The 71,607-nt window shown below is 35.0% G+C and overlaps 5 protein-coding genes, 1 non-coding gene and 1 pseudogene across 16 annotated transcripts in view; 2 read left to right on the top strand and 5 right to left on the bottom strand.

The window, feature by feature from the left end:
* Positions 1-4,191: 4,191 nt before the first annotated feature.
* LOC147390922 (RNA polymerase II transcriptional coactivator KELP-like) lies at positions 4,192-9,876 on the bottom strand (annotated as a pseudogene). Its single transcript, XR_015183133.1, has 3 exons — positions 8,576-9,876; positions 8,288-8,393; positions 4,192-4,998 (listed from the first exon to the last, which is right to left on the bottom strand). The product of XR_015183133.1 is annotated as an RNA polymerase II transcriptional coactivator KELP-like (transcript).
* A 205-nt stretch (positions 9,877-10,081) lies between these two features.
* On the bottom strand, positions 10,082-14,146 carry LOC147390923 (uncharacterized). The gene is made up of 3 exons (XM_086459645.1): positions 13,851-14,146; positions 12,098-12,340; positions 10,082-10,387 (listed from the first exon to the last, which is right to left on the bottom strand). The coding sequence occupies exons 1-3, from the start codon at positions 14,099-14,101 to the stop codon at positions 10,345-10,347; spliced, it is 537 nt and encodes a 178-aa protein (XP_086315771.1). The 5' UTR covers positions 14,102-14,146; the 3' UTR covers positions 10,082-10,344.
* A 1,716-nt stretch (positions 14,147-15,862) lies between these two features.
* On the bottom strand, positions 15,863-25,927 carry LOC147390924 (Nuclear transport factor 2 (NTF2) family protein). 5 transcript variants are annotated; one of them, XR_015182888.1, is made up of 4 exons: positions 25,275-25,926; positions 21,408-21,604; positions 19,893-20,078; positions 16,450-16,587 (listed from the first exon to the last, which is right to left on the bottom strand). XR_015182888.1 is itself a non-coding variant. In XM_086458730.1 (4 exons), the coding sequence occupies exons 1-3, from the start codon at positions 25,674-25,676 to the stop codon at positions 19,929-19,931; spliced, it is 720 nt and encodes a 239-aa protein (XP_086314856.1). In that variant the 5' UTR covers positions 25,677-25,927; the 3' UTR covers positions 16,450-16,587; positions 19,893-19,928. The 5 variants fall into 5 exon arrangements, 3 of the variants coding, with proteins under 3 accessions (XP_086314854.1, XP_086314856.1, XP_086314855.1); XM_086458730.1 differs by having other exon boundaries at positions 19,893-20,049; positions 25,275-25,927; XM_086458729.1 differs by lacking the exon at positions 16,450-16,587 and adding an exon at positions 19,630-19,709 and having other exon boundaries at positions 19,893-20,049; positions 25,275-25,927.
* Positions 25,928-29,443: 3,516 nt separating this feature from the next.
* On the top strand, positions 29,444-29,515 carry TRNAC-GCA (transfer RNA cysteine (anticodon GCA)). Its single transcript has one exon. It is a non-coding gene; the product is annotated as a tRNA-Cys (tRNA).
* An 893-nt stretch (positions 29,516-30,408) lies between these two features.
* Positions 30,409-44,853, bottom strand: CLPX (CLP protease regulatory subunit X). 2 transcript variants are annotated; one of them, XM_086458183.1, is made up of 15 exons: positions 44,022-44,850; positions 42,275-42,336; positions 41,794-41,894; positions 41,365-41,448; positions 41,075-41,121; positions 39,833-39,907; positions 39,658-39,735; positions 38,848-38,904; positions 38,578-38,648; positions 38,387-38,486; positions 38,020-38,124; positions 37,666-37,728; positions 37,279-37,401; positions 30,798-30,953; positions 30,409-30,562 (listed from the first exon to the last, which is right to left on the bottom strand). In XM_086458183.1, the coding sequence occupies exons 1-15, from the start codon at positions 44,589-44,591 to the stop codon at positions 30,491-30,493; spliced, it is 1,764 nt and encodes a 587-aa protein (XP_086314309.1). In that variant the 5' UTR covers positions 44,592-44,850; the 3' UTR covers positions 30,409-30,490. The 2 variants fall into 2 exon arrangements, 1 of the variants encoding a protein (XP_086314309.1); XR_015182742.1 differs by lacking the exon at positions 30,409-30,562 and having other exon boundaries at positions 30,814-30,953; positions 37,183-37,401; positions 44,022-44,853.
* A 9,009-nt stretch (positions 44,854-53,862) lies between these two features.
* On the top strand, positions 53,863-57,617 carry LOC147390927 (E3 ubiquitin-protein ligase SINAT5-like). The gene is given in 4 exon segments (XM_086459521.1): positions 53,863-54,243; positions 56,073-56,459; positions 57,101-57,436; positions 57,438-57,617. Coding segments are annotated over 4 exon segments (936 nt in total). The 5' UTR covers positions 53,863-54,054; the 3' UTR covers positions 57,462-57,617.
* A 3,605-nt stretch (positions 57,618-61,222) lies between these two features.
* Positions 61,223-71,607, bottom strand: part of LOC147390928 (RING/U-box protein) — a 10,473-nt gene continuing 88 nt past the window's right edge. Inside the window, exons 1-15 of one of the 5 annotated variants that reach the window (XM_086417297.1) lie at positions 71,543-71,607; positions 70,710-70,818; positions 70,126-70,211; positions 69,871-69,961; positions 69,538-69,587; positions 69,126-69,195; positions 68,875-68,984; positions 68,215-68,280; positions 66,988-67,577; positions 66,789-66,875; positions 66,343-66,418; positions 64,137-65,412; positions 63,963-64,037; positions 62,140-63,243; positions 61,223-62,009 (exon numbers count right to left, since the gene is read on the bottom strand). The exon at positions 71,543-71,607 is cut by the window's right edge and continues 88 nt beyond it. In XM_086417297.1, coding sequence (XP_086273423.1) covers positions 61,791-62,009; positions 62,140-63,243; positions 63,963-64,037; positions 64,137-65,412; positions 66,343-66,418; positions 66,789-66,875; positions 66,988-67,577; positions 68,215-68,280; positions 68,875-68,984; positions 69,126-69,195; positions 69,538-69,587; positions 69,871-69,961; positions 70,126-70,211; positions 70,710-70,775 — 3,966 coding nt within the window. In that variant the 5' untranslated portion in view covers positions 70,776-70,818; positions 71,543-71,607 and the 3' untranslated portion in view covers positions 61,223-61,790. Of the gene's footprint in view, positions 62,010-62,139; positions 63,244-63,962; positions 64,038-64,136; positions 65,413-66,342; positions 66,419-66,788; positions 66,876-66,987; positions 67,578-68,214; positions 68,281-68,874; positions 68,985-69,125; positions 69,196-69,537; positions 69,588-69,870; positions 69,962-70,125; positions 70,212-70,709; positions 70,822-71,542 lie in introns of those variants that run through there. The other 4 variants (XM_086417298.1, XM_086417300.1, XM_086417299.1 and 1 more) reach the window with 4 other exon arrangements.

Consider the following 71,607-nt stretch of genomic DNA (forward strand, 5'->3'; position numbering starts at 1 on the left):
CTCGAATTATGAATCTAATTTCAGAATTTCTCATTGCAGTTTCCGACGATTAGATTATTGGTAGCTGAAGTGTTGTAGAAGATGAAAAAGAAATTTAAAAAAAAAAAAAGAGGAGCAAAGGTTGGAGATGATGGTTGCTTACCTGACAAAGTTGCATAAATGAAGATGGAAAGAGAGGTTCTTGAGTAGATGTCCAGTTTTTTGCTTCCTTTATAAGATGAGAAAGGGAGAGATGGCGCCAACTTTGCTACTCTATTTTTGCGGAGGCTTGTTGAACCGTGTGATTTTGTGGAGGGTCGTTGAAGTGTTGGTAGTCAAGGGATTTGACTGATTTTTCTGAACAAATCGACAACTAAAAAACGTTGTTAACCTGCCAAACATTGAAGTTCCAAAAAAAAAAAAAAAACGTATTCAACATGAATTTAGTCTTCACACAGCTTTTCCAAATGCAGCATCCATGCCAGATACCAAATTGTCTCGGACGAGTTTTCGATACGTTTGAGACATCTCGTTCAAAAATGAGAAAAATGAATATGGGTTTTTAAATCTCGTCCGAAAAATTGATTTGTCTGTTCGTCTTATTCATGCTTGATACCGAGACGACTTGGGTGATTCGTCTCGATCTCGAACGAGTTTTGAAACCATGATCCAGATTAGCGATGACCGATGAGCATTAGAGCTATAATATATTATTATGTTTTATAAAGAAAGCTACTATTGCCATACCAATTCCTATACAAATCATCAAAAAATTGCACACAATTGGTGTGACGGTAGTAAAAATGGTGTGGCAATAGGAAGTCTCTTTAAAAATTCTTAAGTTGACTCAAACTTATATGAGTCAACTTAGTTTTCTGGAATTTAAATTAACTCTTAAGGAAACTTGTTTGAACCAAGTTGTCGAGGCAACTCAAAAACTTGGTGGAATCAACCCAAAAATTTTCCTTGGACTGAGGTTAGAATTAGGTTTAGTGTATGAAGGGCTGTCAACGGATAGGTATCCGATCGGATAGTGCTATATTCGAATTCGAATCCGAAAAAAATAATACTATTTGAATTCAAATTCGAATCTGATCGGATATCCCTAACAAACATTCGAATTTGAATCCGAAAAATATATCGGATATACGATAACAAATCCTACAAAATACCATCATCCTCAATCTGTCAGAGTTCGCACAGTCAAAACTCACAGATTTCATCTGAAAAATCACTTCGACTGGTCCAGATCGGAGAGAGAAAGAGAGAGAGAATATGTATCTAGATACTCACCAGCCGGAAAAGAAGTGTCGGAGTTCGCACAGTTGAAACCCACATATTTTCTTCGAAAAATCACTCCAATTGGTTCAAATCGGAGAGAGAGAAAAAGAGAGAGAGATAGAGAGAGAGAGAGAGAGAGAATATATACCTGATGCTCGTCGGTCAAAGAAGATGGTAATTATGGAGTTCGATCGAAACCCACCGTTATGTGTCTGGTTATGTTGTTTGGTTGTCTGGTTCTTCACGTTGTATCTTGAAGGTGGTTGAGAGAAGATAAAATTTTAAAAATAAAAATTTGGTTGTATGACACGAATACATAATACCATATATATACATATATAAAAGTTTTGTTGTAAAACATAAATACATAATATATATATTATTATCAGAGCGGATATTATCAAATTGGATATCGCAATATCCAAATTCGTATCTGAAACTCATTCGAATGTTAAAATGACATCTGAATCTGAATCCGATATCCGAAAATTTCGAATAATATCCGATTTTTCGAATTCGAATTCGGATTTCGGATATCCATTGACACCCCTAAGTGTATGCGCTATTTCTTAACAAAATAGAAACATGATTCTATATCAAATATACAGTCTTTTAAGTATATGAGGAATTTAAAAAAGGCCTGAAATATTTGAGAAATCTTTGTATTTTCAAACTAATGACATACCCCTTGACGTATGTACTCTTTGAAAGATTCAATATGAATGTTTAGATATAGCGAAATGTTTTGGTATTGTCTCAAACATGTTTCAATATCGTTTTAATATTTGAGAAATTTGAAACATCGGAATGAAATAAAGATTTTAAATCATGTATCGGAGAAAATTAAGGAGTTTTTTTGTTAAGATTCAAGACAAGGGCATTTTAATCATTTCATGTTAATCTATATACAAAAGCTAGGTCAAGGGAGATATTTAATCAGATGCCACGAGCGAAGGCATGTATATAAATTGAGTGGTGATAAAATGACTCACCCCTTCATACACGCCCTCATCACAGAATCATACTCATTTGCCTCGAGATGCATAAGAAAAAAATATTCATGATTATGCATATCCAAATGTAAATGAATTACGATTCTGTGATGAAGGCGTAGGAGAGCGTCTGTCAGAGGGGGGCATCCGAAAATCATTGCACATAAATTTTATTCATATTGAAGTTACAAGGTCTGTGTAGGCATTTTTTGTGTAGTTATGTTGTGTCACATTGAATATTTTACATGTAAACGTGGTGTACCGTTAGATCTGTAGGCCCTGCCACACTGGATATCTTCAACTAATGCTTCTATCGATATTGCAAGTGCAAATGTTCCCACAATTTTAGGAAAACGCAGAGCTGATTGCGCCCGACAATATGCTGACGTGGCCATGCATGCATAATCATAAATTTTTCTCTTGCATCTCGGAAAAACATCAACTGTCTTCGTATAACTGACATGACAAGGGCACAAAATTATAGATATTTTCCTTCGTGAACAAGAAGGAAAAAAAAAAACACACAAACCCCTTCCCATGTCAATGGTGTACATACCACGTGTGTTTTTCCATGTTGATTTATCATTAGTCATAAAATAAAAAAATAAAAAAATCTTAGATTCTGTTGTGTGCAACATGGTCGAATGGTTTACCTCATCTCTTGTCTTATCAACTTTTGCTTTGTCGGCCTAGTTTGATTGAATTGAAAAAAAACAAAAGAAATTAAGTGATTAAGTTGACTTAAAGAAAGTAAGAAAATTAGAGAGTAAAAATTAATTTGCTTCGAGAGAAAACGTTCCTCTAGAGTTATAGAGAGAACAACAAATTTTTGATTATTTTATTCTATTCTCGACTTACATATATGACTCTTTACAACGTTAAAATCACAAAGAAATAAGAAAATCTTTAGTAATGTTAAAAAATTACTTCCTACAAAATAGCAATAAACTAGAATAACAACTATGCCGAATAAGGTTAAACAACCTACACCCATGTAGACTCAACAACCACCATAGATTTCTCTAACTACACCTAACATCTTTATTTAAAGCAATGTGACATGGACACGTGGAACCCAACAACTCATCTAAAGGCACATAACAAGTTCTAAGACACTTTCACATCAGCAAAGTGTCAACAACAATCAATTTAGAAGAACTCAAAAATTTTAACTATAAAATATTAGTTTCTCATCCCTTTTAATATATCTGAATTTTTCAAGCACTTCATGAATCATGATTACCATTTCTTTAGATGATTTGTGATAGTGAATAATAAATGAAAAATGACGTACTTATAATTCAAAGATTTTAGATGTAACTTTCAATATGTTTTGACAATTTATATAAAAGGAATCATTAACACAAAGAACGATAAACTCATAATTTTCAAGATTTAAGTTGTAACATTTAATCAGAATGTCAATATTGTCATTATAATTTATAAATTTTGAAAAGATCCATCAAATGTCTAGTAAAAATGACGTTATGAAAATGTGTGAATCAATAGATTCAACAAGTAAACAAACAATAGCTTAGAAGAAAATAAAGTAAAGAGCTAGAAATTTTTAATAGAGGAAAATATAAATTAATTGTTATGTTTTCAAGTCTAATTGATTTCTTGAATTTTATCTTATAAACTCCTTATATAGATAATTTCAACATAACAACTTAAAAATATTCTAAGACACTTAAAAGTAATTTTCTAATCTATATATAACATATTACTAACCTTCTAATTCTATTAGAACTCAATTTTGACACTTAAAAATACTTCTAATTAAAGAATAATAATGAATTTAGACAAACAAATAGAAACTTCAAACCAAATTAGAGACTAAAAAGTTAGAAACTATATAAAATTGAAATTTCATAAATTTGAAATAAAAACTAACCTAACAACTTCTAAATAACTTAAAACTGAAATAACCTAAAGACATATGACTAAAATCAAAATTGGATTGAGTATTGACCCATCTGGGTCATCCCAAACCAGATTGAGTTGATCAGATTTGACTGAGTCAACTCTGTCTAAAAATTCCAGTTTCCTCGTGTAGTTGTCCTACATAATATTAAAAAAATAACAAAAAGGTATTTTTCAAAATGCCTAGAATGCATATATAATAATGGCAAAATTAACATATATCAACGAGTTTGGTAGGCCATTGATGACAATTTCATGCCGTTGTTTCTTTTGTTTTGGAGTAAGATGGGATTAGGCAGACCCCAACCAGAATGCTACTAAAGAAAAGAGTAATCCAAAGCAAGATCTTCATATACAGTAACATTTTGGGTTAGCATTGATAAGAAAGATTCTAAACGCGTCTTTGTTGTAAGTTTGTATCAGATGATCCACACTCACTGGACATAGAATAACTCCTGCAGCCAAACACACCTTTGAAGTTTCCCCAAAATGCAAAACAAGACCCCAAATTCGTTTTGAATGAGAAGAATCCTCTCAGACATGCTATATCTACAAATACAACAGTTCTACATAGTAGACATTTACAACAAAAACCCAAAACGCTAGCCCTTATGGATGTAACCCTAATCTATACCATTTGGCTTTGTTAGAACAACATTTTTGGGATTTGGTCATAGGTTTTTAATAAAGGAATCATTCTTCACAGGTTTCAAATTCAACATACTACCTCACTTCAACCTTGACTCCATCTTCTTGATAGCTTCCTCTATTGCAGGGACAGCATTCCTAAAGGCTGACCATTGTTCAATTGTCAAGCTTATACCTGAGGATACACAAGAGAAGCAAAGATTTAATTTAAAAACAGTATATAAATGCACAACAACAAGGGGAATGTGAGAAAAGGAGACAACTAACACTAGGATCCACTGTCATTCTCAAAAAAATAAAAAATAATATCAACGATGGGCATCGTGTTAAGACCCAAAGCAATGCTCCAAAAATACCTAGGCATTAATGGAGTGGAAAGTCTAAGTCTTAACTTAAGGATCATAGCATACCCCCATGCTTTAAGGACGATGCCCTTGTTGGCCCACTTTATGACGAGTCCCCACCCCACCCAGCCCCTTGGCCTTCTTTCCAAGTACCAGGTACCCATTTTTCTTTTCCATAAGCTGCCCCTTCCCAGACTAATTGCAGTGGCCTAGTATGGTGCATCCCTTCCATATCTCATACTATAGAGGAGCCCCCACTTTTTTTTCCATAATCACCTCCCCATGACTCAAACACTGTACGTGGGGTTGGCTCTGATAGCAAATGTTAATACCCAAACCAATGCTCGAAAAATACCTAGATGTGTATGGAATGGAAAGTAATCGCTTCCCCATGACTCAAACCCTAGACATGAAGTTGGCTCTAATACCAAATGTTAAGACCCAAACCAATGCTCCAAAAATACCTAGGCGTTAATGGAGTGGAAAGTTTAAGTATTAACCAAAGGATCGTAACACATTGTCAGGCCACAAATTAATGGAGGGGCAAAGATTTGGCTTGCCTAAATTAAAACCTATTGCATAGAATCTGGAGGAGATGGAACAGTGACCTGACAACAATCAATGGGCCATAAACAGAAAATCAAGCTAATCGGATGATCCTACAATCCGAAGAAAGACCATTTTTCCAGATAATTGATGGTCAAGGTGAAAGAGATTTTATCAGATGGTTATAATCATCCAATTGTGCTAATTTTGGGGCCTAGGAAGCCTCTCAGATGGAGCCTACTGATAAAAAGACCCCTGCCCTCCCTGATGAGCACCATGTTGTGCAACTTTAAGAATCACATCATAAGAAAGTCACATGAACTGATTAAATTTTCTAGCTGAAAAAAGTAAATGTGCAGACCAAATATCAAGTGTTAACTGACTGGATGTAAAGAAGAGCTATAATCCCATAATCGGGAATGAAACAACCAGGGCTTATTGCAGAAATCCCCGTTAAGAAAGTGATCCAAACCAAATGATTCAATCTCAAGAGATAACACAGAACATAATCTATAGGTACATGAGCATAATTTAATGAAAAAGAGAGAACCTAAACTTAATGTCTATTAAAATCCATCTAATTAACTAATTGGAACAAGGAATGAAAGCTAAACATGAATTCGATTGCTATGCTACCACCCAAAAAATCTAACTGCATAGGAAATAAATTAAGGATGTGTATGACTGCAGAAGAAACATTTGATCTGAAAAATCAATTTAACAGGGAAGTGATCATAAGAAAATGGGTTTCCTCAGAAAAAAAAAATGTTTGCCAGTGTGGAAAATGTCAAAAAGAGTTGATTTTGAGTTTTGGGGAGTGAGGTTAATCGTGAGAGAATAAAATTAGGATTTTCCACCCTAACGAGAAAATCATTTTCCCTAAGAGGGTTGAATCGTAGAATATTTTCCCATGAAAATGCGCAAGCAAGCATACACCTGCAAATTGAATTTTCCTGCCAATTTTCCCACACAAACATACAGACCGTAAGAGTTAGACCTCTTGCGAAGATCCCATGATTTTCTATTAAATTTCGAAACCATATCAGAACTCCCTTTATATAAAACAACAAGGAATACATAATACCTCTTACCTGAGAAACAAACTAAACTGCAGATTTTAAATGATAAGATCCCCAACCAAGTTTGTTATTTGATATTTCAACAAGGGTAGCTTCAATAAAAAGGCATCCAATCTGTTTTCCTTTTGAAACTATTTACCAAGTTTCCCACCTACCTCATCGTCTCTATGAAAAAATTGATCATATGATACCAATTGAATGAACCTAATTAGCCCCACTAGAACCGGTACCATCAACCCATTTTCTAGTCAAGAAGTCTTAAAAGATATTAGATAATTAATCTCTTAATTGTTGGATACCTACAACACTTGAAAAGGTTTTAAAAAGGGAAACCTATTTAAACGAGGAATGCAAGATTAGTTGCACTTAATATCAACCCTTGATCACATTGATTGAATGATTAATATTGTCAAAAACTTTCTACCATGCTATAAGTGGTCATCACCTGTCTGTGAAGTCTTCTATCATTGTCGTATCCCTCTCGGCTTTGAGTTTGTTGAAGCCAGAGGCCTACTAGATCAGATCTGCCATGATTTCTCCATAAGCATACAAAATAGGATCGTGTGCCTTGAACAAAGAACTCTAGTTGGAGAGTTGCTGGATAAAAAGAAAAGAGAAGATCTTGTGTGGAAGGCATGTAGGAGAATTATTATTTACAGGAAGGAGTAGAGGAACGAAAAAGATAGGAATAGGATTGATTCTATGATGTCATTTGAATGATCCTAAGTAACCCATCAAGATTCGAGAGCTGATCACATCAATCCATTTCTACTTTAGAGGCCATAAAGGATCCTGGCTGTGGTGGGTACGTAAATCAACAATATGTCTTTCGCCAATGGATGACAACTCAGTTCAGATCGATTGTTGTGCTTGTTTTTCCTGTCTCAACAGTAGCTCTCTCATCCCACGTCCTCTCAGTCTAATTAGATAATTAATTTTATTAATTATTAGATAAATTATAATAACACTCAAGATCTATTAAAACACAATTGCCACATTCTCTTAAACCACTCAAAAATGCCTATGCTTACCTCTGGTTTTGGTTTCGTGTACCACCATTATCCTATCCTAAATAACATCAATTCTCTATTAAAGGAAACCAATTCTTTAAGTTTGCATGTTTTCCACTATTACAATATTAAGAGAGAAACCATGACCTCTATATCATTTGAATCCTTGTAAAACAACAACAGAGGACCACAACCCGCTCATTAGAGGATGCCATGGTGAATTCTAAATTCAACAGATTATATAAGAAGACTGTTTCTAAAACTCTCAAGTTCTAAAAATGTTGGATGTTTGAATGAATTATAGAGCAATCCTCTCCCTTAAGAGATTATAGATCCGTAAGCTTGGTGCCAAATAATCTAATTTTTAATGAGTTTTAGTAATTAAGAAGCAAACATAGCTAAAACAATCCATCACACACTACACATTCAATCAGAATAGCCAAGAACACCAACTAACAAAATAAAAAAACAGAAAAGAATTATACCTTTATATGAAGGAATCTGCTTTCCATCTTTTTCGTAATATTCTCTTAGCGAAACCAACGTCTTCCCTCTAAAATCTTGAATCGTCACTTTTCTCTTGTTCGATAACTGTAACAAAATATCAAATGCATCAAAAATTGAAAAAAAAAAAAAAAAAAACTAGGGTTTACGACCTAGTACTAGTAGTATTCATGTCAGCTTCAAATCTCCCACACTTCAAAACATACTTTTTTTTTAACTTTTCTAGGGTTTCATCGTGATCCTTCAGAAAACTAGCTGACTTCACTCACCCTGCAAATGAGGAGATGGCCATCATCATCGAATTTTCTTTCAGTGGTACTCTTCTTCGTCGCCTCCGCTTCTACGGCTTCTCTGGTTTCTTCAGCTGGTAATGGTGGTGGTGTGATCTGAGCTTCATTCCATTGAGAGAAGGAACGATTCAACGACGTTTCTGACAAATTGTTTGCTATCTGAGATTGAGAGATCAAGTCCAAGATTCTCTGCAGCCATGTTTCGGACCTTGAACTCGGTCATGGCGGTCATATCTGCGTTCTTCAAGATCTCAATCACTGTTTCTTCGAGTTTTTGCTTAGTTTCTTCTTCCATTTCTGAATTCTGATCAAAATTGAAGAACAGAGAGCAACGAAGGAAGCTATTATGCGCCCTTCAAAATCATTTGCTGCACTAACGTGCGCACTAGTTTGAACTGGCTAACTTTCCCGCGCTCTTGGTAGATTATATAATAGAGCTAAGGTTTATCATCCTCGATGCCACGTACTAAGCTGGATACCGCAAAATTGGTGGACTTGCGTCATCTGTTGGAATGATCAATCACTTGTATCACCAATTCGGTGGGGCCCACCAAGAATGAGGGATGGATCTCTCTACATTCTAAGCTTGACACAATCCATATTATGGTTTTAAAACTCGATTTTGTGTCTCATTCGTCCATGCCAGATATCGAATCGTCTCAAACGAGTTTCCGATACATTTGAGATGTCTCGTTAAAAGATGAGATAAATGAATTTGGGTTTTTAAATCTCATCTTAAAAATTGACTTGTCTGTTCGTCTCATCCATGCTTAATACCGAGACGACTTGGACGATGGGTATTGGTCTCAAATAAGTTTTGAAACTATGATCCAGATTAGCGATGGCCGATGAGCATCGGAGCTATAGTATATTTTTATGTTTTATAAAGAGAGCTACTATTGCCACACCAATTCTTATACAAATCACCAAAAAAATTTGCACACAGTTGGTGTGGCGTTAGTAACACTTGGTGTGGCAATAGGAAGTCTCTTAAAAATTCTTGAGTTGACTCGAACTTGGATGAGTCTACTCAGTTTTCTGGAATTTTATCTAACTCTTAAGGAAACTTGTCTGAACCAAGTTGTCGAGGCAACTCAAAAACTTGGTGGAATCAACCCAAAAATTGGCCATGGAATGAGGTTAGAATTAGGTTTAGTTTATGCGCTATTTCTTAACAAAATAGAAATATAATTCTATATCAAATATACAGTCTTTAAGTATATGTAAGGCGGTGGTGAGCCCTTTAACCCCAAGGGGTTGGCCTAATGGCAAGTCGAGCCTTGATAAGCTCCTCTGGAGAGGTAGTTCAAGTGTTCAAAATCCCACGAAACAATGAATTATTTGGGGTTGACTGAGTGAATCCTGTTCCTCCATTTAATTCTGTTTTAAGAAAATATATAGATATCGAAGCGCAGAATCACTCGTAAACAAATGAGACCTTTCATATATAATTTATATTACCTTCTTCAATGGCTCTTTAAGTGATGGTAACAAATATAAGGAACTCTGTAAATAGTCTCCAATTTCAAGTCCCATTACAGATCATAAAATACAAACATACCCATCTGCACATACTTCTTGAGAAATTAAGAGTGACCGAAGAATGCTTGTGGGTTTTTTTCTTTTTTTCCCTATTTATAATAATTACCCACGTTCACATGGTTGCAACATTTCGCACTCTCCAACCAAACAATGAGTTCAGCGTTCACTGGATTAATATGCTGATAGACGATTTCCTTGCTGTAATTTTACCGTTTGAATCTCCTGGGGCTTGAGCTTTGACTTTTCTTGCTGCATGAATTAAAGTGATTAATTTTAATTCAATATAAAGTAGAAGTAAAGAACTCAGATTCCAAATGAAACAAATTCAAATTCGACAAGAATCTTCTGATTCGAGGAAGATGTCTTGTTCTTAAGGATTCATATTGTGATTAGATCCGCATATGTTTGGCATACAGAATAATCTTCTCCTTTGAGAATAATAAAAAACGAAAAGTGTTCAATTGGACCATGAACACTTTTCTTCTCTTTAATTCTTATCTTTACGATGGGTTTGATTGGAATAACATAAAAGTGGGAATATTTGGTGTTCATAATTGGGTAGATATAATATTGTAGAATAACAAATGAAACATTTTCAAACAGAGTAATCATCTACAATTGTGTTTCGTGAACTCATGAGAACAAAAGTCAATTTGGAGAGTTTTTAGTAAAGGACGTGATAGGGAATAATGATGTCGGACGAGGGAAATTTAGAAGTACAAAAGTTTATAAAAGAATGAAGAACAGTGAAGTCAACGAAAATGAATAAAGTGCTCAATAAGTACTATAATTAACAATCTCTAAGTAATGAATAAAGCATTTGTTGTTGAAGTCAAGTTAGTCCCTTTCTTGGAGAGAAGACTCTTCTTCTGCTACAAGGGCTTCTGTTGAAGTCTGGAAATATTTGTGCCGACAAAAAAGATAGGTTAGCAATGCAAGATGTCTTGTTTTCTGTGTCAGCTAGGCGAGGAATTGTAATCCTTAAGCACCAGTTCTTATTTGGGGCATGGGGGTTTGCGTCTTGGAGTCAAAAACCACGTTACTTAAGACTTTAAATAAAATACAGGCTTATCTGGGGACCGAGTAAATTATATGCAACTAGATTAGACTACTAATAGTATTACACGCAAAAATATATATATGTATCACAACCTTAGACCTTGGATTGTGGCCATTGGAACTAAGAAAGAAAATAGAACTGAAATTATGAACCAAACAGAATTTTCAAATTCAAAAATTCAAGAGTCAAATTAGAACACTTGAATTTAGGTGGTCCCAAAGATATAAGAGACATCTCTAAATCACTAAATGTGTTACATGCCATAAATAATTGGCAGCAGGGACATACCCATGTAAATGTTAAAGCCAACTCCAACATCAAATGCAAAACTTTATTTGAGTAGAAGTCTGACGGAAAAAAATCTTTTCAACTCAATCAAATTCATTCGTCAAAAGAAACTTCTTTTACATACAGTATGATCTGTTTTTATGGTCTTTCAGTACTAAGCTTTCCTCATCTACATAAACACCAATTCATTCGTCAAAAGAAACTTCTTTTACATACAGTATGATCTGTTTTTATGGTCTTTCAGTACTAAGCTTTCCTCATCTACATAAACACCATAATGGAGATCAAGAAATCTCCCACTTACTAATCTTATACAAAAATTTCTCACCATCAGATCCCCTGAAACTAATTATGTTTGTTGGAGTTCTTTTTATAAGTCTTGCCCAATTCTTATTGAAGCTTTTTTGTAAATTTTGTACATGTTCTTGGTGTATTGTGGAAAGGATACACCTACACAAAACTCATTTGTTGAAAACTAACAGCACTCAACATTCAAGAGCACTTCGATCATTTCCACTAAAACAATCGATACAATATCAAACTGGATAACTGAAAATATTATTTCAACTTAAAGAAAAGATAAGGAAAAAAAATGCATTATAAAGTTCTACCTTGATTGAACCTCATCAGTGCTAACCATTGATACTTCCCTCTCCCCTCTTCCCCAAGCAACCTCATCCATGCTTTGCCCACGCCGCCTGTATCTTCCACCAGATTCCACAAACCCTGGGCAGGGCCTGAAGGCTTTTATAGGCCACCAACCAAAGCCAGGAACTGTTGCTATCCCACCTTGAATCCTCCCTTCACCATTACAACCGTTCTCCAGCTTCTCTCTCCCACAAGCCTTACACCCACTATAAACAAATCCTTTTTATAATGAATAGAAATTTACATTCTTAGTCTTATCACTTGTCCATTACAAAAGGGAAAAAAAGAAAGTTATCTTCCAAAGTATTAAAAAAATGTATTATATCAAAATTAAATCCTTCCCATTCACACAAGTCCCATCAATTTACAAGCATACAACGAAATAAATGATGTTGATGAGTTATGAGTAGCCCACAAAGTAAATCAAAGTTATTGAAAAATAAATTAAATCTACTCAAAAGAATCTCTTTAGCAAAATCAAACTAATGGGAAAAAAAAATAGAGAACTTTGATTGTCCATACTTTATGGAGTTAAATGTTGGACAGTAGAGAAAAAACATGTTCATAGAATATGATTAGTAGGGATGAGGATGTTGAGATGCATGAGAGGAAGACAAAGAAAGATAAAATCATAAATGGGTACAATCAAGGCAACTTAAAAAATACATAAAATAGGTAATTAGATAAAGGAAAGTCAACTAATGGTACCATTACCAATGAGGAGTGCTGTGATGCAAGTTGAAAGCTCAAAAAAGGTGAACGAAGGGTTGAAAAATAACATGGATGGAGATAGTAAGAAAAGAATGGAAATGTGCCCCCTAACTACCAGAAACAATTCAAGATAGAATTGAGTGGAAAAATAAGATTCATGTTATGGACACAAATATTTGGGATAAGACATAGACTTGATGACAACGAGAAACTAGAATCAAAATATTCCTTTCAATATCAAACAACTGAAATCAAATATTTTTATCCAAAGTCAAAACAGTAACTACTTCAAGAATTGTCCATTTAACTCCCAAGAAAATAATGCATTGTTTTATAAATTAAAAAAAAATGTCAAGAATCTCTCCCCCAGTGATGGAATCCACATGCCTAACAGACCAGTATCAACTGAAGTCGTTTCTATGGAGATCACTTCAAGACAAGTCCAACGCAATTGATGGCTTGTCAATTCGAGTTCTGTGGAAGAAATAATGAGCTATGATTGGCCTCAACTCTCTCTCTTCCCCAGTTTTTTTTTTCTATTGATACAAATATGTTGTCCTTTTGATATAAATCTGTTCAAATTCAAATACAGCCAAGTAATACTCATAATCAATCCAATAGACAACAAGAGAACAATAAACATACCCAAAAAAAAAATGTATCTCCTCCTTTAGAAAGCAAAAAAAAAAAAAAAAGACATTTTTATATTCGTAATTGAGAAAGAATAATCCACTTGGTTATCAAATGAAATCATGGGTGGCACTTCAATCTTTCACAAAAAATCCCAAACACTCCATTTTTGTGCCGAATCCATTGAATTTAAGTGAATTTTGGCTATCCAGTAATGAAATGTAATTCTCAGACTACCCAATATTTAAAAAAGTAAATTATGCTGAAATTGGTTAGAATAAATTGAGCTAACATAACTAACAAGACCCACCAAAATAAAGAAATAGTTGATCGAAATAGGAAATAAAAAAGGGAAGAAAACCAGATGGAATAAACCTTAGAGGAAGTTGTACCGCGTCTTCAATGGAGGATTCATCTAATGAAGGAGAAGGAGGGGAGTCTTCTTCAAGTAAAGAAGCCGAAAGAGGAGAGCAGAGAGGGATCGGTTTGTTAGCTTTAATAATAATAATTGGTGCTCTTGCGATGAAGGTTGTTGATGGGACTTTTGACCATCTTCTGCTGCTGCAATGGAGACGTTGAAAGTGGAGAGACTGTGTAGGGTATTGAATTGGGACAAGGGTTGCCATTGAAATCTCTCTCTCTCTGAGAAAAATTGGATAAAATCCAACTGTATAGTTCTACGGCTAGAAAATTTTTGACAGATAGGTTCACCCGAGTCCTAGTTGACTCAACTGTATTTTAGTTCTACGGCTAGAAAATTTTTGACAGAAAGGTTCACCCGAGTCCTAGTTGACTCAAACGAACCGACTTCACTCGGACGAGTCAAATCATCTCATCACCGGTTTAAGTGTACACAAATATTCTTTAAAAAAATTATTATTTTATTTTCATTAAAAATTACGGGTACATTAGTAAGACCCCTTGCAAAATAGGTGAAATTATGGTTACCCCTGTGAAATGCAAGATTAGGTCTGCCCTAGACTTTTGTTGACCCATAATATCCCTTAACAATGTTTATTTTAAAACGTCATTTATTTATTTTTTTAAATCAAAAACACTTTTGTTGTTGTGATTTTACTAAAACGTCATTTATTATACTTCCCCTTTTAAAAAAAATGAAATTATCTTTGCTGTTGGATTGAACCCAAAACCCTAAATTCATCTTCTTCAAGAGGATGAAGATGAACGAGGGTTCTCCATCATTTGACCATGAATAATCCAAAGATTAGGTGAGTTTGAAACTGAAAAGAGGGTTTTCCATCTTTGTTTGAAAACTCTATCATTTAAGAAGAAGATTTACCATTAACGAATCATATTTTCATTTGATTTTCTTTAAGATACAACTTTTGATATAATGGATGAAGGTGAGAAGGCTCAAATGAGTTATTTCGACTTTTTTCAAGATCATGAGCTTCATTTTATTTGATAAAATGATAGAAAGAGAGCATATATATTCTGCCATGACAATAGGGGATAACACTAACAAATATATTTACAAAAGGGGGTTTAACTAATTTTTGTTTCTTCTTACTTATAACCAATAGCTTGAGCGTTTTGTATGAGGATTTACATAAAGGAGCATATCTATTTCTTCTTACTTTACCCATTCGTCTCAACAATAAAGAATAGTGATGAAGAAGATGAATAATTGTGCGTATTTTGGACCTTTAACAATCTCTGTTAACGGAGAACTTGACTCGGTCAACGAAAGTCTAAAGGACAGACCACATCTTGCATTTTGAGGGGGGTGGGGATTCACCATAATATTGCCCATTTCCAGATGGTAATACAAATTTAGCCAAAAAATAATAATATCATCATTGCTTTATGGTATCTTTGGAAATACTTTTTCTCATATACTTCAAAATACTTTTGAATAACAAGAAGAAAATCCTTTTTTAAGAATATTTATGAAAAAAATATTATTGGGGTATTTAATAATATTAAAAAAATTATAATCTATCAAAATAAGAAATCTAATGGTTGGATTAAAAAAATTTATATTTTTTTCACCATTAAATTTAAATTTTAAATTCAGAAATTTAGTGGCCATCCATTTTCAAATTCTTAGATCAGTCCAAGAAAAATCAAACATTTTTTGAATTTTTTTTTCAAATTAAGTTAGACCACGAATCATGTACCGCAGATAAGTTTGTTTTAGACAATCATATGATTCTAGCCATCTGATGAATAGATTTTTTTTTTTAGTTTTTTTCTGTCTACATTTATTAGGACAATTTGAACCATTCAAATTAGCATAAAAGATATAGAACTGAGGCCACTCATCCAGACTGGTTTTAGGGTCCTTGTGTTCGCAAGTTTTGGGCTTAAACGACCAATGCAGAATTGAAAAAAGCCTTCTGCACCCACCCACCCCCACAATCATAAGATGGGCTGAACCAACGGGCAGCCCGGCCCATAATATTCTGACCCAAATCCATGCTCTTAACTTATTAGAGTACATGCAACAACATTCATAGACTCTCATTGTACATCCTTAACTGGGCTCTGAAGGTCTTCATCCTCTTGTTTCATCTGAATTATGTGATGATCAAGCTTCAAACAGATTCAACCATAAACCCAAAACTAAAAAAAAAGACAGAAGAACTGCTGCATCAAAATAGACATCTATACATCACTTAGATGGCAATTAAAGGTAAGAGACAGATGATGAACAAAACCCAGGTTGGAGGTAAAACCCAAGAAGATAAAAAGAAAACGATTTCTGTACTAAAGACCAAAGTTGAGATGAAAATAAGGTGAAATTTCTGGGCATGACCTACTTCCGGACAACAACGAATGATGATGTATTTGCTTTATCTTGTCGACTTCTCCTTTTTTTTATAATTTCTTCTACCCAAACACATTTTGGTGCTCGAGCTCTACATCAATGAGCATCACAGATCTGTGATGATGAACCATGTACCACTGCCCATTATGGAGCTCGTAGACATTGGTTACATTGAATGGTCCAGTCTCCATGTCAACATAGGTTTTCATGGTCACCCAAGCCATGTCGGTCAGCACCCGAGCTCGCACATCACGAACCTGAAATGCAACCTCTTGCCCCCAACTAAATAAGACTTGCCAGCTCTGCATAACTGCATCATACCTGTAGAAAAGAAACCACGTAAAAATCAAAACATAACCATTTCCATTGTGTTTGTGCTCCAAACACGTAAAAATCAAAACTAAATTCCCTATCTATTATCTAACTAAACTAGTAGTTAGCCTGTTGGATCACACAAGCTTATGTCCTATATTGGTAGTTTGCAGAAGTGTTAGAAGACACCTCTCTAGTTGGACCTTTTCATGAAGGCAAGATGGGGTCACACAGACCCTTTTTTTATAAGTATAAAATATCATTAAAAAGAGGAACAAGAAAGGAGGCTCAGATAGTCCCCCATACAAGAGAGGGAAACAAACAAAGACAAAAGCACAACAAGCAGAGCTAAGAGTTACAAAGAGAATCCCATCTGAAAACAAAGTCCTAAAAGGTACTGCACTCAAAATGGTTGCTAAGCTTTGGACCAAAAGTATAGGAGGCCCAAAATCTCCAAGAACATAGTGCGGGACAAACTTTCCTTTCTCTGGAAATCCCTGCTGTTCCTTTCCTTCCAAAGACCCCAAGCCATGGCAAAAGGAAGGATCGTCCATAAGTTTCTTCTTCTGAGAGAGAAGATATTGTAGTTCCACCCTTCCAAAAGAGAAAAGAAAGAATACGGAAAAACAAGGACATCCAAATATTTCAGGAAAAAGGACAATGAATTAAGATATGATTCACCGATTTGCCATTACTCGTACACAAATAATAGAAGTTTGGAGTATCTCCAACCCCTAGATATTAAATTATCCAAAGTAAGGATTCTTCCTAAAAAACCAAGCCACACAAAAAATGATACCTTGGACGGAACAAGACTAAACCAAATGACGGAAGCCAAGAAAGAAACTTCAAAATGAGGGAGCAAACACTTGAAAAAAGAGCGAACCGAAAATCACTTGTCCTTAGCCTTGAACCATTCCCTCTTGTCCTAGTCGTTCTGCCCAAAATGATAAGAATTCAGGAGAACAAGAAGAGATGTAACCTTCGTTATCTCCCAATCAATGAAACTCCTCCAAAAACCCAGATCCCAAGACGGAGTGCTTTCGTTTCTAGCCAGACAATCCTTAACTTAGCAGTTTCTTTTCATAGAACCAGCGTACAAAGAAGGGTATTGAGTTGACAAAGACGAGTCACCACATCAAGTGTCCTCCCAAAATCTAACCTTCTCCCTCGACCCCACTCTATATCTCATCCATCTCTCGAAAAGATCAACGCCCTTTAAGATCCCCTTCCACACATTACAGCCATAAGTACCCGTAGCCTCGCCGCTAAACCAACCAAATTTCTTCTCCCCATACTTAGCCCGAACTACTCTCCTCCACAAGCTACCCCTCTCTCGTCCTCAAACCTCCAAAGCCACTTACCTAAGAGAGTTTTATTTGTTAACCTCGAGTCTCTAATTCTCAAACCACTATTTCTCTTGGGAGTGCACACTAATTTCCAGTTCACAAGATACTTCCTACACCCATGCTTGACGTTCCACCAGATATTCTTCACTAGTCTTTCAAGGCGAACTTCCACTGACTTTGGCAAGGAGAAAAGAGAAAGAAAGTAAATTGGGATACTAGACAAAGTACTTTTGATCAACGTTACGTTTCCTCCTTTTGAAAGATATCTAGCCTTCCACAAGCTCAATCTCTTTTCCAACCTCTCAACAACTTCATCCCAAATTCTCTTACTACTATAAGGGGCCCCCCTAGAGGTAATCCCAAGTAGGACGAGAGAAGTGTATCACAGCTGCAATCCTTCAAGCTAATATGAACAAAATAAGGTCTTCTCCGTAGTGGATCATTCAGCAAAATATATTAAACATATTGGGGTATCAAGAAGGAACCCTCTTAGTGAAATATTTGGGGCTTGCACTACTGAAAGGGGCAACAATCTAGGACTCGTAAAAAAAGACAACTCCAATAAGTTGGAAAAAAAAGAAATATACTCAATAAAAGAGACTCAGCAGCTATCACCCAGACAAGTGTGGGCCAAGGTCTCTAAAAATCAATCCTTACGAGTCAGTTGGCTTCAATAAACACTTTTCAGAAAAGAAAATACCTCATAACTGTTCTTGATAATCATGGAGGAAACTCCTAAAATCCTGAGAACAGGCCAAAGATATAGTGCTTCACATAATAGGAAGTGGAGTAAACACATCTATGGCAACATTTTAAGGAGATTGTGTTATGCTGTAGCAAGCATTTGAAGCACAAAAACTAATTGGATTATGGCTAATTTTTGAAGGCACGGGCAATTGGCTAATGAAGTAAAGAGGCTGTTTTCATGCCAAGTTCTACCTCACATTTGGACCAGCAAAATAGCTGTACTTTTCAAAAGAATTGTCATCCAGCTGCTGCTCTCGTTGCTAAGATAGTGAATGACACACAATTTCAGTTTGTCAATTAAGGTGGAAAAAGTTGAAGAGAAACCAATATAAAAGGGATATTCTTGCACTTGGTGGATGCTAAACAATCAATGGATTGATGAGGGAAGATCTTTGTGATGGAGGCATTCTAAGGGGACCATAACAGAGCTCCTCAAGTAACATTTGCAGGATACACAAAGCCATATCAGTCCCCTTTTTGGAAATCTTTGTGATGGAGAAAAGGCTTTGAATTGCTGAAAGTCTAAACATCAGAAAGATCCAAGTAACCCCCTCCCTGCATAACCAGAAGATTGTTTCAGTCCATTGAATGCATTAAAGCAAACTTTCAAGAGATCATCACCACACATAAGTCACAGGTGAAACCAGTGGAGCTTCCGATCATCTTGCATTGTTTTGTACTTCTTCTGGGTTTACTTTGCTGCAACTTCACCAGTTTCCTGATGAGCTTTGGTCAATCAAAAATGAGGATCAATCATAGAAAAATATATGAACTAATCCGAATGACAAAGTCCACATTTTGTTCCTGGTCCAAAACACTGTCACAGCTTTCCACGCCACTTAACTCACGAACTAAACCTAGAAACCAGGCACTTGACATCCATTACCATCAAATGACTCCCAACTTCCAAACTGAACTAAGGTAAGAGCTATACCACTAAGTCAATAGAAGGAATTCTTACCAACTATCCAGGATGCCATGCCACCTTAACCTCATCTCCTCACCAACTATCCTCCTTGCTTCCACCATAACTACCTTCAATTTGACAAATACTTGATTGTTTATATGGTTTATCATCTCAAATTATTGAAATTTGCATGTTTCAAGAAACACAATGATCAAACATACAGTGTAAGTTGCCCTCTGAGGATTATGTCTTACCGCTCATCGGTTTCATTCAGACAACAATGACACTCATGTTAGGAAAGAATAGATTACCTTGGAAATGTCTCTATAACCTCGACAACGTCCAATCTATCCCCCACATACATAAGCTTCATTCTTTGATAAACTGAAATCTTTTCTCAAAATGCATATTCCAACAGGCAATCTTTCTCCCAAACCAGGTCCTTGGAATTTATTACTGTTAACTTCCCTGTACCCAGTGTGACATTATATACATCACTGTAACAGAATCAATGCTGCTGCTTTGTGAACATTAGAATCTTGCACAAATTCTAGGCACAATAATTCATAAATTCATTTGGCACACAAGCTACTCTCAATTTTGGAGTGTACAAAGGGACATGGCATGAGGATCAAATCACCTTATGTAATAATACATTGTAATCACTATAATAGTTAATATAATATAAACATTAAAAAAAAAAAAAAAATTGAATGATGCAAGATCTGATATCACTTAGCATTATTACTCAAATTCTAGTCTAGCAGAAAGAAAACAAGCATGAAAAAACCCAGCATAAATTTGGAGTTGGGCCAACAGTGTTCCGATCCTTCAACTGGCTCTTTTAATGGTTTCTCTTTTTTGTTTTTTTTTTTGTTTTTTGATAAGTAAATGCTAATTGTATATTAAAAAAAAGAGTGGTCAAGACGACCAACAAGAGTACAAACAGAAACTTAAAAACCAGTTACAGAGAATCTAAACCACATACCCACTCCCATCTCCTCATGAAGTCTTCGAAGAAGACTACATTAAATTCTTTAAAAGCTTTAGACCAAAAACAAAAAAAAACAAAAAACAAAAAAACCAGAAAACCCAAAATTGACACAATAAAAACTTGGATCTCAAGCTCTTTCTCCTCAAACACATGGCAGTTCCTCTCCTTCCAAATACCCCAACAAACCGCGATAGGAATGAACGACCAAAGAGTTTTCTTTGCCAGTTTGAAAGAAGAATCAAGGGATGCACATCTAAAAGAGGCAGCACACCGACTTAGGAAGGCAAGCCGAGACACCAAATAACATGTAGATGAAACTCCAAATTCGACAAGCCATACCGCAATAAATGTTTCTTGAGACCCAGAAGTTCCAAAAATAAATGTTTTCAAATCTAAAGCCTATGTTATTTCAGCGACAATCAATAAGAACCTCTAAAACTACCAAAATGGATGATGCGAAGTTTAAAGCCTATGGCAAAAAAAAAAAAAAAATTTGAGGAGACCTGCCAAAGGAGAACACCCTATTGCCTTATGATGGAATCCCATGTAAACACGACTCAATAAGTATTCCCTTTGACCGATCGCCCTACCAAAGTATTTCTCTAAGCAGTGCATATTAAGTTTTCAGTAGCACTAAAGAGAAACAGTTCTAAAAGACAACAAGCATCATACAACCTTTCTAGCATCAAGCTAAACTAAATGATAAACTTGTAGTTTATGTTAGAAGGTTATAGCAGTAAAACCTGATGAAAAGTGACGCAGTAATAAGCTATGATATCCAGAGTTTTGATTTTCAAAAGAAAGAAAGTAGTAGAACTTAGAAGCACCATACCCTGTAAAAAGCTCTCCAGAGGCATGAACACACTTCACATAGTCTGCCCGAAGCCAAAAATGACTCATTGCTGGAAATGACTTCTCTCTGATGATGTTATAGAACTCTGCATTGACATTCACAACAGCTCTTGTAGCAGCATAATATGCCTTCCACCCATTAATTGGGGTGACACTCTCTTGTTCCACAGTGAAGTCCTAGAAAAAAAAATGATAAAAAATAAACGCTAAATTTTATGTACACCCAAAGGCTAATTAAATAAATTTCAAATGACTACCATCTGGAATGTAAAAAAACAAAAGAAATATCATTGCATGTTATGCCGTGCTATTTTGCAAACACGAACTCCTCAGAGAAATAAATTTTTAAATAAGGCACTGAAACATGCTGACTAGTTGGGATAAGGCATTATGATGATCATGGTTATGAGAAACCGAAACAGTATACCTTGTATATGTCAAATTACAAATCATGGTGTAGCACAAAACCAGATTACTTTTTTCCAGTCTTCAACTACCCTTTACGGCAGGTAATAAGCATTTAAACACAATTCTGTAGCGTGACAGATCACACTGCTGGTTCAACCATGAAAGATGTTTGAAATATTTGACAAGCAATGAAATGCTAGTAAAATAGGAATTTTTCCAATCATTGTTATTCTAAATTAGAGTGCAGAGAATAGATGTCATACTTTAAGAGTTGCGTGATGCAGCCAAGTGAAATCCCAAAAAAAGAAAAAAAAAAGTGTTGATATCCCAAGAATAGTTTATCTCCAACATGAACCTATCTGGAATATTGATTCACAAACTTTCTTACCAACCTCCACATGGTATCGAGGGGCATAGTAATTAAATGCTTATGAAATAAATTTATCCAACAGATAATCTATGCACCATAGGTCCTTCTTGATTAAGTCATGTATGCCTACAAGCACTCTACAACCATCCTCTTGAGATGACAACAGATGCTAAATTTGTTCTTTAAAAAAAGGTCCTAAACTGTACCTATTACATACCAAAAAAAAAAAAAATGAATAAAAGAGAACTTTTAATGAGACCATAAATGACAAGTGGAAAGTTTTCAAGAAGAGAGATCCCTCAATAAGAGTGGTAAGGATTCAAAAATATAGATCCCTCTATACAGATAATCTCTATTTACATAGCTTTTATAGTAGCAGCTACAACTTTGTTTTTTAAGTAAACAGCTACACCTTTCACATCAAATGAGTAAAAAGAAAAATAGAACCTCTTCCGAACTTTCACATATGGTCAAAGACATTTTTCACTCCCCGCAAACCCTCCACCTTGTTGATTACTATACCAAGCTATATTCGGAACCATTCATTTGGTTCCCTTTCATGTCTCTATTCCACGTGTTTTGGGTTTTTCAAAGGTCAGTTTTAACTCTTTTCAGATCGGAAATGTTTGATTTTTCTTGGTAGCAAAGGATCTTATGGTCATTTGGTCCCTTTTTCCCTTTGTTGGGGCTTAGGGAAGGAGCATGATAGTAAGGTTTTCAAGCGGGGAGGTGCATTCTGTTAGCAAGGTTATCATCTCAATTTTGGGAATTATCTTTGATTGGTGCAAAGCCTTAGATAGGTTTAAATTGGGAAGGTACATTTAAGGAGTGAGTGGTTATCTATGTTGTCTTCCCCTATTGCTTATTATTTTTTTCTTCTTAAATAGAATGTAGGTTTTTGCTATCTCCTTTATTTCTTCATTGATAATTGATAAAAGTTTAAAAACGTATCAAAAAAAATATTCAAAACCATTTCTTGGTAGATCAATTTGGGATAACCTTATGTTTCATATTATTTCAGAGGAAAATGTTATGGTTGGATAAAACAATTGAGGAGGAAGTTCTCATAGCGGTAGAGGAATTATTGAGCGAAAAAGTCCCAACCCAGATGGATTCACAATCACCTTCTTTCAAAGTGTTAATGGGTAATGGGTCCCTAGTAAGATATTTCAAAAGTTAGAAGGTTTAGGTAAGAAAATTCTCTCTCCCCTTTCTTATTGGCTATGGTGGAGGAAGGCCTAAGTAAAACGGTTTCGAGAGCTTTGGGAGTAAGCTTTATAGGGAGTTTTTCACTGGCAAAAGGGTAACCCAAGTTTAAGGATTCCACGTTTAAAATTTGCAACTGGCGCATTGTTTCTTGTCAATTCATCAATTTGCCAATGAGGACCCAAAATAGTTATTATTTGCTGTTTTGAAGCAGTTTCCAATTTAACCACTAATCTTCAAAAGAGTAAGATATTTGCAGTATGGGCTATCAACATCATCCAAAGTCTAGCACATATGCTACCATCCACATATAACAGACTCCCTTAAGGATCAAAGAAAGCTAAATTAAAAGTGGTTTGGGACCCCGTGAACAAATGAGTTCACAAGTTAGCCAGGTCAAAAGCTAGATAATTATCTAGAAAATTGGTCTTAATTAAGAGACCGAGAAAGTCTTGAGATTTATTCTAAGTCCATATCTTAGATGCAATGCCTATGGTAAAAATGATGGAGAAGCATATTAGGTACTTATGGAATGATCACATGGTGCACTAGAAAGAAAGAAGAGAGAAAAAAAAAAAAATTTGAATTAGGCATTAGAAGTACCAAGGAATTTAGGTCTCCTTCAATCAATTTAGTGTGGATTGGATCTTACCCAATCTCTTCAGGAATTCAGTAAAATTTGGTATATTGCCACCATCTCATCTAGAGGTCGTATCTTATGAGATTGCTCTTGCTTGCCATATGATGAGGAATTTAGATGGGATTTGATCATTGGTAGGCGATTCTAGTTGTACCTCACTTTTTTATCATTTTCTCTTTACTTCATTCCAGGCTCTGGGGATCAATTCGACCTCGGATACCATCTGTGGCACCTACTGACCATGCCACTAACAAAAGATATTTTGTTCATCGGTAGACGTTGGGGTCATTAGGCACTCTGTAATTTCTCTCCTTTTTCTATACAATTTTTACACCTATTCAAAAAAGAAGACTCGGTTAACATGGTTCGAGTCACCTGATGGAATTAAAAGTTCTCAACTTTCATTATGCTTTATATAGGAATTAACTCTCAGTTATAATTTTCCAAATATGTCATGATACTCAACATCAGAACCTATTATTGATGTAGGGCGATGAGGGAAGAAGGGGAAAATAGGGGGGGTAGGGAATTTGGGTAAGGATTTGGAAAAAAAAGGGGGGGGGTTTCAAAATCCCAATTGGCTATTGAAATGCAAAAAAGCAAACTTTTATAAATTACAATATTTTCAATAATGTAAAAGAAAGGATTAAAGGTTACGATAATAGGAAAGGATTAAGGATTGAGGAAAAGGTTAAAGGTTGCTCAAAAGGTTTTCAAGAATTCAAAAAAGGGATTTCAAGAATTCAAGAACAAGGAATGAAAAGAAAATCAAGAAAAAACAAAAGATTAAAAAAGAATTAAAGAAATTGATTTCTGAGTTAGAGTGAAGAGAATAGATGTCATACTTTAAGAGTTACGTGATGCAGAAAAGAGAAATAGGGTTTTTTTTAGTTCTCTCTCGATTTCTTTAATTCTCTCTGTAATTTATATCCATTTTGAAGTGAGTCCAAGAATTTCAAACCACATATAGTCTGCGACTCTGTATAATCTAAAATGTAGGAACAAATTCTCTCGTTCTTTATTTTTCTGAAACAAACATGTAAAAAATTTCAAAACTTTGGTGTCAAAATTTTCAAATGGCACACTAATGTCCAAAGATCCACAAATTAATTCACAAAATATAGCTACCGTTCCATCACACAAAATTTAACCAAGAATTCCACAAAACACATATAAACCATAAAATCAGCACAAATCCAATAAACAAAAGTATCAAAATTTACCTTGCGATACAGCACTTTCCATGCATTATCGTCATTCGCAGCCTTCCGCATCCAAGAATTCGTCATAGAAAGACGACAGAGGCTCGGATAGTCCAAGTAACTCAAAGCGTGGGTCATTATCTCTGGCACCAACTGCTCCATCATCGAAGCCCCTGTTTGTTTCTCGACGAGAACAGGCATCCCCTCGTGCTTCTCTCCTGCACAACCGTTCGCGTAAGCTCCACACAAACAACAACACACACAAGATTTATTATTCTTCGATTTCGATTTCCCAAAAACAGTCAACAATGATGACGATCGAAAGATCCAAAAAGCAAAGAAACAACAGAATGCAGTGGTGATCCAAGCTACGTAAAAAGATAGAGAGGAGTAATCTCCAGAGAAATAAGAGGTTGTCTCCATTTACAAGACATCAAAACCTCGAAGAACATGGAAACCCTAGATTGAACGAAAGATACTAAATCAAGTTGCAAAGATTTTCATCAACAAAAACTAGGGTTAGCGTTTAATCTTTATTTCTCTTTTTCTCTGTCAATCTTGTTTTCTTGATCCGAGACAAATGGAGGGGTTTTAGAGTAAATGTTTGCTGTGTCGAGGAGAGGTGAAAGAGGGAAGACGAGAGAAGGGCCAGTTTTTTTTTCCACAATTTCCATTAGACTGATGGAAATAAAAATAATATTAAGGGTATTTTGGATATTTAACAAAGTAAATCTACAAAATCATTTTTATCGTAGAATAACTGTTGATTAGGAAACGTGGTTCACAAGATGATAGTATTTTTTTTATAGATTATATTGGCACGCCAATTTTTACTTACAACACACCAATCCTAATGAAATTAAATTGTTGTTGACGTATAAATTGGTGTGTTTTAAGTAAAAGTTTGTGTGCTAATTAGAAGTTATTATTATTTGTAGTGGGCCCATCTGCATCCAACTAATGTCTAAGATGAAAAGATATTTCCTAGCGATTCTCAAAAAAGTGTTGAACCAACGACTAATACGGAAGGAAGAAACACAATTTCTAATCCTAAAGAGTTGGTGAAATGGCTAAGACTACGCCTCGGGAAGGGGAGATCTTGAGTTTAAATCACCTTTAAGGACTAATTTTGGAGATTTATTTTAAAATTTTCAAAATAGGTGTGGGAGTAAGGAACTTCATGTGCTCAAAGATTAGTTGGGTGCTATGTTTGATTGCATGAAAAATCAAAATCTATGAAAAAATAGAAAGAATGAAAAAGTTAAATCCATTATTTGATGCTACTTTGACAAAATAAGAGAAAAAAAAAAAAAAAAAAGATGTAGAAAAAGAGAAAGAGGAAGAGGAGGAAAAAGAAGATGAGGAGTAAGAGGGAGGAGAGAGGGGGGAGGACGTGGTGGTAGTGTCGATGGAGATAAGTGAGGAAAAAGATAGTAATGAAAAAGATGGGAAGACGTGGTGGTAATGGTGGAGGTGACAATAGAGGCGGAGGTGAGGGAGGAAGAGAAAGAAGAAGAGAGAGAGAAAAGTGGTTGATAATGGTAACGACGACAGCGACGATGGTGATAACGACGATGACAGTGAGGTTGAGTGTGGTGGAAAGAAGAATAAAATATTTTGGAGTTGAAAATTTTAGTTGAATTCCATATTTTAGTGGACATTTTGATTGGGGTAAAAAATGAATTTTCGTAAAAAAAAATACAATTAAACACATGAAAAATATTATTTTCCATGAAAATTGATTTTCCATGTGCAATCAAACATATCTTTAAGAGGTCTAAATACCTCAATTTAAAGAGATTTTTTTTAGGAAACCTTATGAATATCATTACATCTCAAGGTACCTAATTCAAATTTGAGGACTTTTTCATTCTAAAACTCACTAAATATTGTGCCATCCCCCCCACCCCAAAAAATAATAAAATAATAAAATAAAAAATGGATTGAACCACCAATCATGCTTTGGACACATAAAAATACTTTTAATTGGTAAACAACTAAAAGTGACATCTAAAGTGAATCCCAAACAAAAACTTATTCCAAAGAATCATGATAAACTGAGCATTAAAATGCGGTTGACGTGGCAAGTGCACAGTTCCATAGATCTTTTTCTTCAAGATACACAAGGAAAAAAGATCTACGATTTTGTGCACTTGCCATGTCAACCACGTACATTTTACCGTGTCATTTTACCACCAACATGTTCATAATTCAATTGTGTAGAATCTTTACTAGTATAATGTGAGAAAGCGAAGTAGAAGTGATTCCACACAAAAATTTGAATGGTCATACAAGCCCCCACTTTTATATTTAACCTAAATATAATTAGAGTCATTTTGATCAAAAATCAAGAAAATTGTAATCACATGATCCTATAATCACGTCTATTAACTTTAAAATTACAAAAATATCCTTCTTAATCATGAAATCTTCAAAACCCTTTTATTAATATTTTAAATTACAAATAAGCGCCTTTGACTCATGTGAGCCACCTTCTAATTATTAATAATGTTTGAAGCAATTATGAAGAGTCATACATATTAACTCTCCGTGTTTATAACTATAATTCATCCTTGCTCTTTACATTTTTTTTTTTTTTTGCTTCACATGCTCTGACACATCGATCTTAAGAAGATAAGGCAGTCAATAAAAGAATTTGATTAAGATTTCTTGTTATGAGTAGAAGGTTTCGGCAAGTATCAACTAACAACGTTCATATTTCAAGTTTCCAAGAGAGAAGGACATTCTTAATAGAGTCATGCTAGAATATCTCAATGAAAAGCATCTATGGTTCCATACATACATCCACATCAGAAAAGTGTGAATCGATGTGAATTTTAAAGTCACTCCAGGATTTTCCTTCTTAATAAGAGACTCTATTACCCAAGTCAAGAGCATAACCATTTCTTAAAATAATGAGTAGTAGTTTTACTACTTAAGTTTCTAAGGGTATTATAAAAACATTTGTAATAAGTATATATTTAAATAAAAATATTTAATGTAAATATAATTGAACTAAGATTTTGACCATAGTTTTATAATGGTCTTATTGTTAACTTATCGACTATTGAAAGTTGTGTCATTTATATAAAAAACGTAAGCGTTTTATTAATCAATTATGATCATAATAGTGACCATGATGATTATGAACATACTTTTATTAAAGAATCATAATCTTAAGACAACTCAAGGAGCTCTTACACAAATCAACAATTTTGAAGCCCTCGAACTAATACTCATTTTGTTCTACAACATTTTATAAGTAAAAACAAATATTAAGCCCAAGTCGTGGTATCAACACTCACCAACTTAATAAGCTAGCGCTTTCAAGTTGTTCTAAAACTTTGATCCTTACATATGAAGGTTTAGAATCATCAGAGCCAGTAATAAATTGGAGCAATTCTGAGATTGAATCTCCTACATAAAGAGGGGTTGGGATTGAATCTCGAGGATAACTTTTAATTTTATTGTCTTTCCTCTTTATTTATTTATTTATGAATACCCTTCTAATTTTATAATCTTCTCTCTCCTATCTTTTTTTTTAATTTAAATAATACCTCTTCAACTTTATTGCATTTCCTCTTCTTCCCTCATATTTTAAGCACAAGTAAGTTCTAATATGTTATAAAATAGAATTTCCATTGTCACACTAACTGTTACTTATAACACATTAATCTTTCAAATCAAATAATTATATAACTTTATTACCTTCAAGTCCATATACATTCAAATTTTGTTCATTTGTGGTACTTGTAGGCCCCAACATTGAAATATGAGGTCAATGTCTTGTGATCGGTGCGCTCAACGATTTTGTCACATTTATTACCAGAAAGATAAGCCATTCACTCGTGAGGTGCTCCTTGAATCACCATCACCATGTATCTATCAATCAATCTTATTTCGATGGTCTCTTGTTTTTTTTTTTTTTTTTTTTCTATTTATCAGATTTCTCTCAAGATTTTAGATGATAGAATTAATTGCTCTTATTATTATTTGGCGAGAGCGATTTGTAATTTTAACAAATCTAATAATGTTAGATAGAAGTGGGATATTTTACGAATCAACGAAACCGATTCACATTGAAAAACTCGTTCAATGGCATTTTCGTACTCGACTTGGGTTTCTCCGTGTATTAAAACCAGTGGTAATTTTGGATTTATAAACTATAGTTTTATATTTAAGACACAAATGGGTCCATAGCTCAGTGGTAGAGCATTTGACTGCAGATCAAGAGGTCACCGGTTCGAACCCGGTTGGGCCCTTTCTATTTTGTTTTTCCTATAATAAAAAAAAAAAACGGTTTCTTTTAGTAATTTTGGTTAAGAAAAATATTTTATGATCACATAAACACGAAAGAGATAGGGAAAATATTTTGTTCAGTGTGACATTGACACTTTCATTATTGTTATTTGATCGATTTTGATCCGATAAAATTTGATTCAAATTATAATACAAATAATCATTATATTTATAAATTAAAAATCAATTTTTTCTTTTAAAAACTTATATTGTTTGATTCTTTTTTGTTGTCTCCCTTCTCCAACTTTCAACTGGATTACAATCTAGGAATGGGACCATCCATATAAATATTTTTTGAGGGAGTTTCGATTAATTAGGAGTTCGTGAAAAAATAGTGACAATTACAGACTTTACACAAATGATGTTTTTGGCTTCTCCCCAAAATCTATCATCTTCAACCTCCCTAAACACCCAAAAAAAAAAAAAAAAACCGATCGTGTTCTTGAGATATAAACATTGAAGAAAATAAAATTTTCTGATTGAAGTATTTTGTGAATTTCAAACAGGTCGAGTAACGCTCAAGACCAATATAGTTACAGAAACTAAACCAAAATCTGACTTAACCAGAGCTTGAACCTGGAATGCTCAAGTCAAGTCCAATACAAAGAAAAGAAAACCCAAGCTCAGGTCGAGCTTGTGCCACTGTCTTTGAGCTTTACAGATTCAAGCCCCATGTCTACTGCCTCGAGTCAGGACTAGGTCCTACATTTTTATCGTGTTCGTTGGTTTTGAGACTTGACTCAAGGAACAAAAAGGCAAGAATTTGATTAAGCTCAAATTTTCAGGTTTTGATTTAACTATATGTTAAAGACATGGTTATTTAACAATCAGATTGAAAAAAAAAAAAAACTAACACTAGCCAGAATTGAATCATAAATAAATATTAACCTAGTAATATACAAGGTCGAGATCATAAATTAATAGACCTTGCGGAACGGTTACATGATGGCAACAATTGAAGGAAGTTCGGGTTCCACCTCTGGCTCTCCCTCAGATCCCTTCAGGGTTGTCTGGAATACAACAGCAATGTGTTATTATTGTCTAAAAATTTACTATTGCCACACCAAGGAATTAACATACATCTTGGGGTGCTGTTAGCAAAAGTTGGTGTGGCAATAAAATCTCTCGAAACATATTATGAGGAACTGGTGATCTTTACAGTTAATATGGCCAAAGTAAATGGTCAGTCTGCCTAGATTGTCCTAAATAGCAAGTAAATAAAAGATCCAAATGGGTGAGACTTACCTCTGAAACCTTTGGTGTTTGTTGTGAAAGATATTGATCCAACGCACCATCTCCATAAAGAATTTTAGCTCCACATCCATGTCCTACTGATCCAACGGCCTCCTCATCAACTACAACAGCATCTATTCTATCATTTCCTGTTCTTACGTCCGGAATCTACAAAAGATTCAAAAGTCCTATTACATTCAATAGAACATGAGTACTACTTCAGATCTAATAGTAAGCATGAAAATGTAACAAATGAAACAGACAAGGGTGAGTGCCATTTGCCTTCAGTAAATGTACTTCTTTGAATCTTTCAAATGAAATTCATTAGTTGTAGGAAAAAATAGAAGGATAGATGAATCCAAAATCTTTAATTAGATTTCTCACCATAGCTCCGGCTGAACTAGAGAATTCAAAATGAAACTTAACCCAAAAATTATTCTATCCCATCCAATGGGATTGGGAGTGAGTTCAAATCTACTTTCACTATCTACATCCATCCTCTCGCTCTTTTAGTACCTTGAACTTGAATATATAAATATATTCTATCTTAGTTTTAAAAATGCAGACTAAAGTATATTTTTCGACATATGGATTTGCTTAGCCAACCCCAAATCTTTTTTTTTTTTTTGTTTTTGGGGAGGGGGAGAGGGATTAGCTTTGTTGTTGTCGTCAACTATTTATTGACATATGGAATGTGTGAGGGGGGATACAATTATGCACTACAATCGCAACTTGAAGTATGGAACAGGCAAAGTGAGCTCGACTTCAGCCAAAACTAAGTCAATGGTCATTCAACCACTATTGTGTCAATGAGGGGCAATGAAAGTGACATAGGAAGTGAGGGAGAGGAGTTGAGGCAAGTTCAAGGGGGGGGGGGGACCTCTTCAATTTTAGACCTATCCTAGGTCCCCCTATATATAAAAGTGTATTGGATGGGGAGGATAGTAATAAACCTAGTTTTTTAAGGATAGCTCCGTTGGCACTGCCACACGTCAGGATTTGGTGACATATGGCAGCCTCACCACACAAGCCTGGCACCCTGTTGACTCCAACTCCATATGTGACCTCCTTGGGTACCCTTGTTAGTAGGTAAGTGTCGTCCCTTGACAATGCCAGGGGAACCCCCCGTCTCCTCCTCGGACTACCAAACCTTACCCTTTTGTCTTGTCTCATTAATTGATCAAAGTCCACCTTGCATACCATAGAGAGATTGGCGTATGTGGCTTCCCATCAACATGCCATGCAAAACATAATGTGTAATGTACATGTTACAATGCTTGATGATAGAAGTGTGATGGATCATGTACATCATGTTAGATAGTGATACGGGTACCACCAAGGCATCGACAATGTGCTTCATGGTTTAACCATATTGGACCACATGGCACTTGGAGGCATGAATGTGTACAGGAGGACTTTCGCACCATGCAATAAGGTCTTGTAGTCACTCTAAAGGGTTGCGATCACAGCAGACCTGCTGTTTGAGGGTTGCAACAGCTGCAAGCTGCTGTTCGGAAATTTCTGGGGCACGTGACAGCCACTAGACCCCTGTTTGAGGCTTACGGCAGCCACAAAAATGCTCCTTGGTGCCCTACGATTGAGTTGATGGCTGTTCGTGTCACCTACAACAGTGTTTGATTACCTTCCACACCTCCTCCGATCGGTATTGCCACTTTTAGGGTGCTGCGATCAATTTCTCCTTGTAAATCTTCCCCTCTTCTTCTTTAAACTCTTTTCCACCCAAAGCACATCGATTTTTTTATAGCCTCCGAGACATCTTCTTCTTCGGTCACCGGTCATAGTGATGAATTTAGTGGTCTTCTCTCTCATTCAACCAACTTTCCTGGCATCCAAATTACCACCTTGAAATTAGATGGTCCTACCTATCTACTTTGGGCACGATCGGCTGAGATGTTTATTGGTGGAAAAGGAAAGATTGGTTACCTAACATGGGCAGACAAACAACCTGCACCAACTGGCATTTCTTACCCTCAATGGTTTGCGAATGACTCTATGGTTCGTTCTTGGCTAGTTACATCAATACAACCACACATTGAGACAGGTTTTTTGTTCTCCAAGACCGCGAAACAGATTTGGGATTCCACAAAGAATATCTAAGTCAATGTCAAAACAATGTTTGGGTCTTCAACTTAGAACGTGAGATTTCCCTCCTTTCGCAAAGTGACTATTCAGTCACCACATATATATATATATATATATATATATCACAACTACGTGCTCAATGAGAAGAGTTGACCTTCTATTCTTCTTCTTATGTTGTGAAAGATCATTTTGATGAAACATTATATGCGTCGATTCTGGATAAGAATTGAGTTTTTCAGTTTCTAATTGGTCTTCGGGATGCATTTAAGTATGCGAGAATTCATCTATTAGGTATGGATCATTTTCCGTCCTTACAAACTACGTACTCTTATGTCTTAGCGCACAACTGTACTACCTCACTCTTCTGGAAACCACTCTACTATGCTTGCTCGCATGCCCTTTCCACTGCCTCCCAGTGAATCTTTACCTACACATCAGCGACGTAAGTGCGATCATTGTGGAAAGTTAGGTCACGTGAAGGCCGACAGCTATGCGCTTCATGGTTGGCCTAATCAGCAACGTTAGCAGTCTCACCGATCTTCAAGTCATGTAGCCTCTCAATCGACTACTGATAAGGCACCCCCTTCAACTATTACCTCCTTTTCAAATTTAGTATCTATGTCACAGGCTGAACTCAACAAGTTCCGACAATTCTTCAATCAGATGGAAACTTCATCCCAATCGGTCTCTACTTTCACTCACTCAGGTACCTTTGCATCTGTACACAATGTTTCCACCACTTTCTTACCATAGATTATTTATGCTGGTGCCTCAGATAACATGACCAGTACATTCTCCCTGTTCAAAACCTATAATGTTTGTTTTGATCATCGCAAGGTTCATCTTGCTGATGTTACTTTGTCCTCTATAGCTGGTCAATGTCATTTTTCTATTACACCTTCTTTATCCTTAACATTATTGCATATTCCTTAACTTACTACTAATCTTATCTCTTTGTTAGTAGTATTACCAAACATTTGAATTATAGTGTAATTTTTTATTCCTCTCACTGTGTCTTTCAAAATCTAGAGTCGAAGAGGACGATTGGCTTGTATCTCTTGGACGCACCTGTGTCACCTAGCTCTTATTTTGTTTCTCAGCTTAGTAGTAGTAGTCAGTTTAATGAGGCCCTTGTGATGCGTTGGCACTTACGTTTAAGCCATATTTCCTTTGCATATTTAAAACACAAGTTTAGTGCGAGTTTGATCAAGAATTTGAACAAAACAGACGCAACCAAATACACCAGGAGAAAGTGAAAATAAAGGACGATTCGGATGAAATTGAGAGAAGGGAGTAGCAAACTGAAGAACCCGGGCGGGTGTTCGATTGATAAGGTAAACAATAATAAGAACTGCATCGGTCCAATAGGATTATAACACGTTCATGCCAATAGAGATGACACGGGCTAACTCCAAAATAGGGCGATTTTTTCTTTCTGATCGGCCATTTTGCTGAGGAGTTTCAACATTAGACATTTGATGCTCAATGACAGACTCTAAAAAGATCTTCAAGACTTCATTGTAGGTGTACTCGATACCATGATCAGAACGGAAAGTTTTGACAGTACGACCAAACTGGGTATGAACCATAACAAGAAATTACTTGAAAATCCCATATACTTCACTCTTATGTTTCATAAGATAAATCCAAGTGCTACGACTATGGTCATCGATGAACAAAATAAAATAGCGAAAATCAAGAATGGATGTGACAAGGAGGGACCCCACACATCAAAGTGAATTAGGTCAAAAGGAATAGGTGCAATAGTATTCACACTAATAGGTTAATAAGAACGAACATGTTTAGTTAATTGACAAGTTTTACAAGAAAAACCAATCAAATTTATATTATTAAATAAAGCAAGAAACATGTATTTCAATTATCCAAAGGAAATATTACCTAAACGTAAGTGTCAACGCATCACAAGGACCTTATTAGACTGACTACTACTACTAAGCTGAGAAACAAAATAAGAGCTAGGTGACACAGGTGCGTCCAAGAGATACAAGCCATTCATTTCACGTCCAGTGTCAATCATCATCTTCGACTCCAAATCTTGAAAGACACAGTGAGAGGGATAAAAAATTACATTACAATTCAAATGTTTGGTAATGCTACTAATAAAGATAAGATTAGTAGTAAGTTGAGAAACATCCAATGTATTACTTAAGGATAAAGAAGGTGTAACAGAAAAATGATATTGACCAACTATAAAGAACAAAGTACCATCAGCAAAACGAACCTTGTGATGACCAGAACAAACACTATAGATTTAGAACAGCGAGGATGTATCGATCATGTTATCTAAGGTACCAGAATCAATAATCCATGGTGAGGAAGTGATGGAAACACTGTATGCATTTACAAAGGTACCTGAGTGAGCAAACGTAGAGACCGATTGAGATGAAGTCTCCATCTGATTGAAGAATTATTGGAACTTGTCGAGTTCAACTTAGGACATAGATACCGAATTTGAAAAGGAGGTAGTAGCTGAAGGGGATACCTTATCAGTAGTTGATTGAGAGACTATATGAACTGAAGATCGGTGAGACTGTTGACATTGCTGATTAGACCGACCATGAAGCGCATAGCAACAGGTCTTCACATGACCTAACTTTCCACAATAATCGCACGTACGTCGCTGAAGTATAGGCAGAGATCTACTAGGAGGCAGTGGAGAGGGCGTGCGAGCAATCATAGCAGAGTGTTCTCTAGAAGAGTGAGGTAGTACAGTTGTGCGCTAAGACACAAGAATACGTAATTTGTAAGGACGAAAAATGATACATACCCAATAAATGAACTCGTGCATACTCAAACGCATCCCGAATACCAGCTAGAAACTGAAAAACTCGATTCTTATTCAGAATCAACGCATATAATGCATCACAAAAGGGTCTTGCCAAGCATAAGAAGAGGAATAAAAGGCCAAGCATATATGTGTGTGTGTGTGTGTGTGTGTGTGTTGACTGAAGAGTTACCTTGCGAAATGAGGGAAATCTCATGTTCTAAGTTGAAGATCTGAATATTGTTTTGACGTTGAAAGTTGATATTCTTTGCGGAATCCCAAATCTATTTTGCGGTCTTGGAGAACATAAAACCAGCTGCAATGTGTGGTTGCATTGATGTAACTAGCTAAGAACGGACAATAGAGTCATTCGCAAACCATTGGAGGTAAGAAGTGTCAGTTGGTCCATGTTTTTTGTCTGTCCCTGTTAGGTAACCGATATTTCCTTTTCCACCAATAAACATCTCAGTCTTTTGTGCCAAAAGTAGATAATTAAGACCATTTAATTTCAAGGTGGTAATTTGAATGCAAGAAAAGTCGGTAGAATGAGAGGGAAGACCACTCAATTCATCACTATGACCGGTGACCGAGGAAGAAGACGTCTCGTAAGCCATCAAAAAATTGATGTGTTTTGGGTGGAACAGAATTTAAATAAGAAAAGGGGAAGACTCACAAGGAGAAACTGATCACAACACCCTAAAAGTGACAATACCGATCGGAGGAGGTGTGGAAGGTAATCAAACACTGTTGTAAGTGACACGAACAGCCATCAACTCAATCGTAGGGCACCAAGGAGCAGTTATGCGGCTACCGTAAACCTCAAATAGGGGTCTAATGGTTGTCACGTGCCCCAGAAATTCCCAAACAGCATCTTGTTGTTATCGCAACCCTCAAACAGCAAGTTTGTTGTGATCGCAACCCTTTATGGTGGCTACAAGACCCTATCGCATAGTGCGATTAGGGCGTGGAGCACCAAAAAAAAAACCCGTAGGGGCTGATGTCTTTATTGAAGGCAAGAGGTTTTAGAGTTCTAGCAGGGGGGGGGGGGGGGGAAGGGAGGCTCTAATACCATGTTAAAAGAGAAAGAGAGAGCAATTTTTTTTAATTAATTGATTACTTAGCCCTATGAGGCTTTAAATAGATGATTACACAGACCGTAGTCAACCATAGTAGACAAATCAAATGTGATTAGTGACAACATAAACAACTAATAAAATAGTGTTTTATTTCAACAGAGTTCAAACTGCAGAATCCATTGATGACTGGATCATTAGGATAGTCCATTCAGGCTTTTACTTTGTAGGCCATGTTTAGCATTATTTTGTTAGGTATAAGATTACATTGTTTAAAAAAAAAAAGAATCAGTACCATGGTTTCACAATACTTCTTTTTTTTCCGTAATAAGAATTATGGCAGTACTACATCATCACATTTAATTTGTTTCACTAATGAATCATCAATGTGCTAAACTAAAGATGAAGTCCAAGTTTTAAGTAAGGGGAAACCCACATGCAATTATGGCTTTGGTAAGTAATGCCAACTCAGCTTGACTTAGCCCTGCCATCAAACCAAGATTAATGTCATCTAGGGAAGGAGGGACAATACCTCATACATGGAATCCATCAAAATATTCTCCAATATGGATCTTAAACCACGAGCCCCGGAATTTCTAGCCATTGCTTTTCTAGCAATTAGTCTCAAAGCTTTATCTGTGAAATGTAGCTTGACCTGAGGGAACAACATTAGTTAAATCAATATGGCTAAACTATCAATTCATTGCTCCTCCACATCATGAATCCCTCGAGTTCACAGAAAAATGAAGAGTGGAGATCTAAACTATTCTTGTTAAAGAATAACAAATGGTTTTAAAAGAAATAAAAATATAATTTTTTTAGAACACTATTCATGTTTTTACTACCTTCACATGCATGGAATCAATACCTATCATGGATTCCAAAAATATGAGAGAAAGCTTTCAAAAGGAACACGTACATCATTCATTTGAAACATTTTTCTGTATTGTTTCCCTAGGGCATTTTTCGGCTCTGTGAGAACCTGCAAACCAAATACTTAATAAGCTGTAAAAAACCGTTGAGGAAATCATTACCATTCAAAAAGATTATAGAGGCAATTGTAGGGAGAATAACATTTATTAGGGTTAGATGTATTAGAATGATAATTTTTGGTGACGATAAGCTCCATCGTAAGGAGATCATCCTTAACCAAAATCAGCCCCCATGTATGCCATAGAGATCCAGGTGCTCTCCTTTATGAGAAAAGTTGACTTTCTTTTTCACCGCTTATATACACAAGCCGATAACAAAAGTCTATGTTGAAAGAAATTACCTGAACAAGTTGATCTTCATTGAGAGATGACAAACTAACAAGGACTGGAAACCTTCCAACAAACTCTGGTATCAAACCGTAAGCAATAAGATCACTACTTTCCACCTGCCAAATAAAGTTTACATTGAAAGTGAATCTGTGACATGCGGGCCATACTTTAAAGGTCTTGTTAACGTGTGCCTTAGGGCACACTTTAAGATGCATTCAATACACCTTCAAAACTTCTTTTACTACCTAAAATGCCCTCGGAAACAAATTTTCCTACCAAAAATAACCTCAACTTTAAAAGCATCAGGATCTTTCATAAAGAAGACTGTAAGCCAACATTTGCTTGCCCCACTCTTGTTTTTTTTTTTTTTGTACTTACTGTTTCAAGCAAAGATGACGTGACAGTAGCATTTGTCAGGCCACCAGTCCTCATGTTTGAACGTACTGGTGCTCCAAACCCAATAGAAGAATCTTGGCGCCTGTCACAGATGCAAAACATTTAAGTTATAGAAAAGTTCTGAAGAACCAATACAGCTTAGATAAATTAAAAGGATTGCAACTTTGTGTAACCTTTCCGAGATTGTCTTCTCTAAGTCAACAAATGCACCCCCACATATGAAGAGAATATCTTTTGTGTCGATCTGCGGAAAACCATAACATCATAAAAATGACAACCCGATCATATCACTTGTGCTTGACATCAAGTGATAATATCCATTAGAAATTAAAAAAGAAACTCGACTGGGAAGTCAACCAAGTGTGGTTGACTTGAAGAATTAAGACAATTCTTATAACTAAATAAGTATGGATTTATTTGATAAACCACTACTGCAAAAATACCTGAATATTGTCACCTCGGGGATGCTTTCTAGCTCCTTTCTCTGGGACATTGACAACCTGGATCAGGAGAGAATACAATTTCAAAACAAACAAACAAAAAAATAAGAGCAATCTTTAGCACTGACACCTTTCTTTTTTTTTTTGAGAAGTCGCTAACACAAGAAATCACATTCTTTTGGATCGTGAGAGAAGGTAACGTAGGCTTTTTCCCTTTTCTTTTGATAAATAGAGTGCTGCTATTGGCACCCCAACTTTTACTTATTACACCACAATTAAAAAAAGTGAATGGTTGAAAAGAAGTAAAGTTGGGGTGCCAATAGTAGCTCTCTCTCTCTCTCTTGTTTTGTTTTGGTTTTTTTTTTTTTCAGATTTCTATTTTTTAAACAACTACTGAAATTGTTTGAACGAGTATTATAATGTTTTGTAATATTGATTAATGACTTGAGCCAAATCTTGGTAATGTTTGAATAGTGTGTTTTAATCCTTAGTTGGGGTGTGATAAATAATTTAAGAAATTGGGGTGTAAGTAAAAGTTGGGGTGCCAACAGAAGCTCTCTAAATAAATGATATGGTAAACTTTCAAAGAAAAGATCTATAATAAGATATTACAATTATCCAATCTAGTCAATCTAATATGATTGATCTTTTGACCTGGAGGGACTCCTAAGTGGGACCTTCAATAGGTGATCCTGATACCACTAATACGCCACTAAATCTACTCCATAGTACCAATGTTGTTGTCCGTGTTTCTACATGTATCACAATCTCAAGTTTGGACTACATAGGAACAACAAACGTGTATGTACTCACTGTTCCTTCCAGCATTTTCAGTAGTGCTTGTTGGACGCCCTCCCCTGATACATCTCTACTAATGTTAAGGCTCTCAGCCTGCACATACAAAGAAAAAGCTGTATGTTGGAATGCAGGAAAGAAACTACATAAAGGAAAACCACATTTCTCGACCATCACAAGGTGTCAACCAGACCTTTTTAGTGATCTTATCAACTTCATCAATGTAGACAATACCCTGCTGGGCAGCTGCTACATTATAATCTGCAACCTGTAACAAAGAAACTAGAATCATAAATGTACTATTTACCAATTAAGTTAATTTGCAACCCATGGTATAAGAATGGATGAGTTTATATTTGTACAAGGAATTTAGGGGGTGTTTTCTTTTGAGGATTTTCTTATAAAGTGGGATAGGGTTTGTAATTTAGCAATAGAGAAGTGTTTTCTTTAGGGTTTCTTTTTTGATAGATCGTGTTTGTTTGTACCCTTTCGGATGGTCACCTCGACCCCCGTTCTTTCTTATAGGAATTATCTTTACCTATCAAAAATAAAATAAAAAATCCATTCAAAGGGTGATCAAAGAATCTAGTTCCGGTTGAGTTAGTAGGGAAGTAGTTCGGTTTCAGTTACATATTAGTCTTCTTATTTTTAAATGGTGTGTTCATTCCGGTTTCTATTCTATGTATAACTACGTTTCCACCAGTTTTTGTTTCATTCCACTGGTTTTTCATACAATTAAATGTTGTTCTTTCAAATTAATCCAACACAAGTTACTAGAAATGCCTCAAAATATCATTCTAACTTGTGAATGATGATGCATACCACAAAAACATTCATCTTCTTTTTATTTTCTTTAAGACACTAAAGTTAAACAAGCAATTTCCAAAGGCAATTGAAAAAAAAAAACAGCATAATTATTCAGAGAATAAATTCCCATCCTAGTATCACAAATTTGTTATTGTTTTTCAGAACCACGGTAGTTAATATTACAAGGCTCCATTGAATTCAAAAGCCAAATATGGCTACAAGAAGCATATGTTCTTGGTTTAAAAAATTTAATGCAAGCAAAGTTTAGGATTCGATAAACAATTAGTGATGTAATAATCTTTGGTAGCATGTTGAACTATTTGGGTATTACATGTTTCGCCAGATTGGATGAAAAATGGGTGTCAAGCTTCTAATTTATTGAGTGTCATTCCTTCTTTTTCTCTGATTAAAAAAATAAGAAAAAATATTTACTTTCCACATCTAAATGGCTTCCTCTACAAAAAGTTCAGTTAAAATAATATAAGAGTGGGAAGCATAGACCATGATATCATGCATATGAGTGATTAAATATGCATAAAATCTTGAAGACATAAAAAAAATACAAGAAGAGTATAACAGATAGGAAAAGACTCCACCAATATCTAGCATTTAAGGGTTTGAGAGTTACCGTAAGAAGCTTGTATAAAATGGACTCCACATCTTCCCCTACATATCCTGCCTGCACATAACAACATCACATCCTAATCCAATTATATCCCTTACCACGAACCATCATTCTTTTTTCTTCGGAGGACTCTCTTAAATTTTTGTTAAGCCTTTTCCATTTATTTCTACACTATAGATTGTTTTGATATGTTGAATGGAAATTTCCAGATTTCCAAACAAAATCATTGTAGAAGAGAAAGAAGTTACAATACTTTACTAGAACAATGATAATATTTGAATAGACCCCCCAACTTGCCTGAGTCAGTGTGGTTGCATCTGCAATAACAAAGGGAACATTCACAAACCGTGCCAAGGTTTTTGCAAGTAATGTCTTCCCTGTCCTTGAAACAAATTTTACAAGTGCATCAGTGATACAAACTATCTAAACAACATTAACATAGGCAATTGCAGGGCATCTCTATCGAACATTCAGTTTTAGTTGTTTCCCTCTGTATTTTGTACTTTCCAAACTATTGGAGAACGATTAGGAAAATGCATGATAGGAAATAGAAAAATAAAAATTTGGGAGTTGGATAATAAATTTCCAATGCATTCGAAGAAAGATATGTCAAAATCCCAAGTTCATTTTCTTAAAATATATATATATATATATTTCAGAACCCCGGCTAATTGACACCATATTCGTCGAATAACACAAGTTGTAATGGCAATGGTAAACACCTGAGCCTGTTGGACCCATTAGAAGAACATTGCTTTTCTCGAGCTCCACTGAATCATAATCTGTTGAATCAGCTTCATCATTAACAGAATCTCCTGGAGGCCTAATAGTCCAGATTGCATAACAAACATTAAGAGCTTATATAGCAAAGAAAACAATGGTGCGACTGGAATTTCAGCTGGCAAAAAAAATAAAAATAAAAATGCAAATGAAGGGCAAGATTAAGACAACAACAATGTTAAAACCCAAGGGAAGGACATCATTGGGGAAGGTGTGGTATAGATGTGTCATGGACCCACCAACATCCTGGGGTTAAACACATTTGAATTTGGGCCATTCATGAGTCTTGATGCTGTAACCCATCAAATATTGCAGTCCAGCAAGTGGTTTAGTCCACATGTAAGACTATGCCATTAGTAGATAGCATTCCCTCATTGGAAATATATAGTCTAAAAACAAAGAAATGAGAAAAGAGGAGCTGACCAATTCTGCAAAGAATCATGATAGATTCTCTTGTAATGGTTGTAAACAGCTACGGAGAGAACCTGGATTCAGGAGATACAGTTAGAAAGTTAAATGTCAAAAATAAGTTGTCTCAAGCAAGCATATATTGTAGGTGAAATAAAAAGGTTTAAACTAGTAGAAACCAATTCTCCGCAAATTTTGACTGAATGAACTACTTACATATCTTTATTATATTAAATAAACACATTCTCAGCGATTCAATAAATGGAAGATGGTAAAAAATGCTTTAGAGAAATCAATATGGTACCTCTATATTTTCCAAATACCCTATAGCCATGGTTTTAAATTTTGACATATTTCCACTAAATACACTAATACATTTCCATTCCTAAAAGGTTAGACAAGAAATTCAACTACCATTTTCTTATAATTTGGTAGAAATCATAGTTCATTTCAGGAAAAAAAAGAAATTCAAGTAAATTTCAACCAAAATAATCAAATTTCAGTTATAAAAAATATATGATTGTGATGGAACGTTTAGCCCAAAATCTTGTAAACAGTAAATTTCAACCAAAATATTATTTTTCATTGTCATTGTAATGCTTATTGTTGGCCTCTGAAATAGATGCACCAACATACATAGTTAAGTGCAAAAGGAGCACTTTAGGTGAAAAGGCCTCCTGGTGCCTAAGGCGCAAGGCAAGGTGCACGCCTGAGTGAAGCAAGGCACAATAAAATTATAACATTATTAAAAAGAATAAAATAGTGAAAGATGAGTTCTAGATATTATACAATTATAACATGTATAAAAGTGAGTTCCATAAATAAGTTAAAGTATTAAACACTTCAAGAAGAAGAAGAAGAAGAACTGGCAATAACTATGTTGTTGTTGCTACAACACAATAACAACTAGAAGGGGGGGGGGGGGGGGGGGTTTGGTTGAGCCCTAACCCAGCCCTAAATGGGCATGCTCTACCAAAGACCAAACATGTACCTCTATTGGACCTAAGTTGATTAAACCTTACCCAATCCCAATGGGCTCGGGCTGAATAAAAATGACAAAATGTAAAATTAAACATTTTTAATGGTAAAGAAGTGTATTTTCAAATAAATATTTTTTGTATGTAAAGATCATACAATCAAATATAAAATTGACATCTTATTCAAATAAAATACATATATTTTATTCAATTTTTAATAAGGCGTGTGCCTTGCACCTTGATTGAGGCATAGTCAAGCCGTGCACCTTAGTACACCTCACTTACATTGCCCTGCCTCAAATATATTAAGGCATCTTCAGTCCGCCCCGCCTTGACTACATTGCATATAGTGAAACACTTCTAATGTTCATTTTGACACAATACAATCTATATAGCTGTTTATGGGCTTAGACCAATAGCACAATTGGTTTGACACATTGCAAAAAAAATTGAGGTATTGGGTTCAAGTTCAGCTTACCCATCAAAAATCTACAAAACATAGGTCGCATTATCAAATCTATCTATAGTAAAATATTGTTAGTCTAGAATGCATTGGCGGCACACCCAAAGAATAGTATACATCGATAACTATCACATTTTATTATATTTCCACATTGTAAGATGAATAGATGAATTGCTATATGCATAGATATTAAATTCCATGAAGATAACATACTAATTGTACGATAAATGGCAATACACATCAACATTAAATTACATACAATCATGAAAAAGTACCAATTCAAGTTCGATCACCAAAACAACAGCAACCAACCTGAAATTACCTTCTTTGCCCGCTCCTGTCCAATTACAAACTTGTCAAGCCCTTTACATATCTCTTTTGGTGACGGAAAATTGTCGCCCATATTCGACCCTCCCAAAAACCCATCCTTTGAATCAGTCCCAAGCCCGCCTCCTGAACCCAGAATCATTCCGCCCCCACCGCCGCCACGAACCAAATTCTCATCCTCCGATGCCAATCCAACAGTAATACCATCTCCAGTTGGTTGCCAGATCTCAGGGGGTTCCTCATTAGACCTCAAAATATTCCAAATTCGAATCAACTCCCTAGCTCTTTCAAAATATGAATAAGACCCCGACGAAGTTGCAATTCCTCGGTTAGCAAAAAACCCAGAACCCTTATCAACGATATCTCCTTGAAGAGAAACTAATTTAGACGAATTGAAACAGTAAGGTGTTTTGGTCGAAAAATCATAAAATTTTCTTCGATATTTGCAATGGATATTGGGGATTCTACCAACATGTATGTGGTTCAGAACAAAGTACCTGAATTGAGGAACTGTTCTTGAAGATACTTCTTTGATGGATTTTGATCTAAGAGCAGCAGCAGCCATGGCTCTGTGTTTTGGGACAAAAGACTGAAACTAAGGTATCAAATAAGGGTTTTTTAGTTGTTTATGGAGGAGAAAACGGAAAGGGTTTTGAGATTTGGGGATGAGAAATAGTGGGTTTTGTTTGATTTTGCTATTGAAAATCTCTGATTTGATGAATTTGTTTGAGCTCGAGATGAATTTGTAGCCTTTAGAGTCCTTTTAACAGGGCAGAGACCAAAAGCCCACGTGTTATTTACGTTTCCTGCTTAATACCAGAAAGAAACTCTATCCAAATCTAATTATCCGGTTGGTCTGCTTTGTTGGCGTTTGTTTGCGATATTTTTCAGCGTTTATTACTAAAAAAAAAAAAAAAAAATTTAATATTTTTTATATACTTTCAGTCGAAAATAAGTAAAAAAAATCAACACTATTTTGATGTTAAACAAAGTACTGAAGCAACAAGTACTTCATTTTTTTCAGTATGGACTAATATGCCCTTCAATTCTTTAGGCATGAACACGTATGTTCTTATACTTAAAAAGATATTACCTCTTATATCTCATGACTAAGTATATAAGCATCCCACAAATTAATAAACTCACATCATAATCAAATTATTTTGTCGTATATGGGTTAAAAAAATTTAAATGAGTTGATTTTTTGTAAGGATGATCTCTACAATGAGGAGATCCGAAATTTCTAATCCCATTAAAACAAGTTTAAGAATTGTAAATCGTCTAAATTTTTTTGTTTTAACTATTTTTGACTTGGTTAAAAATTTCAAAATGACCTAATTTTTGTGATGATGATCTCTAGACCATATAAATCATCCTTACCAAAACTTTTCTCATTCCAAAAACTTTAACTCATATAAAAAAAAAATCTGGCTATGGTGTGGGTTGCCCTTATTAATTCATAGGGTACTTTTATAATTACACATCATTCATCTCCATCGAAAATTAAGTTTTTTTAATGTTAATTTCGAATTTTGATAACTTGTATGACATTATTGTTTTTAATTTGAAATTTGTGGAATTTTAAAAATAAAAAATATTATTAATAAATTGAAATTTTGACTATTACTTATTATTTAAAAATGAATTGTATTTTAATTTTATAAGAAATAATATATTTTATTGTGTTTGATAAGAAATAGGCATTTAAAACATGCAAACAACGTATAATATGATTGTAAGGGTAAAAAAGGTAATTTATTAGTTTCAGCAATGTGTAACAAATATGATTCAACACTTAATGCTATTTAGCACTTATATTTTTCAATTTAACAAACAACACCTTAATGTAGAGTTCTAACAAAACTAAAATATCTAAACCATAGTTGAATTGTCTAAGATCAACATTTTTTATCATCGAGATCAAAATTTTAAATTTTATATGATTAAAATGTTGACCACGACACTGAATTCTTTTACAAACTATGGTTGATTGATATTGTCAATAATTATTTTACCATTTTTTTCAATAAAAAACAATAACAAAAAAGATAAAATATGTGAACTATTTCTCATTAAAAAAAGATTTCATTGAGGAGGGAATTGAAGAATCCAATCAACAAAATATACACAATTCAAAAAATCATTTCTTACTTAGTTACTTTCATTACTGAATTCTTTTATAAATGTCATCAATGGATTTTCATGTTCTGAATGCATTTAATAATCGTCTTATTATCAAATATTATTAGTAATGTCTCTCTATTATTAATAATGTCTTTCTCGATGTATATCTAAACAATAATTAATCCACTTGTCTCTTATATTATAGATAATCTTACCCGTTATCATCACTGTTCTTTTTGCATAATTTATAATTCAAAAAATCTTTTCTATCAAAAACTTCATTATTTTTTTACTTTTTTCAAAATCCTATCTTGTTTTTGAGATTTAAAGGTTGAAGGAGGTAGAATCTTAAGAATGAAGACAATTTCAATCTAAAATTTTGTCATCTTTAACTTATTAAACTTTACGATTGACTATTATTAAACCTCTCCTTCAATCCATCGATTTTAATATCGTGCAAAAATCCTTAGGGTATGTTTGATTGCACATGGAAAATAGGGTGAAAAATCAATTTTCATGGAAAATGACATTTTTCAAGTGTTTGATTGCACATGAAAATGGAAATTCATTTTCCACCCCCTTCAAAAAGTCCACTAAAACATGGATTTCACTTTCCCACCCATATGGGTGGGAAAGTGAAATCCACCCATATTTTTCATCCCCAATTCTTCCCCACTCATATCTTCTTCTTCCCTACCACTACCACCACCATTACACTAACCTCGTCGTCGTCATCTCCGTTTCCATTATCATCATCTCCGGCCACCTTCTCTCTCTCTCACCTCCTTCGCCACCACCACCACCACTTTCTCCCCCCATCGTCCTCATCATCTTATTTCTTACTTACCTTCGTTGTCGCCACCATCACCACCACATTTTCCCATCTTCTTCCTCACTTACCTTCATCGTCGCTGTCGCCGTCGCCGCCGCCGTACCCATCGCAGTCGCCTCCGCCCTCATCGTCTCCGTCTCCGTCGCCATCGTCACTGTCATCGCCGCCACATCCTCCCCCCTCCCTATTCCTCCTCATCTTCTTCTTCCTCTCCCCCTCCTCCTCTTCTTCTTTTTTCTCATATTTTTCCATGATTTTATCAAAGTAAAATCAAACAATGGAATTTGATTTTCCAACCCTACCTATTTTCCACAACTATTTTTTCATGGATTTCAAATTCCATGGAAAGTCACTTTCCATGCAATCAAACATACCCTTAACTTTTTAATGCAAAATTCCATCATATTACACGATAAAAATTATATCTTACTCTTGAGGCTTAAAGGTTGAAAAAGTGGTGAAAAGACACGTTGGAGAAGGTTGGTTTTGAGATAAAATATGAATATAGGGGTATTTAAGTCATTTAAATCAATTCTTAAGCAAAACTAGGTCAAGGAGCGCATGTCATCAGTTTTAAAACCAATGTCACGAAGACTCGAACATGATCAAAATCTGAGGGGCGGGTTGTAATCAGTTTTAAAACCAAGGGCTATCTCTAATATTAATCAAAATTGGGAGGGGCATATCATTATCATTAGTTTGATAAGGGACACTTCATAACATTTGAGGAGGCATGTCTTTGCAAATATATGGGTATTCTCTAATATTGACCAAAAACATGGGGAGTAAATAATTATCCAAAAAAATTGAGGGGGGACAGGTGCCCCCTATGGCTCTGCCTTTGGTTCCTTTTCCATGAGTCTAGGGATAGAAGATGTATCTCAAGTATTTATTAATCTCTAAGATAATTCCTGATTAGTGGATTTTATATTTACGCGGTCGAAATTGTGTGTGAACATACGAGTTAGGGGTTATCCATTTAACACGAACTGAACCGAAATCGAAAACCATAATTTTGGATCCCTATTTCAATACTCGATTATAGTTGGGTCTAAAAAGAATCGAACTGAATAGGAATCAGAATCATTTGATTTTTCTCGATGGGTGGCTGTAAATACTTGGAATCGATTTATTTTACCATTTTTTCATATTATAAATGATTTCATATTTTTTAAAGTTAATATATATTACATTTTTTTTCATGTTTCCTGATGAGTACCGGATAAACAATGTTGGGCTGTGTGATCGTGAGATATATGATGTGGTCAATGAAACGACGATAATTGGATGGATCCAATAGTATATTTCTATGAGAATGAGTAAGCTTTAAGTTTTGTTCCATTGAAAATGTAGTAGGACTTGCTCCAATGAAGCCACTTCCATTGTGAAAGAAAATATTTAGAAGACCAGGTTCTTTAATTTTGAATCGATTGTGGAGAAACGCTTTGTGTTTATTGATGGAGTTGATATCATTCTCGGCAACAACCACATCATCAATATTAGAACCCCAATATAGGATCGTAATACTATTTCTTATTGGAATTTGTAAAAAAAATTCTTCTTCTTCTTCTTCAAAGAAACAACTTGTGCTCTTGCAAATAAGTTATAAAAATTAGTATTTATGTAATATTTGATTAGTTTTTAAAATTAATTTAAGGAAATTTAGAAATTGATGGATTTATAACTTATTGTCATCTTCTATTCTTCTTGGGATTATGGGACCTAAGCTTGACTCAATGATCACGTTAGTTTTCCAAAATTACAAAACTACTTATTTTTATATTATCTCCCTTGGTTAATATTATAAAATTAAAAAAAAAAAAAAAAAACACACACACACACTAAGAATACGTGTGTTTCCATATGCCACCTACTTAGAAATAGATGTAGATTTGGGTATCTCTCAATATCTTTAGTATCATAATGAGAGAAGGTGGAGTAGAAGTGGTTCAGCACCAAAATTTGAGTGGTCATAAATACCCTTACTTTTATATTTAAAATTAAATATATTTAGGGCTATTTTGATAAATAAAAAAACCCAAGAAAATTGCCCCTACCACTATATATTCTTCTTAGTTTTAAAAATTACAGGTTTCTTTTTTCCATGGAATCTTCAAACACCCTTTGATGAATATTTTTAAATATAAGCCCTTTTGATATATGTGAGTTTGCACATGCCACCTTTTAATAATAGTAAAGACAATGTAAGGTTTATTTCAAATTAATGCATTTGTAAACCCTCAAAATCAAGGTAAAGGCATGTAGATTTTTGTGCTGATTTTTCAAGATTGGAGGGGGATTCCATTGTTTATTGAGTTGTTTGATTTTATTGAAATACAAAGGTAGATAGAGCAGCCGATGGGCCCAACGATCCAAGTTGGTGTATAAACAGGACGAAAACAAGAATAGTCGAGATGACCTGACTAACTTAATAAGATTTCAAATCTTACTATAAGTCATGAGCTTACATTCTGACATCCACAAACATGATTTGATGCCAAAGAGATGTGAACAAATTTTTTAAGAACCACTTTGAAAAAAGAAGAAGTTATTTTTCACTATTGAATTTTAATTCTAAATTTGAGAGTTTGGTAGTTATCCATTTTCAACACCTTCAATCAACCTCAAAACATGTTTTTTTTTTTTTTTGAATCTCAATTTTTCCATGAAATTTAGAAGGAAAGTCTTTCTCAAATAAGAATCATGTTTATGGGGGCTTAGATCCATGGCTTAGTTGGTTTGACATATTGCAAAGGACTCGAAGGTTGTGGGATCAAGTCTAGCTTACTCATCACAAACAAAAAAAAAAAAAAAGAAGAATCAAGTTCATGATTTTTTTTTTTTTTTTTTTTTTGCAACATGAACATTTTTGAGAGAACAATATTTTGTAATTTGTAGTGACTTGCCAAACTTCAGAGTCACAACCAACTCCAACTTTGACTCCAATTAACTTCTGCTTCCAAACACACCCTAAGTTGTTTTTTGTTTTTTTTTTTTTTTTTATAAGAAAAAAGCAACAAATGTAGATTTGGGTCAACAAATACCTAGGATTATCAAAAAAATATGATTTAGGACCTTGGATCAAAACATTTTAGCTCATTAAATCTAGGACAGGATGAAGAGTGCAACTTGGCCTGGTTCAAACTGAGAATCGAACTAAACCCATAGCTTTGGGGTGGTTTGAAACAAGTTGAGAATCGATTCGGGTTAAGAAAATGGAGAATCGATCAATTTGGTTCGATTCTCAAATCAAGCTTGTATAGAACCTGTATACACCCCAATTTATTTGGATTGAGCCCGAAAGCTCTTGAAATCTAGTAAAGAGAATCCCAATTAAATGCTTCAAAGTGGATCGAGTGAGACCCACTTTAGTAGAGCCCAACTCTTCAAATCATTTTTAAGCTCAAATTAAGTTAGGCTTTGGGCAACCCACGACCAAGAGGAATTTTCCTCAAGGTTGTGGGTGACCCATGGCCTTGTGCATTTTGCTAACAAAACCTTGGGTAAATTATATTTTCTAGCAAAAATCAGCATTCCAATATCCTCACCCAAGGCCTATTCGGTTGAATTTGTTAAAATCTATGTGCTTACAAATATGCTTAGAGTACATGTTTCCTTAAATTCCCCTCTAATTGGCTTATTCTTCAAAAAAATCCACCTCAATTACTTCAATACCCATGCTTTATCCCTTTTTAATTTTTCTACCAAAGTCTTCTTATAAATCTTCATTTATTCTACAATTGACTTTAAGTCATCTTTGGTCTTCACTTAGGTAGAATTACTCTCATAACCTTAATTTGTTAAGACTTATTAAAAGTAATTTACTTTAGTACCACCAACCTTGTTCATCCTTCAAAGAGGATTCAATGTAAATTAATCAAATTCAAGGGAGTAAGACAATTTTACCCATCCAAGAGAATGTTCTAGAATTTGTGTGCAAAGATACTCATACCCTTAGGTTGTTAGAAACCTAATTAGGTAGAAAGTCTAGAATGTCAAAATCATGCACTAATTTACATGTCATTTGACCTTGTTCTTTTTCAATTGACTCAAAGCCTAGGGTATACTATCATTTTACCTCCCTTAAAGAATTTTCTAGAAATTATTGGGGTTTTACTAACATATCCTTTGATCATCTTGATTAGTTTGACCCATGGGTGAGTAAAAGACCATCAAGGTTAGTTAAATGAGGGGTAGATGAGGTAGATTTATGACAAATCTATCCCAAAGGTATCCCAAAATCTTATAAATAGGAAACCCATTCAAGACAATAATAAATAAATAAAAAATGGAGTTCTAAAACTCTGTCCAAATCCCTTTTCAAAGCTCACAAGCCTTTTCAAAATTCTTTCCAAATAGTCACTCACTTTCCTAAGAAGCCAAATCTAAAGAAGAAGAAAGAAAAAGACCAAGGTGGGAGAAATTCTAGCACAACCCCAATTATAATCCCTTTATTCTTACCTCCCTATTATTTATTTTTAGTGTTATTTGATTCTTTATGCTTTTAGTAATGTAGGGGTAGAGAGTAATCCCTCCTAGTGAGGTAATCTTCTTTAAGTCCTTAATAATTTTCATGTAATTTAAACTTCATAACGTAAATGTTTTATTTTTATTTACATTACCTTGAACTTTAAATTTCTATAATAATTATCTTTTATTTTACTTTTCTTTGATGGCAATAGAATAAGAGAATAAACCCTCCTTGGAGGTAATTTTCTCTTGATGAGTCCATCGCATGCATACACACATACACACATACACATACTTACATCCAAAATGGCTATTGAACCAAGGTGTAGGCTCTTATAGACCTACATTTAATTCTAAACCAGAAAAAAAAAATTATCTTAACGTGGATAACACCTCATGCATAAGGTTTTGACCCTTTCTTGGTCTTGTTCAACTCATAAACATTGCCTATGGGTTAAACCAATAGAGAAAAACTCTTACTTTGAAACTTCTAGTGATGAAATCCAAGTAGATTCTCATCAAAATCCCAAGCTCACAAAAAAATTCAGCAAGCATACACTTTGATTTATGATTTGCTCATCATCTTAATCTCTCTTGCTTGTAGATCGAATTATAGTTCGTTGATCTCTTAATTTCTATCATCTTTTATATTCTCAACAAAAAAAAATTAGTTTTAAAATTTCATTTAATAGTCATTTTAGTAATCATCTTTGGATGGGAGGGACAATGTGTCTAACACCTTTCTTGTCCCTTAATCGAACTTTTTTACCTTAGATTCTCTAGGTATACTAAAAACCCCTATATCCTTTGGATGTGATAGTCATACAATCTAAGAAAAATATAATTTTAAAACTTATTTATGGTGCTCATTCACATCTTAATTGAATGGTGGTGATTCCTTAACCTACATAATTGAGTTTAAACCTCCCCAAAGATTTCGAAGCCCATGTATCTACAAAATCAAACTAAATTGAACCCTTATCTAACACACAATATATGTATTTATATATATAGGAAAGCGTTTTGAGGCCCTAAAGAGTGTCAAACATTTTTCAAAATAGGAGTTACAAGTTTAGGATTGGGCAGATTTTTTGTGAGGAAGATCTCTATGGTAAAGAGATCATTCTCACAAAAAATCAGATCTTTCTGAAACTTCTAACACTAGTTTATAAGTTAAAGAATCATGGACCGCCTGTATTTTGTAAATCACTTTTGATGGGTTAGAAGTTTCATAATAGGCTCATTTTTAGTGAGGATGATCTCCTCCTCATAGAGATCATTCTCACAAAAAATCAGACCGTTTCAAAACTTCCAACCCATACATGTAAAAAATGTTTGGCACAATGTTTGGTTTTCTTTAGGGCCTCTAAATGCCACCTATATATATATATATATACATAGAGAGAGAGAGAGAGAGAGAGAGAGAGAGAGAATATTGGCAACCCATAGAAGCAAACTGAGCCGAACCAAACCAAGTTTTGTCAATTCAGTTCCAACTTGGCCTCAAACCAAACCAAGTTGCACACCTAGGTGCATGGTTGTAATTCTCATCCAAGACGACTCGTCCGATATGTCTTGGTATCATCCACCAACGAGATGGATAGACAAGTCAAACATATCGAATGAGATTTAAAATCACGATTCATTTTTCTCATTGTTGAACGAGACAACTCAAACGTATCGAAAAACTCGTCCAACACGACTCGATATCATTCATGGACGAGACGAGACGTCAAAACGAGTTTTAAAACCATGCCTAGGCGGAATAAGGCCTAACAATGTCACTTTGATCCGTTATTATATTGTATATATGTGTACTATATATGTGTGATTTAAAAAAAAAAAAAAAAACTGAAGTATGTCATAAAATGATAAGTTCATTCTCTTGACCAACCAATTTTTCAACTCGAATGAAGATTGTACCCTATGTTGATGAAAAGTAGTACTAAACGAATCCAACCAACTTCAAAAGAGACATGAGTTTAGTTTTTTGTTTTTTTGGTAAATTTTAAAAAATGGTTGCAAATCCGATTTGACATCGGTAGGACCAAACTTAGGCATCCTACAGCACTACGTTGACGTGGTGGTGTGAGTAGAACCATAAATACTTTTCACTTGTATCTCGAGGAAACATCGATGGTTATGTGCACACCACCACTTTAGTACATTGTTGAAGGCAATGTCGTAGGAAGTCAGTTTAGCCAATTTTATATATGTAAATCAACTTGACCCATCAAAACTGGGCATGGGCTTAGCCAACTTAGGTTAAATGAGGCCTACCCTGCTTAGGGCTGGGTCAGGGCTCATCCAAGCCCGGCCCAAACCCACTTATTGACACCCTTTACTCAACACCCACCCTTCCTTCCATCATTTGTCTTACGGATAATTGATGTTTCGAATGTGATAATAGAACTCTCTCTCTCTCTCATTATTTGTTCTTTTTCTTTGATTTCTGCAACTTGGTCGGTGTTTTTTTTTTTTTTTTTTATCTTCTATTATAGGATTCGTCTAACCTCTAACGAAATACAGAGAGAAGAATCGAACAAAAAATAAAATAAAAGAAGAAAACCCATCAACAAGAATCGATTACATTTGTGCATGAATGGAGTTGGATAGAACCGAATGCATCTCATCCTCGGATGGGATCGACGATGATGAAATCCATCACCATATCTTCTCGTTAAAGCCCCACAACAATATTGTCTCTTCTGCTGTTTCTCCAGCAACGAGCGTCCATGATCTGCTTGAGTGCCCGGTCTGCACCAATTCAATGTACCCTCCAATCCATCAGGCCAGTTCTTTGATCCATCATTTTTAGTTGTTTCTCCTTTTCTTTTTTTGGGAATTTTATGGGTTTTGGTTGTTGAATTTGATTCTTTATGGAAAATGCTTATCTGGGTTTCCATCATGTATATTATTTTTTTCTTGCTTGATTTTTCGGTTTTGAGATTTCATACTTCTGTTTTATCAGTTTTCTTTTATTTTTTTTTTAATTAATTTATTATTATTATTATTATTTATTTTTTTGTGGGTGGGGGGAGAATTGTTGGATTTTATGGGTTTAGGTTGTTGAATTTGATGCTTTATAGGTTTGCAGGTTTAAAAAATATATATCCAAGATGGGTTCTTGTATGAGTTTTTGGTTTTGACTTTCAACATATTGTTTAATCTGTTTTTTGGTATGTTGGGATTCAAATTTTTGGATTTGGGTTGATGAGTTGGGTATATTTGGGGAGACAGTGAGAGTGTGTGTTGAAGAATTTGTTGATGCAAGGTTGTTATTTGCCCAATTTTAAATTTGGGTTTCTAAATTTTCGTGCATTTGGAGAGTTTTTTTGGGGGGAAGATTAGAACATGAATTGTGAAATATTTGTTTATCTGAAGTTGATTTTGGTGCACTTTGGTCTTGAAACTTTGTTATGCTTTGGTGAGTTTATAGAGGCTTGACATTTTGGGGGTTTTGTTGATTTGTTTGTGATGGAGTTTCAGATATTTTGTATTTAATTTGGTTCGTGGGTGATCTTTGTTTTTGCCTTTTATATATATATAGTGATGTGTAATTTGGATTTTGGTTGGTGAGTTAAGATTATGCATTTGGGGAGTAATGGGCTTTGTTTTTTGAAGGTTAAGGGTCCTTCTGATGTTAAATGTGAACCAGAAAAAATCAATGTTGCGCATTAAAACAAAAGGAAAAATAGATTAATTAATGATGGGAATCAGCAGGGAATGTAATAGGGTTGAAATATATCATGGGTTTTTCAAGATTTTTGTGATTTTATCTTCTTGTCCTTTGGTTGTTTATTTTGGCTTCATTTCTGTTCTATGTTCAATTCATTGCCTTTATTTTCTTTTGGGAGTTCTTTCTAGCTCTACTCTTTCTTGAAAGATAAATCATTGTTTTTGGGCATTTTGTAGATATGATTCTTTTCTTTCATTTGTTTCCTTTCATTTCCCCTTTTGCTTTTACTCTTTTTCCTTTTTTTATTCTTTTTCCAGATATAGTATTTGTCTCTTGTATTGTCATGGATTACCTTCATATACTTGTTGGAATAAGATTGTTTAGGTTTTAATGATTAAGAAAAGTTCACGATTTTTTTTCCCTTTGTTCTTTATTTGTATCTCACCTTGTTTATTTTTTGGTGCATTTTAGAAATACCTCCCATTGAATTAGTGATATTATGTTTAACCCCTTGCAGAATGCAAGCTTAGGTTTACCCCCCTTGACTGTAAGTCAATGTTGCTTTTTTTCTTGATGATTTAACAATGAAATTTTGATTTAGTAATTTAAGTATTTGAAGAGCATTTTGAAAGGAAAATTAAAATTTCACCATTAAATCATCAAGAAAATGCAACGTCGAATTATGATCAAGGGGTGTAAACCTAATATAAACAATTTAACTGTGGGTATTTCTAAAATACCCTATTTTCCCCCTTTTGTTCTTTATTAGGAATTTCTGTGATTGGATCAATGGTTGACCTGAGATTAGCATTGCAATGAGAGCCATGTTGTCTTCTGCCGTTTTAGTTTAAGTTTGTACTCTGCTTGCTAATTCTACTTAGCTAAAGAACAGACGACAAAAAAGGGTTAATTGCTTAGCTAACACATTAGCATTCATGCAGTGCCACAATGGGCACACACTGTGCTCCACCTGTAAAACAAGGGTTCACAATCGGTGCCCAACTTGTAGACAGGAGTTAGGAGATATCAGGTGTCTAGCATTGGAGAAAGTGGCCGAGTCACTCGAACTTCCCTGCAAGTACTTTTCTTTGGGTTGCACCGATATCTTCCCTTATTATAGCAAGCTCAAGCACGAGGCTTTGTGTAACTTCAGACCATACAACTGCCCATATGCTGGTTCAGAGTGCTCTGTTGTTGGGAACATCCCTTTCTTGGTTTCCCATCTGAGGGATTATCACAAGGTAGACATGCACACAGGATGTACATTCAACCATCGATACGTGAAGTCTAATCCCCGAGAGGTTGAAAATGCCACCTGGATGTTAACAGTAAGTATGATTTTCATTTTTAGTTTCTGTTTATTGGTATCTATATAATACGGTAAATGCTAGGGATTCCCAAGAGAAATGTACCTCTTGGAAAATGTGTTTCCGTAGGAACTGATCTTGATGAAATCTGCTTTTTTATCTTTCCCCTTAAATCCCAAGTGTCATGTTAATGGAGAGCCTCAACCGTGGAGTTGGGCTTATATGGAATACTGGATAACTGAGGAATTGGTGAACATATTACAGTATGGTGGATAGGGCTAGACGACGCCCATGTATGCAGGATAAAATACTGCTAACGCTTTTCTGCTTTTCACCATATATTAGTACATGTGGACCACCTATGTGTCGATTCAAACCATTCACTTGTTATGCAACATCTTGGATGGAGCATAGGTCAAAATTTATTGGTTGGTCGATCTCTAGTGGTCTAACTATAGGTAAAACTAAAAGTTTTCTAGATGTGAAAGATAGATTGTAGTGAATAAATTAATTTGAAGGCACTACTGTATCTTTCTTGATATTTTTTATTTCAAGATTGCCTAGTTCCCTCAGTTTCACAAAAGGATGAGAACAACCATCTTGAATACTCAATTTTTTTTTTGTTTTGTTTGGGCTCAATTTTTTGTTTTTTTGTTTGTTAGGTCTTCAATTGCTTTGGTCAATACTTCTGTTTGCACTTTGAAGCCTTCCAAATAGGTATGGCCCCTGTCTACATGGCGTTCCTCCGTTTCATGGGCGATGAAAATGAGGCTCGGAATTTCAGTTACAGCTTGGAAGTTGGGGCAAATGAACGAAAGCTTATATGGGAGGGAACACCTCGAAGCATCCGTGATTGCCACAAGAAGGTCCGGGACAGCAATGATGGCCTCATTATTCAACGTAATATGGCACTTTTCTTTTCTGGTGGGGACAGGAAGGAACTGAAACTACGGGTTACTGGGCGGATATGGAAAGAGCAACCAAACCTGGACGGTGGAGTGCATAGCCAACCTCTGTAGCTGAGAGGTGAGACGCACTCACCATGTCTTGGTTCTACTTGACATCAGTTGTCTCTGTATGTTGTATGTATGCCAATATTCCAACTAAAATGAAAACTTTTGCAATGTGTCCGGTTGATGAAGTGTGGAAATAAAGAAAGATCCCCTCAGTATCTAATAATTCTTTTGGTGTTTAGTAAACTCAATTATCAATGAATCTAATGCAACCTAGATCATGCTTGGGGAACATGGTTTCAAAACTCAGCTTGACGTCGCAGCTCTATCGTGGGCGATACCGAGTTGTCTCAGATGAGTCAAATTGAGTCGTTCGAGGCAACAATTAACTCGGTTTTATAATAATAGATTAAAATATATTTAAATCAAAATAATTATATGTTTTTAATAAAATAAGGTAGGTTTGGTGGTGTTTAGTCATAAAATCATGTTTTTATTATTATTTATTGTATATATGGGTCAGGTTCAAGGGACATATGAGAAAACATATGTAAAAACAATGTAACATTAATAAATTTTCAAAATATGGGTTAGAAATTTTTTGATGCTTTAGAACATGGACCGTTGATTTTTTGCCAATTTTTGTCAATAATTTGTAAATCACTTTTGATGGATTTAGAAGTTTCTGATTGAGTTGATTTTTTGTGAGGATGATCTTCTCATCGTAGTGACCATCTTTGCAAAAAATCAGCTCAATCCAAAACCTCTAACCCATATTTTGAAAAACCATTGTTTTTTCATATGTTTTTACATATGGCCCTTGAACCGCCCCATATATATATATATATATATATATATATATATATATATATAGGGGGCGGTTCAAGGGCCATCTGAGAAACCGTCTAAGAAAACTTTCGTTTTTCAAAATAAGGGTTAGAGGTTTTGGATTGAGCTGATTTTTTGCAAGGATGGTCACTATGATGAGAAGATCATCCTCACAAAAAATCAGCTCAATCAGAAACTTGTAAATCCATCAAAAGTGATTTACAAATTAGTGATAAAAAGTGGTAAAAAATCGACGGTCCACATTCTAAATCACTTTTAACGGGGTTAGAAGTTTCAGATTGAGCTGATTTTTTTTTGGATGATCTTCCCATCATAGAGATCATCCTCACAAAAAATCAGCTCAATCCAAAATTTCTAACCCATATTTTAAAATTTTATTTACCGTCGAAAGTTTTCTTAGACGGTTTCTCAGACGGCCCTTGAACCTGACCCATATATATATATATATATATATATATATATATATATATAAATTTCTAAAAAACAATTTATTTTAATAAAAATCTATCATATCAATATCGTTTGTCTTGCAAGATGATGTGAAGATTGAGACACCATGCATATCAATATCATTGTTGCACGATGTTGAGATGATTGGATGTGTCCAAATCCTTCAAACAAGATTTAAAACCATGTTGGGGAATAGGTAAATGTCCATTAGCCATGCTTTATTGCATAAGTATTTGGCTTATTGTGTGAAAACCATGCCTATTTTTTATTTAGATGATGGGGTGTTCAAACCATAGATCCGACTAACAAGGGCGAGCCAATTGGCCTCTTAGAGCACCATATCTTGCCCAAATCCTAGGGTGTGTGCAACGAGGGAGTTTCAACTTAAGACCTCTCCCAAGATACTACCCCCAATACTCTTTAGTTAAAGAGACCTGCTATTGCCATGCCAACTTTTGTTAATGCCACATCAATTCTTATGTAAATCACCAAAGAATTGCACACAGTTGGTGTGGCAGTGGCGGCAGCTCTCTAGGTAAAATATCAATGATTACAAATTCAAAGAGAGATTATGCATCCGACCATGTTTGGATTGAGAGAAGTGGAGAGAGGAGAAATTCACGAAGAGAAGAGAATAGAAGAGAAGGGAAGAGAAACTCAATTTCTCTCCACCACGTTTGGATTGACAGGAGAGAACTTGGGACAATTTTGAAAATTTAAAATATCTTAAAAGAGATCGTTGGAATTATAAAATATTTTAAATGGATTTCTCTTCATTTTTGGAGAGAGAAAACTCACCTTTTTTTTTCCCTCTCTTCTCTCCCCTCTTAACAATCCCAACAAGAGAAATTGAGAGAAACTCATTTATTCTCTTCTTATCTCTCCATTTCTCTCAATCCAAACACAGGGTAAGGATATTAATAATTTGAATTAGAAATTGATTAATTAGATTGATTTGTTTGGCAAAATAATATCCAATGGACGAAAATGATTGTTAATGGAACATGTGAAGGTAACCCAAAATATGGTAGGGGAGGAGACTAATTTAGAGACAAACAAAATTATGATTATCGCCAAAACTATGATTATGTCCTTTTACTCATCCATTGATGATTCAACAAATACTAGTAGAATTCAGAGCACTCTATGTAGTAATTAATCTTATTCGAAGAAATTGTTCTTCGATTGTTATTAAAAGGGATTCATTGGTTCTCCATAGAAATTGAAAGGTGCCCCCATGTCTTTACAGAATGTTTCAGGATATTAATTGGGTGCTTACTCTTCAAAAATAATTTTTGTGATAATCAGATACATTTATTCATTGTAATCGAAATGGCGAGGCACCCATTTTATTAACCACGTTGATGAAACGCTCCACCAAATGTTCTGACCTTGAAGATACATGCAAACTCCAAGAAAATAAAAATCCTCTTGTGTCTGCATGGTTCAGTAGAACATATAGGTAATAGATTTGAGTTCAGAGTAGAAAAATTACAACTTCTCATGTTATATTTTCGAAATTAGGTGTGTGGAATGAGAAATATGAATTTTTTTAGGTGAATATAATGAGTAAGTGGGTACAATGAGCCATTTAGGTGAGTGTAAATAACACGACCCTTGTTTTATTTTTTATTCTTTATCATGTATTGTAGAAAATACTAATGTTTATGGGGGTAAGGGTCCTTTAAAAGATTGGCCAATTTATCATATTATTCATGAACTCAAGGCAATGAAATTTGGGCTTACGTTCGCTATAAGATTTGATTTAACTGTTAGGACATCGTAGTGGCCTCTGACTCTAAGATTGCAATCCATGTTCTTAGGAATGATGTGCCTCTTCCCTAGTTCGCAAAGTGGTTGATTAGAGATATTTGTCATCGTCAACTTGGTCTTGCCCATATTGTCACCGAGGAAGCAAGCAAATGTACCTACGTTAGGATGTAATACGTTTCTTATTATATCAGCTTTCATTAATATATGTATTGTACATACCTATTTGTTAGAAAATAAGATGCATCATATTATGATTCACGAGACAATTGTAGGATGTGATGGATAAAGATATATTTGATGTATCAATTAAGATTCTCCACATTAAAATGTATTGATAATTAATATCTAAATATTAGGAGTGATTTAGATTAATTTGGATTTTCTTGTTAGACCTACATTTTTAAAAAAAAAAATCTTTGTTGATGTAATCTATAAATACCCTACTGAGTTGATTTAATAACATCCAAAAATTATCAATCAAGTTTATTCCTTCTTCAATTACTTCTTTCTATTTTTATTTTTCTAGTAGAGCTCTATAATCAAGCATGCCACTTAATCTTACCACTAATGTATTTTTGCTTATCTATTCTGTTTTTTAAACATCCTCATTTATGATACTCTCTCAAATTAAGTACATTTATTTTGATCTTATATTAAAAATTAAAATTTTAGTTTCTACAATATTCCTTCATACTTATTTTTAAATTACACAATAATTTCATGGACGAACAAAAGATTATATGCAAATAACAGACATCATAGAGAGAACCTCAAAGATGATATTCTCCATTAGCATTTTAGATGACATTCATGGAATTAAATATAAAATTTCTGTTTACTCAGGCTGCCAAAATGTCACACAGGCAGCCATATGGAAGATCAAATCAAATCATTGTCGCTTACCTCAAGTCATTTGTCTGATGAAGAGCATATTTATCGATCTATTTTTCATTTTATATGACCTTTACCACAACATATAAAATTGAAAACATTAATTTCTTTCGGCCATTAAGCCCCACTAAGCCCTAAGGGGGTACACCGCAAGGCCCCAGATAACGCTTTTAACAACATTGCCTCTATCACCATCTGCTGACTGAAAATAAACATCTTAATGCATGTTATGATGCGGTGGTCCTATACAGTAATATACACTTGAGCGGGATCCATCCTACTCAATTTTCTGCCCCATGTTCCAAGCCAAACAGTTGTATGGGTACCGAACATTTTAATTGACCAAAAAACAAATGTCTGGTAGGATCCAATTCTGGTAGAAAACGAGAGAAAAATTTACCAGGAATTGGAAATGTGTCTGCGTTGGAATCAGAAGCTATGGTCTTTCCTTCTTCTGTTGGGCAGCTTCGACGTAATCCTCTGCAAGTTTCTTCACCTTTTCACCTTCCTTTATGAGGAAATTTGCATTCTTGTCTTTAGAGTGGTATCTCATAACTTTCTCAGTTGTTCTGCTCACGGCCCATCGGTACTGCTCCACCGTGATTACACCACTCTTGCACAGTGGCCTGATGTGCTCTTTAATGTAGACTTCAACCTGCACCACATGAAGCAATAAATCCAAAGAAGAGCAAGTGAAAAAACATGGGTCAAACGGTTTGAGCATGAAGTGAGTTATATTTCACCACCGATTCTTATACAAGAAAAAGTGGATCATCTCTATATACCTTTTTTGATATAGAACGGGTGATGTCAGATTGCTTCCTATTGCTGGTTCTCTTTTCCTTCCTTGGGACATTTTCACTCATTAAAGAGTTCTTAGGTGAGTTTTCCCCACCAGACGAGTCCTGGTCAGTTTGCAATTTCTTGCCAACGAATATATTCTCCGCGCAGCTCTCACTCTCAAATTCGAATGCCTTAGCAGATACATTGGGTCTACAATCACCATTGTCCCTGGGTGCTGTGCTTTCCACTAGAGCTTCCTTTTCAATAGGTATATCTGGCTCTATTGAGGCTTTGTCTGGAAACCTTTCTACGAGCGGTTCTTTGTCGGGGCCATATAATTCTTCACACTCAGCCAAAAATGGTTCCTTACCTATTTCACCTTGCAATGGCTCTGGTTGGGGGGATGAATTATCTGTTCTAACCTCTAAAGTCAAGCCTTCCACGTCTCGAGAATCCATTGGTGCCTTGACAAACCCCACCATCTCATGTTCTTTTGAGTCCATATCATTATTTTTGGTTTTCAAGTTGAGGGTGGAGAATACCACCTTCATTTTCGAGTCACTTTCTTCAAGTAGTGAATTGGATACCTTAAAAATATCACCACCAATATAGTCATCATCATCCAAATCATATTCGAAATCTCCATATATATCCATCTCTGGTTGAGTATCCATATCAAACACATTCTCAGGTCCTTCATCCCTAGTCCTCAATGATAGGTCATCTTCATCATTAAGATCTTTTGTTGGGTGATGTGGACTGTTTGGAGGAGAATCGGACACAAGTCCTGCCATTCTTAGTGCTTCTTCCGCTGAGAGATCAGAAAAGGGTTCTCCTTTGGATGCCAGCTCTGTACTTTCGGTATTATCTGATGATTGATATGAAGGATTTGATTCCATGTTTTTACTGGATCTGCTGCTACTTGTACTTTGAGATAGCACCTGAGAGCAGAGATTTACATAAACTAACTTGCTGTTTGACTTATCAGCAACCTCCTTTTCAATGTTAACAGCATCGACAACAGCCAACTCTGTATCAGCAGTTCTCCGGATAACGGGCAGATTTGCTTTCCTCAAAAAGTGCTCAGTCAAGCGGTACAGTTGTGCCTGTATGAAGGATGTTGGGTAAAATAATGCACCATGTCACAACAATGGAACCTTCCATGTAAACAGAAACCACTGAATGAGCCTCATATGGGGCTGTTAGTAACTTCTATAAGAAATACAGGGCCAAAAGATCCGACAATATTTAGAGTAAAAAAAGGTAACCCATGAGAAAAATTACGTGCAAGCTTATAGTAGTTAATAACAGTTAATTTGCTTTGTCTATAGCACTTGGCGTTAGGGGTGCAACTTGGTCCGGTTCAAACGAGAACCGAACAAAACTGATAGCTTTGGGCTGGTTTGGTTTGGTTTGGAACAAGTTGTGGTTTGGCTCTGGAGTTGAGAAAATGGAGAACCAATAAATTTGGTTCGGTTCTCAGTACAAGGCTCATATAGATCTGAACCGAACCCTTAATGACCTACTATTTTTAGGAGTTAAGACATAGATTAATGACTGTTTTTTTGTTGATAGATTAATGAATTTTTTATATGAATAGATTAATGACTTGTATATGAAATTTCATGTTCATTTACCTTTTTCATTCAAATATGAAATTTCATATAACCAAACCCAACTGACCTAAGTTTGGCTTGGTTCGGTTCTATGGGAAATCCGGTTCGGTTCAGTTCTGGTTCTTATTTAGTAGAACCAACCTATGTCAGTCTGGTTCTGATTTGACCCTAAACCGAACCAAGTTGCACCCTTACTTGGAATTACATACCTGCCGAACAGACATAGGGACTTTATTATGGCAACTGGCTGCTAGTACCGGTCTCATATCTGTGGGTAGTTGTGCCTGTTTAAATCAACAAGAAGACTTTAGATCAGTTCAATAATATTAAGATTCCCTGGCACACATAAATCACAATTTCGGCAAAGAAAATTATTTACATACTAATAGAGGAAATTTTCCTTTGAGCAAGGCCTTCTCTTCCAGTCTCCCTTGAGTTGCATCCCTTTCTACCATAGCAGTCTTTCTTGCAAGAACCTCCAGGGCCCATTTCCTTTTATCACTCTTCACATCAGATTTACCAGGCAAAGGTATAGATTTTTGCTTAGTTGTGGGCTCATTCGAATGTACTTTCTTGCAAGCAGCTTCACCCTTTAAGCTCGGAAGATCACCCTTCTTCCCTTTATTATCACATGAAGGAACACTTATCTGCAACGAATTCTTAGAGATTTGAGTGGAGGGTTGGACAGCACGATTATCCTTAAGTGGTTTAGAAATTTTTTCCTTCAAATTATGGTCTTTATTCGGTTCATTGTTACCAATGCTTGCAAGAGCTGATAGAGGCTTGATATCATCTTTCCTTGGGAAAACCGATGTATCCGCTAAATACAACCTAGAAAGAATTGGATTTGTAGCCTCCCCGTCGGGCTCATGTTCCGTTTCCGAGCTCTCTGAGTTCTTTCTTAGGAGGCCAAGAACTGACTTCAGAGTCTCAACTTTTTCCTGCTTACTAGTTCTCGTGCACCGATACTTCCAGAACTCAACCTCCCAATCCCTATCCCACGCACGTCTTCGTCTTCCATTGCTTGTTCCATAAATTTTCTTGGTCAGATTCTCACGAATCTTCCCTTTCTGCAAAATTGATTTCTTTCCCTTAATAATTGAAGGATCTAATCTTCTAATCGGTTCTTGTTCTGTTCTAGGAGCTACCATTGCAACCCTGAATGCAGTGAGAAGCTTTGGGTCAAACAAGTTACTTTGGCTGAAATCTTTTGTGGCTTTGTTACGAACAGATTCCCTTATCTCTTTTCTAAGATTCTCAACTAGTTTGGATGACTCGTCTTCTGCAGCTCTCCGCATGATCTTTTTCACTCTTAATCCAACTCCATCTTTTTCCTTTGAGGATTTGTCTCCAATGTTTGAACATGGTGCCCCATAGGAAGGTTTACGATCAGTCCCTCGAACTATACTCATAATATCTGAAGTGACAGGTTCCTTTTCTAAGGCATCGTTCAACTTATCATCATTAGAATCTGCTGGGAGAGCAGAACACTTTTGAGTGTCTCCTGACAAGGAATTTATAACTTCAGATTTCAAAAGAGTTTGCTGAGAGTTTTCATTCAACTTCACTTTCTTTTCAGGCACCTCAGTCTCTATTTTGGCTTTGGCTTCAGCTTCGTTGTTGTCAAGTTCAGTATATTCAGTCACCAGAATGTCATCACTAATAAAGACCAAGAACAGAGAAACGAAATAAAATTAGCGACAGACTTGTGTTTTAACATGCAGAAAGAACCTTAAATGAACAAATAAAAAGAACTTGGACATAATTAAAAGGAAACCAATGGAAATCTATAGGTATTTAAATTATGTAAGAAGGAAGTTCAACTAACGAATTAAACACTCAATCAATAAAGGCTAATAAGACAAATAGTAACTTGTTATCCCTTTAGTTTGTAGATGAATTATATCCTAATTACATAGTTTTACATCAGTCGATCTTTGTCTTCAAAAGGAAGACCAAATTTACCACAAAAAAAAGGATGTAAAGCACAACAAAAAGTGCTCTGCAAGAAAATTTTGAATAAGGCATAAAACCCCAAACTATTTAAGGCACACTCAGCCCCATAAAGCGAGATAACTCGCCAGCTTGACATCAGCAGCAATGTTAGAAGAAACTCAAGTCATGGAAAAAGGGAAGCAAGTGGCAAGGAATGCCATGCTCCATCACACTATTAATAGTCCACTGGGAATGTTCCTCTATTAAACTGAGGAAGGAAATATATTTCTATCTATTTAGAATGTTTGCAAATCCATTAAATGATATTTATCTGATAATAATATAATATAACTATTAGGGCATGGCATGTTGCGCTTTCTGGGCTCATCATGTTGGAACACTTGTTTAACTATGTCAATATTTTTAAACAGATGAACAAAGCACAAGATAAAGCACTGGGTTAACTAGTTTCAGTAGGAGCACCTCTCCCAACTGTCAAGGCTATTTATTTAAATATGAAATCCTGCTTAAATTAGTGATTGCATATGTGGGGCACCACACAATAGTGGAACCTAAATGCAAGCAATGACTAATAATTGAGTATTATAACTGATAAAAGAAGGAAAAGAAAGAGGTTTGTGAGTGACTGATGACCTGGAACTCATAGACTTTCTCTTCACACCACAAAATACAACAGCATCCTCATTGGCATCGGGGGCCATCTTATCAACTGAAAAACAATGAAACAAAGACACCAATGAGACAATGTAGACCAACACGTTGAACTTGTATATTACTGAAACCTTCATGCAACTATCTGAATAAAAGAAAGAATTCTTCTCAAATCACCTCTCCTTGGAAGCTTAAAATTTCCAACGATAGTAACATCCAGAAAGAAAGTGACAGGTCACCTAGGTAATCAGTTTCCTTTCTTTGGAAGAACAAGTAGGAGAAAAAGGAAGAGAAACTCCAGGTTTCTCAAATACATGTGGCACAATCTTATTGACGTTGGATGCTTTTTGTGTCCAACATGGTCGAACACTATAATTACCCTAAAAGAAATGAATATGCATTTATAATACACATGCTCACTTCTATACCTGTTAACTTAGATTCTTCGGAAGGGTCGTATGGCCACGAATCACCAGCTATGTGATTTTCAGTCCCGTCACCGTTCATCTTATCTACTGGAAGAAAATCAAGAAAGGTACCAATGAGATGAGGCAGAACGTTTCATGTACAGAAAGCGTCACCTGTCTATATAAATACTGGATTTTTTAACTAAGGATATGTAACTACCTGACAAAGAAGACCCCACCGATAAGCCAAGGTGGAGATTGATATTGGAGTCCCTTTCAGAAGGTTCACTCTCAATGTTGGGTCTATCAAACAACAGCTCAGAAGAAATTTTACAGCTATCAGAATCATTTGACTGAGATATTGGTTTTTCAACAAAGGTTTTCTTCAACTTGCCAAGTGGCAAAGAATCACAAGGTGATATAATTTGTGTATCACATGATAAGGACAATGCCAATGATGTTTCTTGTGCATCAACATTTGGTTGGGTGCTAGCCTTCTTCTTGCTTAATTGCATTTCCAGCTTAGGATTATCGGCACTAGAGTAACATACAAATGTTTCATCTTGTTCGTCCTTGTTGGTTTCTAGGACAGACCAAAAATTTTCATCGGGTTCTTCAATCAACTGATTTCCTTCAATCATTGAGACAACAACTGCCGTTTCTCCAGCATCGGCAACAGATACTGATAATTTTCCCGATAGAGTGGCCTCAACCGAACATTCACGAATAGCCGTTTCTGTTCCACACTGGTTGCTACGCATTTGTGTTAATACTCCAGCTGATTTTTGTGGTACTTCATCAATTATACACCTATAACAAAACCAAAAAAAAAGAAAGTAAAAGATAAGACAATTACAAAAGGAAACTATGGTATCGTTTTCTTTACAAGAATGAGAGAGAGGGAGGGAGGGAGGGATTCAATTGGCACCCCAACTTTACTTATTCTCAACCATTCAATTATTTTCTTTATTTTTAATTGGGGTGTAATGAGTAAAAGTTGGGGTGCCAATAGCAGCTCTGATATAACGAAGATAGGAATTTTTGTCTACCGTATACTTGCACATACAGTTGGGGCACATAAGGGGGGCTGAGACACAGCACATGATTGCTCTCACTTAGGAGATCTCCCTTGTCTATAATCAGCCTGATCAAACGATTGTAACCAGGTACAGATATTGACAGTGGAAAACAAATGTACTAGACCAGATGCTCAGCAATCACCTCATCAGGTTGATATTAAACTAGAAATCTACAAGGAAGGAGTGTCCTGAACCTCTTGCATATATACAGGGAAGACATGAAATCTAATTTTCTCAGCGAAGCACTAGGTTTACTCAGTCAACTATTACTTATAACTCAATTACATATTGATTGACTATTGAAAACAATAGTTGATAAGCAAAGGGGACAAGCTACCGACAAATTATCTTATGTTCTTCGGAATTACCTTGGACATAACCATGAATTCTCAGATGTGCTTTCTGTATCAAATCCCACACAAAAAGCATGATACCTGTCTCCATAAAAGTCAAGAAACCAGTCAGTCGAAAGCTAAATTTGATACCTTGAGGGGCACCTCTTTTTTTTTTCCTTAAAAAATTCATTTTTTCTTCGGTTCAAATGCTTGAATATCCATTTATTATAGATATTGCTATAAAGAAATATTTTCCAATAATTCCTTTGATTGGATCATTGGCAAAAGCAAATTTTGAAATTTCCAACTTTGGGATGGTAAGAAATGGATTGGCACTCAATATATGTGGGATCATGCACCAAATAATTTATGGTAGCCAAACAGGGCCTAGCACAAGACTCACAGGAGTTTGGAAGTAATCCAAAAATTAGTTCATATTTTTTTTTACTTCTGTCCATTTTTCCTATTATCAATGATTCCTGCAAGGAATTATGTAAATTACAAAGATGTTATTGTTTCCAGAAAATAAAACTGAAGATCAGCACAATAAGCCAATGCTTCTATCTCTCTCTCTCACTTAACCTAACATTTATAATTCCCCTGATTTCAATGAATTTATTATGCACTTTTTCAATGTGTAAATTGATTAAATTGGGGGTGTGCTATTCAAGAGATCCAAAGAAGTGTATTTACCATATATCACAAGAATCACAAGCAATTGACGTATCAAGAGTTGAACCTTCCTCGGTTGTTGCAACTCCATTTCGTATCTTGCAGGCATTCCCATCCAAACAGATAACTGACTACAAATTGATATTTATATCAGAAAGATTGTACTAAAACCTTCAAAAATATTCATAAAAAACCCATCAAAATAAGAAAATTGTGAAAAAATGGGAACAGGTGATAAAATCTTTAAAAGATTATGCATATCCGATGATTACGTTTTCATCAATGTAGTATGATGGAAAAGAAAGTGTGTTATTCTTCCCTTGAATGCACCAATCATCATCTCTGCATGGGTAAACAATGCCATTGAACATTAGCAGTGAAATCCTCAACCACACAAGTTTATTGAACTAAAAAAATATGTATGTGAATTTATTTATATCATTTAATACTGTACCAGGAATGCAAAATAGAATAAAAATGGCTTCCTGGACCATAATAAAGTTCAGAAATGATTGGGGATTACTTATCAAAAAGAAAAAAAATAAAATAATGATTGGGGATTAATGTTTTTTTTCTAAAATAAATGTGACGCAATGGATGCCAGGATATATCAATGTAACATTATTACTTTATTACAAATCACAAGCACAATACGATGCAAGGCATTTCTAAAATGAGAAATACCTGAAAAGTGAATCATCCTCAAACTTGTTGCTTCCAATTGTATCATACACCTTCAATTGTCATACAAGATTCATAAATACGCTCTAGCTATGAACTTGCAAAAATAAAAAATTAATTATTGTTTCAAGGAACTACAAGAATGAAGTGCATATACAATTCTATATCAAGGATAATAGAACAAAGACATCAATAACAGATAAAGTTGTATATATTATGATAACAATTTTTTTTAAATAAATGTAAACTTTATTGATAAGAGGACAAGGATAACAAATCAAAAACAATGTTCTAGTTTTACAAGGCTAAAGAGTGTAAGGACAATAGATCACTTACCGGAACACATGTGATTGATTGAAATTCATTCTGGCAAAGTGGGCAGAGATTTGTGATGGTAGCCCAATTGTCAACGCATGCAAAGCAAAACCTGAGATTCACACAAAGAACTTATGAGATCAAAATCTATTTTGCAATCTTTCGCATCAGAACTAATTCAGTAGAAACTTTACAAAGTTCTGGTTATCTAAATCAATTCTTTTGTACTAAAAATAAGAACAAAGAATTAACAATAGAATATTTCCAGAAACTTACCAATGCTGGCAGCAGTCTAGAACTCCCCTGTCAATTACAAAATCCATACATATTCCACATCTTTCATTCTCAAAAGCGGAGGACTCCTGCAAAACACAATAAGAACTCCGAATAGACATTATGAAAAATTAAAAAAGAAATAATTGTCAAGACTTGAGCAAGGCTGCAAAACAATCACATTATGGAAAATTAAAAAGAAGTAATTTTGAAGACTTGAGCAATGCTACAAAAAATCAGTGATCAAGCCGCCCTTCTAATTGTTCCATTAACCACTTTAGGCTCAATTAAATTAAGCTTCTATTGCTACAACAACTTTTACTAATAGCACCCCAAGATGTGTGCTAATTCTTTGGTGATTTCATATGAATTGGGGTACTCTTAGGAAAAGTTGGTGTGGCAATAGAATCACTCTAAATTAAGCATGCTATAAAGTATTCAGAACTCAGAAAAGGGCAATCAAACTATTTCTGCCTATTTACTCAGAAATAAACAAAAAGTCGAGTTAGAACTTGCAGAATGCACCAACAAACTAAAACTAAGAAATTTTCTGAACTATCTCGGAACAATTGATGGTTAGAACTTACAATGTCACCCATAATTTCAAAAATAGATTCTTCAGAGATGCCATTGGTGTCTACTTCAAGCTCCATCTTATCACACAAAGAAGAATATGCATTCAACTTTAGTCTTCAGCTGCTAAAAACAGATGATTCAGTGCATCATGTTATGAACCCAATTTCGTAGTTAGGGTTTAAATTAAAATTTCAAATGTTACCAATAAGATGTGTTTGATTAAAGAAGGATTTTAGTGATTTAAATTAACTAGATAGATTGGCTTTCCTAAATTATCTTTGGGAAGCTCATTATAAATAAGGGTTCAGAGGTTTATGTTGAGAGGGGAAATATTTGGGGTAAGTCCATTAAGAGGTTTTGCTCATTAACGCATAAAGACTAATAAAATCAACAGACGCTCCAACATCAATCAACCAAGAAAAGTTAAAATTCAATAAATTTTGGGGAAAAAAAAAAAAACCTTCAATTTTTTGTGAAATTGACCAATATAAACATGAAGATTTCATCCAAAAAAATCAATTTCCCTTGAATATCAAGGTTATTGATCTAAGATTTAAATAAATAAAAAAATCGACAAAAAAGATAACTTACGGGAAATTAACCGATCGAAAAGAGAATTTCACAGAAATAATTTTAACTTTTAAATCAATTAATTCTTCCAAAAAAATGCTCCTGGACATCTAGATTTCATTCTAACAGATGTTTTGATTCCATTATCGAACCCTAACCAGATCAGACTCTTGAGCATGCAAACGAACTTGTCCAATAATTGAAAATAAAAATATATTAAATTAAATTAAATAAATTACGTAGAAATCTAAGAAAAATTTGGTCAAAAAAGTACTGAAACAGGTAGACATGGTCGATTTCTTCTCTGTGCGAGCTAAAGGGGCAGAGTTCTCACGTTCG

This window comes from Akebia trifoliata, chromosome 11 (assembly GCF_017979445.1).
Source record: "Akebia trifoliata isolate Shusen 1 chromosome 11, ASM1797944v1, whole genome shotgun sequence".
NCBI lineage: Eukaryota > Viridiplantae > Streptophyta > Magnoliopsida > Ranunculales > Lardizabalaceae > Akebia > Akebia trifoliata.

Coding starts and splice junctions, on each gene's coding strand:
- LOC147390924 (XM_086458728.1), bottom strand. CDS start 25,676: ATGGAGACAACCTCTTATTTCTCTGGAGATTACTCCTCTCTATCTTTT. Junction 21,605..25,274: donor GGAAAGTGCTGTATCGCAAG/GTAAATTTTGAT, acceptor TTTTTTTTCTAG/GACTTCACTGTGGAACAAGA. Junction 16,588..21,407: donor TCTGGAGAGCTTTTTACAGG/GTATGGTGCTTC, acceptor TCTTTTCTACAG/GTATGATGCAGTTATGCAGA.
- CLPX (XM_086458183.1), bottom strand. CDS start 44,591: ATGGCTGCTGCTGCTCTTAGATCAAAATCCATCAAAGAAGTATCTTCA. Junction 41,122..41,364: donor AACCACACTGACTCAGGCAA/GTTGGGGGGTCT, acceptor ATGTGCAGGCAG/GATATGTAGGGGAAGATGTG. Junction 39,908..41,074: donor TTTTATACAAGCTTCTTACG/GTAACTCTCAAA, acceptor TCTTTGTTACAG/GTTGCAGATTATAATGTAGC.
- LOC147390923 (XM_086459645.1), bottom strand. CDS start 14,101: ATGGCAACCCTTGTCCCAATTCAATACCCTACACAGTCTCTCCACTTT. Junction 12,341..13,850: donor GCGGTACAACTTCCTCTAAG/GTTTATTCCATC, acceptor ATTTGTTTATAG/TGGGTGTAAGGCTTGTGGGA. Junction 10,388..12,097: donor ACTGATGAGGTTCAATCAAG/GTAGAACTTTAT, acceptor TAATTCATGCAG/CAAGAAAAGTCAAAGCTCAA.